We start from the raw sequence: 72,089 nt of genomic DNA, 5'->3' as shown, positions 1-72,089 counted from the left end.
CCTCGTGATTCAGTTTGACGACTTACACCATGTACGCCCTACCTTCTTCCAGAGTTTTTCCCTAATTTCCTCTTCAGATGGAAGGTGGGTTTTTTTATTCTGCAGTAGGTTGTTGCTGATGGTATCTGACCAGCAGACATTGAGTATCTTGAGTAGACAGTTGTTTATAAATACTTTTACCTTTTTTATAGTGGTTGTAGTAGTTCTCAATGTTTCAGCTCCATATAGTTGGACTGTCTGGACATTCGTATTCAAGATCGCGACTTTGATGTTGGTTGAAAGTTGTTTTGAGTTCCATATGTTCTTCAAATGTAGGAATGTTGTTCTTAATTTACCAATAATTGCTTTACGCCTGCATCGGATCCTCCTTGTTCATCGACGATGCTGCTGTTCAGGTACGTGAAAGTTTCCACCTCTTCCAGAGTGTCTCCATCAAATGTGACTTGGTTGGTGTTCTCCGTGTTGTATTTGAGGATCTTGATTTTTCCCTTTTGTATGTTGAGGCCTACGGATGCAGAGACTTCTGCTACACTGTTTGTTAAAGTGTATGGGATAGAAGGGCCAGATCATCTGCGAAGTCCAAACCGTCTATCATTCCGTGCTTCCCGTCAGATGTTGAGGTCTTCATAATCCAGTTGACCACCAGAAGAAAGAGGAAAGGAGAGAGTAGACAGCCTTGTCTGACTTCAGTCCTTACTTGGAATACGTCTGTCAGCTATTCCCCATGCACGAATTTGCAGTGTAGTCTGTCATATGAATTCCGTATGATGTTGACGATTTTCTCACGTACATCATAGTGTCGAAGATGTTTTCACGAGGTTCTCCTATCCGCACTATCAAACGCCTTTTCATAATCAAGAAATTTGGTGTACAGTGATGCGTTCCATACAGTTGATTGTTCAATGATGATGCATGATAGGTAGTTTACAATAAACTACACAATACTGTAAGAATAAATTACACAGTCATTGAGCTAATCTGTTCTATAACAAATTTCCTTAAATGTGTGATACTCTTTTAATGATCAGTGTTAGATTCACTCGATGGTTTGAAAGGCAATCGACAAGAATCACTGGAATCAGCTTTTTCTGCCGTTTGTCTTTAGTAGCCAACATCAAAACTAGTTATTTACCTTAATGGTATTCCTTTTGTTGACACACTTCATATAATCTGGTGAATTACCGTTTCTAGTTGATATTTTAAAGATGAGTGACTGTATATTGTGTAGCGTTTATACATTCCTTTCTGATAATAAAAATAATACGATGTTGTCAGTCAAGTTACTCCACAAGAACAGACGAAAACAGCTTAACAAGTAACAAAATAACCAAATCAGCTGTAGTGAAATATAATATTTGTTTAGTGAACATATTTAATGAAAACTAAAGTATCGCTTCTCATATATGTGTTAACAGAAATTTATCATCAATTTTAATTAATGAAATGTTAAATGTCGCTCAATTCATAAATATCTTTTACATATAATAGTAACTAAGTGCAATATATGACTAATCGTAATACAGAAAAATGTTCGGTGAAATGATTTTTTCATTAGCCCCCGTGGTTTATTTACTTATACTTTTCAATCATCTCTCTCAGTTTGTCTAAATTCGCACCAACAACTTCGTCCACTTTTTCGCCGCCTTTGAATGCAATAAATGTAGGCATTGCAGCTATAGCATACGTTTCGGCTGCAGACTAAAAATAAAAGTACAAGTGAGGATGATGCCTAGGAAAAACTTTAATTGTCAATAACAATAAATACTGAAAATATTATGTTTCTCAAGGATATGAATCATAGGAGTCCATCTGACCAGCCCAATAATTGATGTATCAGTCTGTTAACGGAGTAATTTTTCTGTCTTCATATACTGTTAGAAATTATTATTTTTAATCTATAGCAGAACCTACTTTGACTCGTCGTCAGTAGAGCCCGTGATTTCTATTACTTTTGTATGTGAAAATAATGTTTAAATAAATTGTGGCCCTACCTATATTTCATGTAACTTTCGGTACCAGTGGTCTGTTTTATTTCCAGTGCCTCATAGAAAGAGCACTATGGCAAATTGAGGGTTGACTCAACACAACGTGATTGACTACGTATTAAGCCTTTGTAGGTTTGCCAAAATTTGCGAAATTACCTAAATTATTAGACCGTTTAGGAAAAGAAAGTATGATAATAAAGGCGGAAATCAAAGTAATTGAACAGCCAGAAGGTCATTGAAAACTGTTTTCATAGAAAAATAGTACCGCGCACTCTTTAGCGAGACCATTCTTTGTCTGGAAATATTATTATCTGATGCACCGTTAGAGCAATGCTAAACAATCCATATTTCCGTATTGCAATAATGGACTGCAATTACCTATTTAGTGGATTAATCTGATGTCTCAATAGTTATTTCTTCTTTTTAAACTTATAAACTAACAGTAATGAGGATTAACAGGAAATACACAATACGTAATCTATCTTAGTCAACGAGGGCCCTCTTTACGACTATTTTCCTTTCTGTTTGTAAATATCTTTCCAGTTCTACTGATCTCCTGTTTCCAAAGTATTAACTTAGGTAGAAACATTCTTTTATGAGCTTTTATTGTCTTGCTAGTAACAATAATGAAAGATCAACTTTTATGAATAAAACTCAGATTCTAATAAAGGGAATCCTATTTCATTTGACTGTGCCCCACAGCTTTAGTTCACAGTATAGAATGTATCATAATCATCACTGCAGGATAAAAAAAGACATTTAGAGGAAAATGACCATACGATATGCTAGATGCATACTTTTGACAAAGAGGAATGTATTTACTAGTTAACATAATATCACAAAGCATATATACATACCATCCATCGAGATATCAAAATGTTATAAACCATGTCCGCACTAATAAGAATTACTTTCTGAAACGTCACTAAAAATTCAAACCACGTGTAACTAATCGACCAAGTTTAATAACGTTGTAAGTTGACTGTAACAAGCTTAACATGGTAATTTAACGCTTAATCTTTTGTTTGGATACTACAATGTTATTAAGCTATTGATTAGTACTAAAGTCAACTGTATGCTTTTTATCACATCTATGACTTTTTATCTGAATAAAATCCAAACATTGGTGGATGTGCTGTCGCTAAGATATAAACATTGCAACTACTTACATAAGTGTCAGAAGAACGGCACAAATGTTAACCAACTACACATATATTGAAATAGTAACTATAAATACATATTCGATTTCGTTGGAAGGATAAACAAACAAAAGTCCCTAGAACCAATTCCAAACTATAATTTGCTGGTAAAAATTAGGTGCAAAAATCAGTTGATCAGATTTGTCACTAAAATAATCTTTAACAAGACGAATTGAGACAACGGAGATTATTTGCATCAAAAAGGAAAACTATAGAGACTTTGTATCCCATATCTGGATGGTTTAGCCACTAACCTTTGATTGTCCATCTAAATATTGCTGTCGGTATTGTTTGAGAAGAATAAGTTTTAACGCCTACGCCATTTATCAGGCTAGAAGAGTCATATTTAACCATAAACGTAGACGACAGGATAAGTTTGAAGTCTAATCTGCTTAATCTGTGAATAACATAAGCGTGCTTAAATTAGTCATTTTGTATCTGGATTGATGACATTCTGTATACTCAGAAATAGGCACAATTTATAAGATAGCGACTCTCAATAGCTTAAAGCAATTTTTCTAATACTTTTATTCAGAAATTGATTATGAAAAGAATATTTAATCAAACTTCAGAACGATTCCGAAATTCACAACACCTACCTCCAACTCATCTACATTTAATTTTATGAATAAAACATCTTCCCATTCTTCACAAATTTTGTCCAGTTCTGGAGCGACTCTTTTGCAAGGCCCACACCAATCCGCAAAAAAGTCTAGTATCATCAGTCTTGTTTCACTTTCTTTGATAGCCTGTTCTAATTCTTCCTGTGGTTGCATAAAAAGTAATATGACTTTAGATTTTGTAAACGAACTAGTAGCAAGTTGGATTGAACTTTTAGACATAACAAATAAAGTTTACGCTGATCGCCTTAGTAAAGACACTCTAAGTAGAGTTCATGAAATAACACAACAATATCAATAACCCGTCCATGATAATTAAAAAACTCAAGTGACTAATAAATGATGAACACAATATATTATGAGCTCTCAATCGGATTCAGTGATATTAACATAGGTCCTCAGGCAAACGTGCACATAGCATGAGAAACACAATAAATTCGTTATGGGTGTTAAACTTAACTATATCGGATGATGTGAATTGACGTTATAAAATATATTCTGTTTAAAAGAATTTCAGTTTGTCAATTAGTTCTTTACCAAATCACGATCCTCAACAACATTAGGCACGAACTAAAATTTAAATGCTATTTATCCTTATGGTCAGCGGGCTATTTAAAACAATGCAGGTTTGATATAGTTAATCCGTAGTTTATTATTTGATGTCAGCAATCAGAATGTTCAGTATAGATGGAAAATGTATCATAAAAGAGATGAACCTTAACACTTGATATCAGTAAGCAGAAACTACATTTTTTGTATCACTGCAGTCAATACATCAAATAATCACAAAACATCAAAGAAACAAGAACACTATCAACTCTAAGGGAAAATACATGAAACAAAGTAAAAGAGTTATTTTTAAACCAAAGTAATGAAAAAGATTATAAAATTTAGCGCTTTTTGAAGGCATGGATTAACATCATACAGAAAATTTTTTTTATATTTTCACAAGTCGTATAAAAGAATTATGGAGAAGTGTTCTCAAATGCAAAACGTTAAAATTATTGAATTATGATTTGCCTATATTCCTCAGTCGTTTCGTAGTTTTATCAGATAAGGGACGTTTTTAATTTCCAAAGAAATGTCCTGCAAAACTCCGTGGTAGCACTAAATGATTTGCTGAAAGCGGATGTCGTTTTTGTTTTTATTTTTAGGGATATTACAAGACAGCACACCTTTATAAATGCCGTAAGCAGATTGACTCGAATGAATAATATGTTGGTTTGACTAGTACAACAGTGGTGATTTCTAGGCCTTGTGCTAGAAAGACCCTTGGCTTCCTTGCCTCATGAAATTTCAAAGGTCCTTACAAATTTTGCAAACGGAATGCGTAAAAACTCAAAGAATAGTTTATTCAGTAACATTCTGAGATCGCGGCTTTGTAACATATTTGGATAAATATGTTCACCATTTCATCCTTTATCTTAAACTATGAGATGGTTCATAGAGCAAACAAATTCTACGACCAGTAAACAGAAAAAAATTGTTGTTGTTTTTAAACGAAAGCTAGACACATAAGGTTTAGTAACTGATTTTAGCCGTTACCTAATATTTAGACCAACAAGTTATTACATGCTGATTGCTTTTCGATTGGCAAACTAAAGATTAAAAGATTTACAAATTATGTTCACCCCAAAGTGAACAAATAGAAACTTGTGTAGGAAGATTGATCACAAAAGAAACAATCGTATCACAACGCTAAAGCCAATAAGAGCTTTCAACCTTTGTGTTTATTGCCCAAGTATATCATGGGCTACACGTTCGCATTTGTCTAAACAGATAAAATATCACCTCGAGGGAAGATTACACACCTTATAAGTTTATTTTATGCCGCTTGAAAATCTTTTAATGTTTGACGAGCTTTGACAAAATTTCATTATCTCTTTACTTCACGGATATCTGTTTAGCAAACTATGCCACATGTAGATTGCCTCGCCAATGTCGAAAGATTTGAAGACCTTTAGATACTTCTATTCCCTAAAGAATTCTAAATAAAGTTTACAGACAGATTAACGGTAACATGATCTTAATAAACTGTAATATACCGATAACGAATGTTGTTAGTGTACACTGGTATCTATGGAGCTGTAAAATTGCACTCTCAAGAATATAACAGGATTAGAGTATGTACCTAAATGACCGACTAGGTGCTTATTCTGTTGCTGTCATCCATTTTAGTTGGTAATACTTATCTATGAATTTGTCTCCAAAATTTGAACCTCAGTGTTCAGTATTCAAGATATTTTATAACACATTACTCAAAAGCCATCGTGATATCACCTCACAGCAACCATATCGTTTGTCCCTTAAAACAAACTTTGAAAAGAAAAACAATCATCAGGAGCGGGTAACCAACTTTATCCAGCCTTTTTTCAGGATCATAATAATGACCTGTGAAGTACATAAAAACAAATAATGATCAAACAACTGTGTCATAATGTTCCAAACTTCTAGAACCCGACACACTATGGTTCACTTTATACTAGTGAAATAAACCTGAGGAGTAATACTAGGGAGTGAGGATAAATAGATGTGAGAAAAAGCTTGTGATAATCCCTTATCATCATGTATCTCACCAACTGATATTTTAAACGAAGGTTTCTAGTTGCCCTAGGTTAAGCAATGGAGGGGAATACTGTTTTATGACCCATCTCCTTAATCGCACTCGGTATTTTATTGTCATTTGCCAGATTGTTCATAGGATCAAGAAAAGACACTCAAAGTGTCTCACATTTATTAAACAATTATTTGTCTTAGATTCCAGGGAATATTCTGCCCACCATTTCTGTCTAACGAAAGTCAAGCGAAGGTCATAATTTTTCAACACAGTGAACACAGATATTCGTTTGTGAAAATTTAAATGTCGTGTGATCTACAGTCAAATAGATAAGAAGTAATGATTAAGCTACTACACTAAAAGCGGGAATACTATAGTATTCCCGCTTATCAAAGACTATGGCCCAAGAATAAAATCCGTTAGATTTAGGGGTAGAAATCAAATGTTTGTGACGCTAGTTTCATGGCTTATTGTGAGAACTTTCAATGTACATACACAAGTTAACTGCCGTTATGTGTGTAAATACGATTTCACGTGTAAAGTAACTAAGATAATCTGCAAATAACAAGATTCAGTAGATATTCATATCTAATATGGTATCCTCTATCTGATTTAAAGAACTCATTAAAACTGCTTGCATTACTTACAAGAATTAGTATTATTTCCTTGGTATTTCAACATAACCTGTGTTCTTAGCAATGACAAGTGTAATAAGGTATATATTGTACTTGGAAAAGAGGCGAAATACAAATCCGCTTTTTAAGCTGAAACGAAAATCTCATACATACCTCAGTTCGAACTTCTCTCATCTCCAAACGAAAACAGGTGTTGAAAGTTTGAAAATGTCTCGTCTTTCTATGTACCCAAATTCGTTTGTGCAGATAAATACATAATCCTCTGTTCAATCACCAATAAATGAACAACAAAATGTTTTCTTACAATATGACATTAAACTACTAGGTCATGAGAAAAATGTAACTTGACAGGATGAATAGAAGAAAAAATCCTAATAGTTGGTGTAACAGCAATCGAATATCTAGTATCTTTATGACAGTCCTGTTTAAACTAACCAATTTCTTTGAACTTACATCTTAATATAATGGAGTGATTTATAGTCCTTAATATTGTACAATATATATAGCATGACTACTTGACTTGACTTATTCTATTGAACTTGATGTTTAATTGGGGTTAATATTTCTTGAGAATAAATGGGAGCATTTGTTTAAGAGAAATGACTTGACAGAGACTAACAACTATCATATTACCGTGTGTGAGATCGAATTGTTGTGATACTAGAGACCACAGAATTAAAGTGTAGAGAAGTAAGCCTCAAAATGAGTAGATCGATCGTTTGTGTGGGAAAAACCGAACAGGTGGGGGTATCTAGTTTATTTGTTGCTGCAAAATTACAGAATGCTTTCGTAAAATATGAAAACCATACACTAAATACATTAGTTGCACATTCTCATCAGTCGTCCTTTACATTCTTCATGATTCTCCCATTTCTCTCTTTATTATATTAACTCGGTTTACATTCCTGTTCTCTTCATTTCGATCTCCTCAATCTTCTCCTGACAGGCGGTCTACTTCCGAGTGGTGTAACATACTACTTAGGTCTGCCAACATAAGTAGTACAAACGGCACAATCAAGAAGACACGGCTTCTGACATTCTCGGGTGCATAAGTGTGGTCTTTTTAAATAGCCGACGGAGTATATAAATTTCAGCCGTCTCCATGGCCTGAAGTATTGGATATTAGCTGTTTGGTAATAAGCATCGATTTATTGGTAAGTTTATTTTATGAAAAACTAAAATCACCTGAGCAATTTCGGTCAGTGCTAACTAGATGGGGGGGAGCTAGAGTAGAATTATAGTTTGATTCAGTATCAGTACATTTATGTTTGTTACCATAATAATAAACCTAAACCCAAAATGGTAGAGTTATCATGATGTGACTACCTAATCTGTAAGAATTTGCTTGAGAGACGCATCATGCTCTAAACTGACTCGTCATATCGTGACAATCAGAAGTGTAACGTCTAGCACTTCTGGTGAAAACGTTTGAGCTGGGAGGAGAGTAACATATTTGACACAAAAAGCAAGAGGTTATTCAGAATAACTGCGCCTGCACGACCGAGCCATAACATATCGACTAATTGTTCTTGCGTTCACCATTTTTTGATCTTTTACCGGTTTTACATGTTGAGTGTGAATCTCCTCAGGAATTACGCGCTCAGCTTTAAAAAACAACTTAACTAGTAACATCTTTAATCAAAACATGCGAACTTAGAAAAATCAGAAAACAGAGGCGAAGAGCTGGAAGCAATTAGACACAACTTGATTTCGTAATCCTGGAAGTCGGCTTAGCGACCAATCAGAATGAAACAGGAATTATTACATCCGCAATCCTTGTGAACAATTGCAGTCGGCTTTCCTCGTTTTTTTTACGCTATTTCTTTTGTGTTGAAATTCAGCGGTTAATGCAACGCTATAGGCGTTGTGGCAAATTTTCATTGAATCAGCTTCGTTTTCGAGGTCTTGCTGAGTCTACTCAAGTCAGTGTATTTCGTCACTTGTTTTATGTTATAAAATGTTAGTCCGTTTTCCTTTGAGTATTATATTGTAGATGTTGAAAATCAAAGATTTCTTAGCCAAAATAAGTGTTGCTGCCGCCTAGGATTCTAACTATCCGTATGCTCGTTCTTAACTGTCATTTATGATGTCAATGAAAGAAAAAGATCTCCGGGTTTTCTTTTCCTCAGTATTATGGACAACTCTATCCCAATAACGAGTCAAACTAATAGTGAGTTCGCAGCAGTAGGTATATCAGTAATGTTTTGAAAAAGACCCAAGCACCTGACAATTATAGACGAAGTCAGAGATGCTGCCAATCTATTGTAGAGGGTTCGTTATTAAAAATATATCCCATAGCAGTAACAAATGTGTTGTGTTCAGTACGTCGTGCGTGAAAGCAAGCTTAACATTGAAAAGACGGAAATCCGCTACGAGCGTGTGGTGTATGTTTGCTGTTTTGGCCATAAAAGGAAGCTGGAGGGCCATAATCATTGAGTAAAAGGGTAATTAACTGTTATTATGCTCATTTTTTTTATAAACCAAGGTTCACCTGTTGCGAATTTGTGTTTCTTTTACTGCATGATGTCAGCAGTCACCTGCTATCTTCACCCTTGCTATGAAGAGTGCCTGCAAATTTCCACCTCCAGATTCGAATTATTTTTGGACAACTGTCGTCCAGTTTGAGTGCTTCGTGCGCCCTGGGGAACTCGAGTTCTATAACGTCCATAGTACCAGTATAACTTTCTCGCGCAGTAAGTCCACATTCTCTTTCAAAACACACATTAGTCTTGCTAAATGAGCCATTTAAGCTAATAACCGTATTCGATATTTCAGGTAATCGAAGGAGACAAGTCTTGCCATGTGCATCTGCTGTATATTACCATTTTACTCCAATTTTTAACTGATATCTTACTTTTCCTATAGTTTTTTCAACATCCAATTCTTTACGAAGTTGAAAAAGCTATAAAAAATCTGAAGCATGGGAGGACATCAGGCCTTAACAGGCTGACTCCTGAGATTTTTAAGGATGGTGGTCCAGTACTAGCAGTAAGATTGGCTGAGGTCTCAGGTAGAATTTGGGAACTAGATGTAATCCCATCTGACTGGTCACAATCAGTGATTGTGCCAGTCTATAAGAAAGGACAAAAGTCCTCTTGTGACAATCACAGAGGAACCAGTTTGACTAATATAGTGTCTAAAATATTGGCACTAGTGATACTTCGACGCCTAACTAAAGCTCGCGAAGAGCTGGGTGTGGCTGTGCAGACCAGATACTCACACTACGTCAGGTCCTAGAACATAGGCACATATTCAGACGTCCCACAATCGTAGTACTTCTCGACCTTAAGGCAGCATTTGACTCTGTTGATCGTGAGGTTCTATGGCAATGTTTGTCACTGAAAGGAGTGCCAAAGAAGTACATTAACCTTATACAGGCTCTCTACTCGAACACAACTGGTCGAGTGAGAGCTTATGGCTAACTGTCATCAGAATTGATTACCTCAAGTGATGTTCGTCAGGGCTGCCCACTCTCTCCATTCTCGTTTAACTTTGTCGTTGACGTGCTTTTAGAGATGACACTTTCCTCATCTAAATTTTCAGGAGTTGAACTTCTACCGGAAGGTTCACATTTTGACCTAGAATATGCTGATGTCATAGCTCTATTTGGTGAAGACGCTGACAAAATGCAGAGTCTTCTGACCACTCTAAGCAAAAATGCAAGCATGTTCGGGATGTGATTCTCCCTCTCGAAATGCAAAATGTTGCTTCAGGATTGGGTTGCGTCGACACCTGAACTAATGATAGGGAGTGAAGTAGTTGGGCGTGTCGATCACGTCACCTATCTAGGGAGTTTCATCAGCCCTCGTGTTCTAGTGTGTGACGAAATCTCAGCACGGATACAGAAGGCTCGACTGGCTTTTTCCGAATTGCGTCATTTATGGAGTAGGTGAGATATCCGTCTACCAATCAGAGGATGGGTTTACCGTGCAGTAGTTCGTTCCGTCCTACTTTATGGCTGTGAAACATAGCCGGTAAGAGTATAAGATATTCGTAGGTCACTAGTATTTGATCATAGGTGTCTTCGAAGCATTACTCGCATATCCTGGGAACATCGAGTACGTAACGCAGTCGTTAGGAAACGGGTACTAGGTAAGGATGGCAAATCCATTGATGGAGTAGTGAAACTTCATCAGTTGAGATGGCTGGGACACGTGTTACGTATGCCCAACCACCGACTGCCCCGAAGTGCGATGTTTTATGGTGCAGGAGTAGGTTGGAAGAAAGCTAAGGGTGGCCGGACCACAATATGGCACAAATCCATGAAGTCACTGACAATTGGACTGAGCTATGTTGGTAGGTGTAGACTACCTGGTTGGACTCCGCGAGACGATAGCAACCGATGGTTAGAGACCCTGAATGACATGGATCAAATTTGTTTGCAATGATGCAGGTGCATCTACCTTTTGTGTTCTCCCAAATTCTAATCTCCTGAATTTGTCATGTCCCTTTTTTCTCTTTCCAAATTTATTTCACTGTATTATACGCCTTGAATAACATCTTCAAACTCTAATGTTTCAGACAACTGCTTATACTCTTACTACCTCTACCACTACGGGATTTGAATGGACAAACTGCATCTCTGTGCTAATGTGGTGTGGCAACTCGAACTGGTGTGCGTACGTACGAAGTTCTACGTTGTTGCTGACTGACTGATGTCTTTAATTTGAAAAATAAAACCGTTATATACATCAAATACAGGCTTATTTGCTTTGATGGGGATAAGGGGGGATCATGGAATTTTTAACAGGACTGTAGTAATACTTTCACTTAAAAGTTAGGTGAGTGCGTAGACCAATATGCGGTACCATACAGGGTACCCTTGAGTTACTAGTAGTCGATTAGTGTGGGTTGAGGCATTGCCTGTTTATCATAGGGCATTTGAGTAAGCAACTATGAGGTTAGACGCGGAGACGGTTAGGATATGTGTAACGCGTGTCAATCCATCAACTGCCATGATACGTCATCGTGGCTAGAATAGGGTGTGAGAGGGCCTGTGTCTGTAGGTTTTCCAAGAAAATAACGATATGTACTACATCACTTATAGGCAGAACGTAGTCAAATCGTCCGCTTTGGATCTTGCTACTCTAAGCCTGTGAATGTAACCAGTGAAGTTATACCACGAAGTGCCATTGGCCTATTAGTTTTTCTCCTCTTCATCAATGACGTGAGCCCACTATTTCAATACGGTAAACATTTCCTGTTGCGTCCAACTTCTCGCTCTCTTTCATTATTGAAGCACGGTATGTCGATACATTTGTAACTTGCGAATCCGAAATAACAATAGAACCAAACTCCTATTCAGATAAAAAAGCTTATTTGCAAATTAAAAATAATCGACTCGAATATCGTTCTAATGATAAGTGTAACAACTGCAAAACAGACCTTCAAAAACTCCTGAATACCAAACCAAAGACAAAGAGAAGGCAAAGATACAAACAAACAATTTCAGAAGTTCGGTGAAACAAATACATCCAAAAATACAATGAAATTATTAATGTTCAATAAAACAGTTTCTAATCGGTAAAGTTTGTTTAATTTTCCTGTAGCATTTCGTCTTTTCCGATGACCTTAAATGGTTTATCCATTCTCTTCTCTCATCAAGGAAAGCTATATTTCAGTGGTAATCCAAGAAGAAATGAACTATTGATACGAATGAACTGTGTCGTGGAATCAGCCACTGAATGTAGACAATAGTATATTTATTCACATTGGCCGCTGCCTTAACCTAAATCTGGTACTACACAAGCATATACTGAAGCCTCTCAACACTGTTCGTGACTTGGGTTTGAGAAATAGCAACAGTTTGAACTTTTCCGAGCACACTGCATCTCAAGTACCCAAAGCTAGAAAGCTCATTGTATTCATAATGATAAACATCAATAATATCGAATCGAGCTTATTTTACAGAAAATGCATCTCGCCCATTCTTGAATATGGTATTTTAGTCTACAGTAACTGTAGGTACAATGGCCTGATTGAATTTGAGAGTGTTCAAAGAATATTCACTAAAGCTGTTTTGGTGTATTCCGACGACAATGATTATCACCAGAAATGTCAATAGCTCAAGTCAGAACCTCTCTGGATCAGACGTATCAAATTAAACCTTGTCTTTATCTACCGGCTTATAAACAGCATTTCATACGCTCCGTACTTTATGATATCATCCAGCATTCCAGAGGTTCCGAGAACCTACACAAAACTACACCAGAATTTTTTCATTATTCGCTACTCAGCTATGTGAAACAGACTGCCAGTGAACCTCCGTCGCTGTGAAACTATAACCCGGTTCAGAAGCTTCCTTGATGATTTTCTTTCCGAAATTGCATTGTGTCACCTATTGAATATCAATGTGTTTAACATTGATTTATGCAAATGAGGTCGGTCATTCATCTAAATGACTGAAGAGCAAAGTAGAATCTTTGAAACCTTTGTTGTTCATTTTATTTCGTTCTCTTTCTATTAATCTTAGTATCTGAAGTCTGCTTATGATCACGTTTATGATTATTACTATTATTGTTATTATCATGATTGGTCCGTCGACACATTAGGTATTCTTTTTGTCCCTTCTGTTCCTCTAAACATATTTTATTCCTAAACAACCAAAGTCTCTAACTAAAGACAAATTATATTTTTTCGCACTTCGACAAATTAACTTCTCATGTTCATCTTATCTTAAACACGTTTAGATAATTCATACATATTGATATTTGATTATTTTTTGCAGTTAATTGTGACACTCATGGCATTATTCTAAACTTTTATTGCACACAAGTTTATACTAATATCAATTTTTACTCTGAATCCCATTACATAAATTTACATGTATTCACCCGAGTACACTAAAAGGTTTAAAAATTTATGGTTTACTTCAGAGGTCGATATTTATTACATTTTTATTATCACTGTTGTACCCTGTCACTAGTTATTCAATTCTCTTATCTCCCAATCTTTTTCTTCCAAATAAATATCATTCTTAAGTATCCAAAGTTTGTGAGACAATATTTAAATAAATTAACTTCTCAAATTCATCTTATCTTTAACATGTATATATGACTCATGCATATTGATTTCTGATTACCCTTTACAACTAATTGTGACTTTCACAGCATCACTCCTAACTATTATTCTACAAACACTTATTCTACCGTCGAATCTTACTGTAATAATAAGTTATTTTCTTGTTTATTTATTTATAATCATTTTTGTTATTCATTTGGCGATACATAAATAATCGTTTATTCTTGTTCTGTGTTGATAAAAATGCCTATTGAAGTATTTACGTATTTCATGTTTCCTTCATTTTTATTCCGTCAATTTCTCGCTTTCCATATTCACAGTCAGTTCACTATTCTTCGCAATTACACAGAACCTGTTTTTCTAATATGGCAAATGTTATGCTAACATTATTGAAACCTTTGTATTGCATTTCTGAAGAAACCATTTCAGGTTTCTTCACAAGACGTATGCACCTACAAGCTGTTTGTGAATAATAATAACAATAGAAACTTCTTCCCACACAATGTTATCAAATGTGGAATGCTAACGAATAAGACTAATAATGCTCTGATCACCCAGAGGTTTTTGAGAAATTACAGTACTAGACTATCCTCTACAGAACAGGGCATTGGCATCACCATTTTTGTTGGTGAGTATGTCTTTTCATCGATTTTCTGGAAGTGAAAAAGTATACTCTGTCTTATTATTTTTTCAGGACATTAAACATCCTGACTACAAAACTGTTTAAAATCATTTTCTGCACTGACCTATGACGTGGTTCAGAAAGAACTCCTGTATTAACCTCCTTGCCGCATGTTAGCTCACCAAATACTGGGACGGAGTGAAGCAAATGCTTACAGCATATTGTGTCAAAAAGACAACGTACAGTACAACGTGATCACTGCTCACTAGTGAGGGGAGGCAATGAATGCCAGTGACATTACCACAGCGGGGGGGAAGGGACAAGATTCTGCCTTGATGGTCCATGTCCCAAGTCACGATGTGTTGATTTTTCAATACATAGTACAAGTGCGTGTTGAATAGCAGTCGTCAGTAGGCTGCCGTCTGAATATCTACCTGAACATGTACGCTCTATCTAGTTGATATGTAGCGCGTTGAAATCTCCAACTGTGAGACAACAATCAGCCTCACACGAAGGACAGACATAAATTTAGGAAACATCGTCAGCAATACTACGTGGGCTACGGTATATTTCTCTGATAGTCACTAACTCACGTCTAGATTTAATTTTACTATGAGGTGTCTCACACGTACCACTATCGTGCGTCTTAGGCGTGCTCGATTGTACATGAAAGTGATCTCTAACATATAATACCAAGCCCCTCCCCGATCGCAATCCATAACTATCTCACTTTTAGTACAGATGTATCCTCAAATAGCTGGAGAACAGTCTACATCTACAATGAGCTACGTTCCTATGACAACAGCTATATCGGGATTTCACCCATTCATCATCAAGGTTATCTCGGACGCTACGAAAATTTGTGTAGCACACGTTTATTACGTTTTGAGAATAACTGGTTCTACGCATACAGGTCACAGAACCAATAACTTTTCTGCCTGATTACCCAAAAACCATGAGTCCGTTTTTCCTTCAAGTTTTTATCTTAGTAAGAACATTCTTACACTTGATTAAGTGGCCATTCTGGTCGGATACCGATATGTGAATCATTTGTTTTGTATGCGTTACTTTGTAAAGCGTAATTTTCCTCATAACATCAGAGTACTTACTCTAAGATTCTTTTCGGTTCACTGTTTCCTCGAACCCACTTACTGCGTCCTAATACTTTGGTAATATGCACTTCTAAAACCTCTTCACGGAGTGCATTTCTGATGGCAGATTCTACCAACTCCAGATCGTGTGAATATCTTTTAATAAGCTAATTTTCTCTTGACTCCTCTAGATTTGAAATAATTAAACCAGGGACGAATGTGACTTCTTTGCAAACCGTGTCCAAGGCTTTCTATCGTCTTATCACTTCTTTCTTGATACCAGTGGTAGCTTTTATTTGTCTTTCTGGTTTTGACTTTCGGACGAATCCGTTCATTTATAATGTCCGAATTTTATTGTCCTAGAGTTTCACCCTCTGTATATTGTACGGTTGAACTCATCTCATTGGGAGTGCCATAAATAGACGCACATTCGAAGGGTTTTAGTTTCTCTGTCCCGACGTGTGTAGGACTTATTACAATTACGAGTAACAATAGTTTGGACACGGGTTATGTGCAACGACAGTTAGGATCTCAGCCTGTTGGTCAGGAGTAAGAGCTGACCTTGTAGGGGCTGACACCATGTCAAGCCCATATAGGTTATTCTGGCATCTGGACAGATCAATCTATTCATTCTTCCCAAGCCACATTTCATCCTATCACTTATTGGTTTACCAACCTTGATCGTTTTTATATAAGTGTATGTGAGTGCATTTCTTATCTTATTCGTCACATGTTTACAACTTATTTTTGGTCTGACTATAAATATGGACTAACTCTCGATTAAGTTGAGCTTGCTCGCTCACCTACTTCATTGAGCATCATTTCGTCATTCTTCGCCTCCGGGTCAACGATTGCACGAGACATACGTATTCAAAAATCCATTGTCGAATTTCAGTTATTTAATTCCGTTATTTAACAACGCGATTTAAGTCCATGACTATATACAAGGATTGGTGACATGTATATTTCAATAACAAGCGTCAGACGATCAAATTAGTCTTCAGTCTTCAGTAATAAGGATAGCAGTTTGGTGGACCAGTGTTAATCCTTCCAGTGAAGGTCCATATAGTATTCTAATTGTCGTATGAATTAGGAATTCCAGGATTAACGCAATTGAATTAAGAAGACACAGGCACCAACGAATGTATTGTATTTAGAATTCGAAATCAAGCATTCAACCAGTACAAAGGTATCATTAGTCCATTCAAACACCACATCCGCCACAGCTTAAATAGAAGTATAAGTGTTTGTAATCGGTTGCACGTCTTCTTGTTAAGTTCATCCTGAGTCTGTCCGACATTGTGTAAGATAAAAACTTTGTAGTATCTAGAAAGTGCTCATTAGTATTGGAATTAACAAACGAAATCGGAACAGACTCACCTGGAATTGTATACAACCAGCATGTCGGTTTTGTAATGAAATCATTAATATCTAGAATCCGAACCATAGATTTTTCAACACTATCCTCCCCCACGAAATAATGTAGGATCTTTATATCCCCAAGTTATGAATAATGTGGCTTCATTTAAAACATATTTCTCACATTGTTTAGAGTAAACATTAGAACTGTTTTTGTGATAAGGGTAAACAGCAGTTGATATGAAATCATCCAAAATGTAATCAAACTCGAGAACACTTAGTACTCGTGCTTCGCATTGAGCAGGTTTTTCACAAGGATCGAATGCATTATGAGGAGAGGTAATATATGATATGACATCAGGATTTGATTCTTCTGAAATATTCTCATGAAATTCATTAGGACTGTCAGTGCAGAGCGTAGGATCGTTGGAAAAACCAGCATCTATCCAAACCACATCAGGTTTCCGATCATGATTAGGTTCATTTAACATATTTTCCTCAATATTGCAAGTAATTTCATTAGAAATATGTGAATCATTAGGGAAAGTCATACCTGGTACAATAGCATGAGAATTCTGATAAATCGGTTGATTAGGAACTGTTGTCTCACAAGAATTCTGGATTTCATCTAACTCTGAACTGTCATATGACTCTGCACTGTCTTTTGAAATCGTTGATAAAGATAAATGATCATTAGAAACATCCGAATTATTTAAATTTAAACTACAAGATTTAGTACAGCTTGAAGCAAAATGGACAATAGCTTTACATACTGACTGAATGTGTCCTACCTTACCACATTTAAAACATCCAGCATTACGAAATACACATGGATTGCGAGCATGAAACTTTCCACATGATAAACATTTACCAAACTTCATCTCACCTTTGTGATTTGCTTTGTAATTCGTCGTTGAAACACCTTTCATATTCACACGAGAGTAGGAATCACTGTTAAATGAACGCAAATTTGATTGACCCTGAGATTGTAGTTCATCATGACGACTAAGCAAAGTATCAGAAATCTTCATCGACTGGATATCAAGTTCATTCACTGCTTCGTAGTTAATACACGCAGTCCTAGCATCTTGAAAGGAACAGTTTGGCATTCTTAACAGCTCTCTTTCCAAACTCGGTATGTTAATTCCTGCAATTAATCGATCTCTCAATTGCACATGAAGTTGACCACCAAAATTACACTTGGCAGCGTGTTTCTGTAATTCAAGGATGAATTCCCGAGCCTTTTGGTCATTTTGACGAATCATCTTATGAAACTTCGCCCTTTCACGGCATTCAAAACTGGTGCATTTTACATGACTTAATAATAGCTCTTTAAGAGTTGCATAAGGGAGTGAGATAGGTTTTTCTGGATATGCTAAAGTTTTTAATAAGCTGTACGCTTCTCTCCCAATGAATGTGAGGAAGTGTGCCACAATATTAACATCCTCATCATCTTCTTTGGTCATGCTCCAGATTTCGAACCTTTCGAAATAATCCTCAAAAGCTTCAGGAGTTGAATGAATATCTAACTTTTCCATTACAGGCTCCATCGCGACGCCAATATAGTATTCTAATTGTCGTATGACTCAGGAATTCCAGGATTAACGCAATTGAATTAAGAAGACACAGGCACCAACGAATGTATTGTATTTAGAATTCGAAATCAAGCATTCAACCAGTACAAAGGTATCATTAGTCCATTCAAACACCACAGTCCATCATCTCCTTGAAAATAATCACTGATGGGGCTGATACCACTTGTTCGGACAAGGCGTTCCAGCCACTGACCACTCGATGAGAAAAGCGGAGCCCCACTTAAAGTTTGTTAACATTATTGCTACGCCCACGGGAATTATTAATGCTGAAGGGAGCGAAAAGACAAAATATACTGACACCCAAATCGTAGTTAAAGTTATGAAATGCCAGCATAAGGTCACCTCGCGTCCTACGATACGACAAGGGGAAAGGGTTTAGGCATTTTAAGCTCTCGCCGTAAAGGAGTTTAGAATGACCCCTCACTAACTTCGTTCCCACACACTGAACAGACCCAAACGCGTTAGTCTCCTTATTCTTAAATGAGCTAGTTGCTTGGATACAATACCCGAAGTGTGACCTTACATAGGTGGGGTATAAAAATCGAAGCATTTGAATGCTCTGCGAAGTGACCATAGCGCACGGTAATCTTAGGCGGCAGATGCGTTGCAAGTCGTGACTATTAGCGTATCCAATGTGCATGAGCACACTCTTCCTAGAATTAACTTGTAAGCCTCAACCTCCAGCCCGTCTAACTAATAAGTCTAAACCAGCCTGGAGGTCAAAAAGACCGGCTCACCCCTTATTGTTCTTCAGATTTTGAAATCGTCCTCTAACAATAATGTCGACGACTTAAGCAATAGTGGTAACTCATTTACGTAGAAAAGCAAAAGTAAAGGCAGATCCTTGGCCACCAAAGGCCAACGGTGCTTGTGGTTTTCTTTTCGTCTTGTGTCAGACATAAAGAGCGAGAGTCATCACTTCTTCATCGGAGTGAGAAGCTCCAATGTTTCACCTAGTACTATCGATTTAGTAAGACATCATTAACGTAGGAATAATCTAACGATACTTTTATCCACATTTTAATAGTTTATGCTCGAAAGTTTATGAAATTTCAATTTATTGTGGATGGAAAGCTAAACTCAAAGATTTGGAATGATTGTTTTATTGCTTCATTCGATTACTTCAGAACTCAGAAGCATATTCAAGTATTGTCTAAACCATGGCCGGGGAGCTGATTTTAGGTGATTTTTTCACGGACTTCAGTACAAATGAATTTGTAAGTTAACCCGTTTCTAAAGTTGATGATGTAGGACTCTGTCCAGTCCACCCAATCTTGGATGACTGACATCTTTGAAACTCTAGATGATCAGCAAGTCACTCATGATGATTTGATATTAGAAAATATTCCTGAAGAAATTAAAATTAAGTTGGATGCTCCTCTCTGTGACATTCTGAAAACGGAAAGTAAGTTTTGCAGTGTGCTTATTTCGTAGCTGTCGTAGATGATTTCTTTGTCGGCGATGAGATTGAAATAAGAGAATCTACTTCCTTGGTCTCCTCATTCTTAGATGATACAGCCAATTCTGACGAATCTAGTGGTTATGCATCTTGTGTGCAATCTTCGAACAACTGTTCTCCAAACGTGATCCACACGAATAATGAGTCTTCACGCCCTACAACTATTCGTATAGTCCCGACGTCAGATACAAAGTCCTTTACTACTAACTCACCTCATAAAATCCATGTGACGCGTATCAGTCCTTCTCAAAACAACACTACTGTCCGAGCAGTTTTACAGGAGTCCTCTTTTAAGCTGGACGATAATAAACCTAATCGTGTCCACTTCATATTGAGACCTTTACCCTCAGATTCATCGCATAAAACAGTATCTTTAAATGAAATAAACCTTGAAAACAAATCTTCAGAAAAGCTCTCTTACTTAAATGAGCACTCACACCTGACCAGTATGTTGCAGAATATCAGTTTTCATCTATTATTCTTTGCAGATTCTAAAGGTTCATATAAATTATTGCACGTCAATAAAATTGAAGAAGACCCAGTATATGATCGAAATGGTGTTGTAGGATCTTTAACGCCATGTGGATCCCAATCCAGTTCGGAGTCTGATTGTAGAGATGTTTACGACGATGACATGCCATGCCAAGAACTTTTTTTTGATCACGAAAATCTCAATCAAAGTCCACTCGATCAGACCGGTTTCAAGAAGTCGCTTCTCAGTCATCAAAACCTGAGCACTCATTCTAGAAATGCTGGCACCAGTAAAGGTCTCTCTAGACTGCCTGATATTGATACTCCATTCTACGATGATGGTTCATCCAGTGATTATTCACAGTCAACGAAGATCACACAGCAGCGGTTTTTCCATGATCAGGTTAGTTATTTGTTGTTAGGTAGGTAACAGCATTTGAACGTTGATAGACTAAGTGAATGGTCTACATTTGTCATAACTTATTTCAGTCTCTTAGTAAGTCCTTTGTTGAAATATACAGCCATTTGAAATGCGGAATTCCGAGATCATTTTTATTCTGATGTAGGCAAAGTTGTATTTTCACATTGTCTCAAAAGTCGAGTAGGATGTGAATGTCAGTTTAATTTGTTAAAGACATAAATCTTGAAACTCTTAAGTTCCCGATGTTCTTGATATTCGCGTCAATTTTTCGTTGTAATATGTCGCAATCTGGAAATTGAAGTTGACGGCGATTACTCGGTGTTAAGTCGACAAGTCGTCAGTGAGAGCACTTTCAGTCTATGCTTTTGAACCTGGTCTCTTAGTTAAGGATGCGAAAGAAATCTGCTCGACTATCAACTCCAGAAAGATTGCGGACATTCAGTAGCATCATATTAGCAGTGCTGAAGGTCGGACACTGACGACAATTCAGTTGTCACCAACTTAAAACATCGACTTTCATGACTGGAACACTTGATGTGTATTGGCTCAGAGGACCCCACATTAGATATTTGGTGATGCCGAGACTAATAGGGAAGAACGAAGACGCGGTTGGGTTATGAAAGTTGTTTAGGACTAGCACCTAAATTCCCTGCTACGGTCGAGGGTGGGGAGAGTCCGTTCTCCCTCTCGATACGCTCTCACATGGCCACGCGTATATGGCCACTGCCAATGAAGTCCTACTCACTACCTTCTCGCAGCAGGGGTGTTGTTTACGAGATTGAAAGAACGTAAAGCGAATGTCCGGCACTTTAACCGGTTTTGTGGATATGGACGGCCCACCCAGGAAAGTTGGAAAATCCTGATTCCAAACTAATGGTGCACATGGACTCCAGGATCCTGAGGGAACAACTGGCGTATGAACCTAGTGTTGGTCATTGGAAACCATGGAACTGCATCTCCTAAAGTTGCTCCACTGTTTTGTGGATTAGACCTTCAGGTCAAAGACTCGGGGTGTGGCCCCCTAAGAAGACCACCTGCTTCGGTCTTGGCACACGGGTAGTATCACAGCCCCCACACAAATCAACGATAACTGCTACTGACCTCATTGTTATTGTATGGTGCATATGTATTTAGTGCCCCCTTGTACCAATGTTTATATGTTAGAATAAATAAATATGCATCACAAACCTCTGGTTGGTGACCGAGAAATAATGGAACTCAATAACTTCAGATGTCAGATTTGACTTAGAATAGAAGCCAGTGGCAGTCCTATAGTAATTTTCTTTCACATTCGTAAATGTAAGAAACTTGTCTAGTCAGAAGGGTTTTTTCTGGTTGTATTATTCTTAACTGCTTCACTTATTTTTTTGTTTTGATTATGTTTACCATCCTCTATCTCTTCGCAATCCCATTTCCTTATTTTGTGGAGCGTATTTATTTTGGTGCCAATTTATACCAATATTTGCGTTTACATAGATGAAGATGTCACTTTCACAGTCAAAACCGAGTCCGTATTTGGGGTAGTTCAGTTTACCTACTTAGCTGTGATAACTCTGTAATTGCTTCATATATTCCTGTAAAAGCTCATAATGTTTCAAAGCTAAACACCAGTTCACGAGGTTTTTCTCGCCTTTCCTAAGTTGTCTTTCGAGAATACTATTTATTTTCCACTCAGTAGTTCATTTTTAAAATATACAAAAAAAGATTGTCAAGTGCTTTAGGTAGTGGACACAACAAAACAAACAAACATTTCTGTAATATTTTTCTCATGATACTTCACTATATTATACTGATAACAATATTTTCTCCACGAACTGAAAATTCAACTGTCAACATATCTAGTAATTTGGATTATGTATAATACACGGATACAACTGGGATTTTGATTTTTACCACAATATGCTTTGTACATGCCTAGTAATAAATTGGTGGTTGACGGTTTTATTTTTAGCTAGACTTTTGTGAGTGGTCTATATTAGCTTAAGACCAGTCCTTATCATTACTATAAATGTTATGTACTGGGCTTTTGAATATTCATATCAAGTTAAAAAGCCATTTGTGACCATTTAGCTTTCGAAAGCATTTTCTACCAACTATTTTCGTAGTTTTGACTTCAGCATCTATGTCCAATAAGAGTTGGCTTTCATTATTGTGTATCCATTATTTTCTCGTTCTAAGTCTTCATCTTTCCTATTATTTCATTACTGTAGATGTACTCTCGTATTCGTGGTACCACGCGGATTGGGCAGTCTGACGTAAGTGCAGATGTAGTTATTAAATTTAGTTCATTAATCTAATGTAGCTAAATGTTTGCTGAAGAGTCATGCTAAGACGTAACAGCTGTCCTATGCTTTCAGTCTTGCAATGATGGTCTAGCTAAGATCACTGTAATCTTAACTCATCGCATTTGAGATGGTTTAATATGATGTGATTTACTTTTATATTATTTGATTTTATGTGTCAGAAAACGTCTTATGGTTATGCTTAACCCATGATTTAAGTTGGTCAGCACAAAGTAATCTTATAAGTGTTACTGATTAATAATTAGTTATTGACTGATGCCATACTCTTACCAAGTCCGCGTTATGCGACTTTTATTCAGCGAAAAGCATTAAGACATTTAATTCATTTTGTATTGGTTGTTTGAGTCTTCCGATCGACGTTTAAGATTGCAATTAATCGGTCTCTTACTGTCATATGTGTATCCTGTGCAGAATGCTTCGATATGGCCTTAATTCACAAGCATTATGAACAAAGATGGATAGTGGCTAGCAGTGAAATCCAGGACACACGTTTCGTGTTGTTTGGGACTCGTCAGCTGGATGTACCTGAATCCTAGGACTGATGTTCACTTTGGGACGCTCATACGAGTTCCAGGCAGGTCGAAACGCACGTCCTGGATCCCATTGCTAGCTACCATCCATTTCTGCTTATAGTATCTAGGTATTTGTTATTTGATTAGGATGTTCCGTTCTGTTTAGATAGTCTACAGTAATGCTCAATGTATTCTCTGATCTAAATGTTTTTCGTCTAGGTTGCTACCTACAGTATTTAAAGGGTTAATTTCACACTAGTGGATTTTCTTCCAGGATTTAAATATATCAACGCCTAAAATTATCATGAACAGTGAATTAATTGAGTGTTGTCCATTTTTTCTTATTTTTAAAATTCCATCACCCTTAGTAGGTTCACAACTAACGAAGTCGGCAGACGGGTTCAAACAACTCAGGTGGTTTTTATCAACTTGCGTCTCCTATGGTATAGGCTTAACAGTCCGTCATATTACTCGCACTTAAAGTAGGGTATATGAGTAGGCTTTAAATATTTGATCATAGGTATCTTTAAAGGATTACTCGCGTACGGTGGGGCAACTGATGTAACATTAAAGCAACTCAACGTTGGATATCAGGTAAAGATGCGACATGTTGGTGAGGTGAATGTCAACTGAGATGCCTAGTACATGTATTACATATATCCAACCACTTATCTCAGTATGCATTTTTCGTTGACCTCAGATTAACTAAAGGAAAGCTAATAGCAAGTAAATCAAGACTTAAGTCCATGAAATAATTTACTGTCGAACTAAACCATTTTAGTGGCCACCTGATTGTAACTCCCACTGTAACGTGCTCAGTGGCTTGGAACCTCGAGTAACTTCGCCTCAAGACAAAATAGGTTTTGGCTTGTATAATGAATGACTGACAAATGAAGCCTAAATATCTGAATAGATACACAATCTAATTAAAAGAAACTAAGTAAGATTAATTGCACCGTAGCAACTGTTGATTAATAATTAAATATAAATCCAAACTACTACCTACTCTTCATCTCATGTTTTGTGGCAACAGCGTAGGTCTTTTTTTACAAGTTCTTATGTTTGGCTAAACCTTAGATAACCAATTGATTTTCATAACAAACATTTGTTTATCTGTTCTCATTCGATACATGCTCTAAAACGTTTGATTTGTGATTATCGATCAGACTGACTAACTTCGTTTCCGACCGCAACCTATACTCATATATGATCAACATGTCGGATTCACATAAACGAATGCGTTTCTTTTGCTACAATCTCAACATATGGCATATCAAATAATACATGCTCGCACTGGAAACTTCACATTGTTTATTTTAACAAATAAACATTGGTACAAGGGGGCACTAAATACATATGCACCATACAATAACAATGAGGTCAGTAGCAGTTATCGTTGATTTGTGTGGGGGCTGTGATACTACCCGTGTGCCAAGACCGAAGCAGGTGGTCTTCTTAGGGGGCCACACCCCGAGTCTTTGACCTGAAGGTCTAATCCACAAAACAGTGGAGCAACTTTAGGAGATGCAGTTCCATGGTTTCCAATGACCAACACTAGGTTCATACGCCAGTTGTTCCCTCAGGATCCTGGAGTCCATGTGCACCATTAGTTTGGAATCAGGATTTTCCAACTTTCCTGGGTGGGCCGTCCATATCCACAAAACCGGTTAAAGTGCCGGACATTCGCTTTACGTTCTTTCAATCTCGTAAACAACACCCCTGCTGCGAGAAGGTAGTGAGTAGGACTTCATTGGCAGTGGCCATATACGCGTGGCCATGTGAGAGCGTATCGAGAGGGAGAACGGACTCTCCCCACCCTCGGTCATACCAGTATCTGGGGGTGACTACACATTTTAACATCTCAATATGATTACACATTCGTTTCCTGCACGATTTTTTTGGTGAATCCTTTTTGTATTTGTTAATTTTGATTTTCTAAAAGCTCAAACCAGACTGTCTTTGGCGTCTTCCATACACTCGGAGTCTAACTGTTCTGAAACTATTTGTTTATATTTAGGCAGCTGTTCTTTTAAAAATTATCTTTTTCTATGATTTTCGACCAACATCGTAGTGACTGATAGTATTTCGCAACTGTACATTGGCGCATCAGTTTATAGCCATGTTTAGCATCTCAATCCATTGTTGTATGGCGGCTAGAATGCCACATTTCATAGACCAAAGGTCACAACTATCTACTTTCACATCACACAGTATAATGAATTTTGCACCACTAAAATAGCCCATTCTCCTATTAGCCACCCTGGATTTTATTGTACATAGGTTATTCACATACACAACTCGATTTTTATCTGCAACTCACTATGTGTAAGTGTATCCAGAAGTTCGTACTAAACTTGTATGTCCATTCTAATCAGAATGAACCCTCCAGTTCGTTCTGCTTCATGATGTTCAATATAGTACTTTAATTATCTGGTCGTGATTCTCCTAAGCCCTAAAAAACATTTTGTAAGTAAACGATATTCATGAACCTCATGTATTCAAACATAATTGTCTTCAAAGCATTAGTTGCGAATGGTGAAACATGAAATTAGTAATCATAGGGTCACGCATGGCGATCTAGGCAAAAATGAAGAGTTTGTTGATAGTATAGTGAAGCTTCATTGAGTAAGATGATTAAAACTGTGTTACATACGCCAATATACTTACTACCATGACGTGCAGCACTAGCCTCCGTAGGATTAGACTGAAATTTGTCCAAAGGCGGTTAGTCGAAAACAGCTTCCATCAATAAGCTGATTAGCCAAACTACTCCCTGACTAGGATCTACCTGATGATTACGGTTAATGGTTGAAGACCTTAGGTGGCATGGCACGCGACTCGATTTGGAAACATATATTTATTCTGTCTCCTAATTCTTAAACTGTTGTGTCACTACACTTTTTACTTCCCTGTTTCACTTCCTCTTTCCTACCCATATTTTCTTTGCCGTTTTTTATACCACTTCTGAACACCATGTTTAAATTCGCCTTAATCTTCATATTGCTATTTTTGTTTCACTATGTCAACAGAAAATGTAGTACCTTAAGCCGGTAGATATTCGTGCGTTGTTTATGATATAAAATCCCACTATTATTTAGTTTCCATAATGTCCATTTTACTAATGTCTAGGCTGTTTGCTAAATTCTTTGTAAATTTATTTATTTATTATTTGAACACATAAATATTGGTACAAGAGAGCGCCAATATATATGCGCCAAGCAATTTCTAGTATTACCCATAGTTCATTAATAAAATCCAATTTAGTTTCTTCATTAAGTTACTGGAAAGTTTTATGCATTTAAGCTTAATTTTAAGATTTTAAGCGTAATAATTCAGTCAGTCAATCATAAGCAAGGTAAAGCCTATCAGATATGTGCTCCAGTTCAAGTTGCCATGCTTGATCAGCCTAGCGAGATAAAATTATAGAAAACAAATGTCTTGATAGTGGGGATAGTAATAGCATCGATAGTAGTCGAAAAAGCTAAACACAGACAATATGATTGAAGATAGTGAATTCGTGAGATTATGTAAACAGTACAAGATAATTTAAAAACTCAAACGCATCTGATCTGTTAGGACCGATTTTGAGTCTTGTCACCCAAATTTTCTAATCATTAGCTGAAATAATCGCGCGTATCTCAACCAGATATTTCACCTACTAACACAGCTCGCTCAATCTGATGCCACGTTTTGGTTTATCTGTCTGTAACTTCTAACCTACTCCTACATAAAAAAACATCGCATGTAGTGGTAGACCACCTCAATTTACGAAGATTTACTACCTCGTCATCCGATTTTCTATCTTTACCTAGTTCTTTTACCTAACTTCAGCATTGCTCATCTGATGGTCTTTGGATGTGCAAGCAATGCTTTAAAGACATCTATGATCAGACAGTAGTAACCTGAAAGTATCCTGTGTTTTTAACTGTCATCATTCTCAGTTTGTTAAACCCATCGATGCTGATTGGACTTTCGAGATAAGTGAAGTAATCAACATACTCAACTACTTCACTACTTATCATTAATATAAGGTTTGACACTGACTAGTTTTGAAATAACAATTTGCAGTTAAAGAAAGTAAAAATACCCTAAACATACTTGGGTTGTTGATCAAGGCAACCAGAAGACTACATTTTATTCGCGTATTCACTAGACAAAACTATATTACCTGTGTACCCAAAATTAATAAGTGAATAGATGTCTATAGAAAAGCTAAAAAAATAGGGAAAATGAACAAACCTGATTAACACTACATGAGGCTGATAATTCTGAAGACAGTTCACTGTGACTCTATCGGTAGTGTTTGAGGAATTGATATCACAGTCAATCTAACTGCTAAAGTTGGACGGTCATCCTTAACAATCTCCGAGGTTAGTTCATTGATACCTACTGATCTCCCTCCTTTCAGTCTAGCTATTGTCAATGAGCTCGTGTTAATATCTCATTATGGTTGTTTGTTAACAATAAGCAACTGAAAAGTAGCTGGAGACAAGTTGAGAATTTTTCTCACCACTCCAACTGTCTAGACTAAGCGTAGATCATAATCTCTCTTCCACATATTGTCTAAATAACACTTGACTTTTTGGTGCTTATTTCTTTGCTATTTCTCAGAATGTGTTAATTATTACCTATCGCCTTTACCTTGTCTATTTATTTTGCTTTCGTTGCCCTCTACTCAATATCATTTCAGTCTAGTCTTAAGTTAGTTTAACTTCCCCCCTGGGTTGGCACTCATCACAAATTTGTGTCTTGAACCCATAAAAAACCTTTCCGTTATTCAAACTCACGTTATGTAGGTCAATTATCAAAGAATTCTTTTTATTGCTATTGAAGATACACCCTAACTTTACAAGAGCATTTTCTGTGGTATTAAGTTAACAACTCTGGGTCGGCATGTTCCAATATATTTTTGTGGAGAAATAATGCCACTTAATTCCTGTTTTGATTAGTCCTCATTATTTATAAATAATGTAATCTTGATATTTTTCTAGATCAATCATCCTCATATGTTAGTACTCACGGAGGAAGAGAAACGGACTTTAATTGCAGAGGGTTATTCCATTCCAACGCGTTTACCTTTATCTAAACAAGATGAACGAAACCTTAAGAAGGTTCGACGAAAAATTAAAAACAAAATAAGTGCACAAGAAAGTCGCCGAAAGAAAAAAGAATATCTAGAGGCACTAGAAAGGAAGTAAGTCACCAGCGTAGTATTTCATTTTTTTTCCTGTAAAACAACTATTTCTGAATCATAAATCTTTATTTACTAGAATTGGGTATAAAATTTGTGCAAATATTTACACTTTTCCATTTCATAACCACTTGTATTTCCATCATGTTTACTTTGGAACTCATGCTTTCGTGATTTTGAAAATCACATTGTATACTTTATATTCTCTGTTAAAGTGAACATATTCCTTTCATTCTTATGTAAGTTAAGAATCAAATAATTTACCATCTTTGTTTCCATGCTCTTTTTTACTGTGAGTAGTCAACGTTTCATGACAAATTTCGGCACTTTGTTGATATGAAATAATTTAACATTTGCGCTTGAATGTATTGTTTCATAATTAGCTTTAAAGAAACCAGCTTTAGGGTTGGTGTGTATAAAAATCTAGATTATGGTTAGTGTGGGAAAGTAACTAATTGATCGATTGGTTGTATGTACTAGTGTCAACAGCAAATGATTTCACGTTATAGAGAGTACATCTAAGGTTTAAAGTAAAAAACTTTTATCTGTCATATGTGTAGAGATTCTAAACAAAAAACAATAGTAAATTAACTTAGCGATTGGATCAGTAAACTCATGTTTTGTATGTTATGGACATATATCCATTCCTGTTATAGTTCAAATAAAAATATGATTATTTTTTTGATAAAGACATTTCATAAGAAGATTCTAGAGTTTTGTCCGAATATCTCCGTAAAACATGAATACACGTTTTTTCCATCCGGCTACCCTTTTTTGGCTAGAAGCGTACTCGGTCTATTTTAATTATATATATATATATATATATATATATATATATATATATATATATATATATATATATATATATATATATATATATATATATATATATATATATATATATATATATATTATTAATGATTTTATTATTTTCTTGTTCACAATAATTATGTTAAAGTATTTGTAAATAAAAACCTTTTTGTTCTAATTAATTGTAAATGAATATAATTATTTACTAGCTTGTTCATACAATAGAATATTTAAGAAAGGATGCTAATTGTATTCGTCTTACAATGAACTTTTTATTTAGTAGTATGTTGACTGAGGTCACTTAAAATGTGCTTCTCTTTTTTTATGTATGCTTTTCCTTTTAAAATACGGTGTTTTAAACAAAATGAGATATCTTATTCCTTTTTTTTGTATACATTTTACTTATTTGTTGTGCACCATATGCAAGTTGTACATATATTCAGAAAGCTGTTCTCATTAAAAAGTACTGTATCGTCTATTGTTGTACCTCTCAATAACAAAATTTAAAGAAATATTTAACAATTTTGTTTCTCAAACCTTTTTCACTAAAGTTTAGGTTCCCATTAAATGTTATTTAGCAGAATCAGTTTGTTGATTAAACTGATTATCTACCAGTTTACTACTCTTATAGTGTTACTGTTAAGTTTTTATCTCATTTGCAATTCGAATATTTTCAATAGTATTTTTAAAGCATTCTGTTACTGGTCAGAATTTCATCTTCAGTATCTTGAAATACTCAGGACTAAGAAAACAGTACTTCGCATTACTGAAATCTTCATATTCAAACTACTTTGTTTGAGTTCTGGAAAGAAATTTTTACGTACAAGTACAGCAAGGTTTCTGTTTATTAGGTAGTGCCTATTAAAATTTATTAAGTAACACCTTCCAAACTACCCACTTCATTCTTTGAACTTTTTATCAAATAAATTAGCCTAATAACACTTATTTAGCTGTATTCAAGACTGAGATGGTATGGTCACTTTAAAACAATTATTTTAAACTTCAAAAAGCATAATAAAAGTAGTTAACCGTGTTAATTATATCGTTTTAGTTGATAAATGAAAAGATCATTCGTAAATTGATAAGCAATAAATTTTCTCATATATTAAAGAAACTTTGATTTAATATTCAGTTTCTAACCTCTACTAAATCTACAGCGTCTAATTGTTATGCTTTTAAAGTTTGAAAAATTCTCATATTGTAAATTTAGAACGACATATATAAGCGAAAAATATTGTCTAATTATCTGAACACTTATTACATAATCTTATAATTTTTATAAATGTTATCTCACTGTCTATATTTTTTCTAATCATTGACCTTTTTCCGATTATGTAACATTGATTTAAACCTTTATTATTCTCATCAAAACTAGTACACCTGTCTTCACACTATCGATTTGTACTTTTCACTTATTATGTAATCTTTTCCATTGTTATCATTGACTCATAAACTACCTTGATTGGTTTAATAATTTCATCAGTCAGTTAGTAACAACGTAGAACTTCGTACGTACGTACATCATGTCGAGTTGCCACACCACATTAGCACAGAGATGCAGTTGTCGATTCAAATCCTGTAGTGGTAGAAGCGGTAGGAGTATAAGCAGTAATCGGAAAGATTGGGGTTCGAAGATGTTATTTAAAGAGTATAATCCAGTGAAATAAATTTGGAAAGAGAAAAAAAGAGACAAGGGGGATTCAGGAGCTAATATTTTAGACACTACATTATTCAGGCCGATTCGTCTGTGGTTATCACATGACGATTTTTTCCTTATAAACTGAAACTGTCAGCGTTCAAGACTAGTCAGATGGGATTACTTTCACTTCCCAGACTGGTTAGTATCTATGGGTAGAAGTAGCTTTAGTAAATGATATCATTGTACAGAGAACTTACTTTGTTCAACTGGCTCAATTTTTTTCTTAATGATAAAAATAGTATGATTCTTGTTATTCGATATTACCTAATTTTACTTGTCATTTTAGAAGATTCTAATGTTAATATTGATTTTTTTATTATCAAGTTTTCATTACTGACATTTCAATGTCATTGCAAACAAACAAGATTTTATTTATTTATTTGTGTACTAATGGTGTTTGCATTTGAAACTTGTGTTCATTTATTCTTTGATAGAATATGCATATTGTATTGGCCTATCTGAATTCATTTGTTTTCTTTGTTCAACATATAGTAGACAATCTGGTTTTATAGTACGCCCAGAATTAATAATTGTGCTTATGTATGTATAGTTATACTACGTACTTACATTAATGCATATTTATATACAGATTTCCTTATCGAAGAAAACTCCTTGTGTTACTCAACATAAATTGTCTGCTTAATAGGATACGTAAATAGTGTCACTGACGTTAGAGAAATTAAGACAAAGGTGGTTAGTTATGCAGTGAACGTGGTAAAAGAGAATTTTCTACTCATCATAACAAACACACTATGAAAACTAAATTGTATACATCTATAGAGTATTCTATTTGTTTATTTTCTTTCAACTCATAAATTCTGTCAATGTTTTTATTGTTAGAAGTAGTTAGATTATTTATATGAATCCACTGCCCACTCTGTACAAAGAGCAGAATATCTGCTTAAGTAATTTGTTCCCCATCAATCTAGAAATATTGATTTGAATGTTACACTCATAACATCTACTACGTTGTTAATGGCTTCTATAAATATATATACATACATGTATTATATTTCTCTAAGTTTTAAGTAAACAGAATATTTTTGAATCTGAACATGTTTATTGAGTAGAGAGGTACTTATTACTACCGGTATTTTTTAGTAGTGCATGAAAATGTACTCATAGTTCACTAATTTTTTTCTTCGATATAAATTTATAAATGCACTTTGCATGATCATCAGTTGTTTAAAGTTACATAAAACTAAACATTGCAGAATAAATCAATCATTGATAATAATGATATATTGATTTCTGTCACATTAGCTAAACATTAACACCTATGTAGGAGGTACATTGTTTTTATTGTACTAAGCTGTTTGTGTCATACACTAAATGAATTGCTATTTAAGCCGTCTTAGTTACCGGTGTTAACTGGATTGCTGTGTAGCTATTTTCTTAGTTAATTCCATGCGTGAAGAGATCACCTTAAATTAGCGAACGGAACGAAGGATCAACGACAAGACAAACTAAACTATCCCAATGCGTCACAGCCCCGCTAACTCAGATGAGAGAAATCATGTTCCCCAAGCAGCCAGAAGCACAAACGAACAAGCACACAACTCAAGCGTATATATACATCATAAAAACGTCCTTGAGAAACGTCATAAAATAGCGTATTAAAAAAGGGAACAAACCAGTGATATTTAGGGACTTTTGAAGTGGAAAATACAATCTGAAGGTAAAAGAGGGCACTTTTAGCGCGAAAGCAAAAGATTTAAATTTCCAAAGTAAAATTACAAAAATAAGATCTTTACCAAGTGATTTCTGTGGATCTAGCATTCTCAACAGTTAAAACCTTGCTGTTCAACATTCTTTTCTTTGATATACTTGTATTCTACGTTTTTGTTTCAGTATACAGTAATATATTATAAAAGTTTTAAAACTATTGATCGATAAGTGTTTGTCTTCTTTGTATACTTGCATTAAGTGAACCTCAAGTTTGAGAAACTTCGTACACACTTCATACTTTATACATGAGCAAACATATATTACTTTTAGAATAAGTGGTATTTATTTACGTAAACAGTAAACAAAGTGTATCTTTATTTCAGTTGTAAAATGATATCGATAGAGAGATTACTTAAAATAAGAGCTTATTGAAGGGTTCTGTATACATTCTAAAGAATATTGGATTGAATTATATGATTATGTTTCTGAACAAGAAACAGAAATTACCTATGATAATAAAATGATCAAAACAGATACGACAATACAAACGAGTCGGTATCCAAACATTTTTCAAAACATCTAAATACGTATCTTATTTTCACGTTAATAATCATTTTAATCCTTGTCACTTACAGCCACTTTATCATTTGAATAATATCTGACATTCACATTGTAAATCAGTAGTAAGTATGCATACTCAATCACCGACTACAAACTGGGGTAACTATGTCAAAGGCGTCTTTACATACTTTTAACAAATATTATGCCACTTTTCCATCAGATAGTTACTTCAGCTCGTATATATGGGTTTTGATTATGTGATCACCAAACTTTCTCTTTGTCAGTGAATTTCTAAATAAATTTTGCTTGTTTCTGCTCTAGTTATTTATGTTTCACATTCCATAATAATGTCAACATATTGAATGAAGTTTTATCGTTAAAAAAATCCAAGAACAGTGTTTAATTAATTTATGCCTTTTAGCTGCATGTCATTCATAAAAGGTTGTTATGTTTACTGATCATTACTTTATTGATTGAATTTTCTGCACGCTGAATAACATCATAAACTATGGTTTCTATCAATGATATCTTATACATTCCTTAAAAACTGACCTTTCATCTTCACAAGGTTTTTTTAATCATTTTCTCTCCAATAAACATGTTTACTTTTTGTAAATGATAGGTAAGCTTTGTACATTATTTTTGGAGGAGTAGAAACGCCATTTTGCATACATTACTGTTAGGTTAGATGACTGAAATGCCCTTAAGTAAGGATGCATTATACACAGTTTTAAAGTAGTAGTTGTTTACGCAAATTGTAAACTAGGAAAATTAGTTGTCAGTATAACTGGATTTCTTAAATAAACATATTTCATAATTGTGAATAGTTGAGTTTTCCGAATTTGTACATCGTCATCATAGTTTCATAAATATCATAAAACTCCTGACTGTGGCTTGCTACTTCAACGTGATGATTGAGTTCACCTATATTAGTGACCCAGTCAAGACAGATTGGCTAAGAAAACTATTTCTAGGTCCTACCATGCTGAGGTCGGCTGGTGATTAGTAAGACTGAAAGCACCTAAAATTAGTCTGAGGACTGAACGCGACCCTATCTGACTAGTTGCCGTTGCTGATCGTTCGAGTTAATAAGAAAGGAAAGAAGTGCTTTCATGAAAACCACAGAGGTATCAGTTTGACTAATATGGTTTCTATGTTATTAACCTCTATAATGACTCAATGCATAACTAAAGCTCGTGATTGGCTTTTGCCAACTTTCATCTATCGTGGCTTAATAAATATGTCCGTATGTCAACCAAAGGACTAATATACTGCACAACTATTCGCTCTGTTTTAGTTTGTGTCCTTTAAAAATAAAGAATACTCGTATTTTATTACCATTCTATACCAAATGCCTTCATCTCATTGCTGTGGTAAAACACAAGTTACTAGGCAAGTATGTCAAGTTGATTGGTGGTTACTAAACTTCGTCAATCAATGTGGTTGGGATATTCATTACTCATCTTCAAGAAAGCGCTAGATGAAAGCCACAGATGCTCAAATAAATTTACGACAACCCATGAAGTCATAGATAATTGGACTGATCCGTGTATGTTGGCTCAGACTACGTGGCTAGGATCTCCGCGATCACCGTAAACAATGCTTGGAGACCTTGAGTGACATAGCTTAGAATTACTCGCAATGACACAAGCGCATTCATACTTTGTCTTTCCTAGTATTTTAAGCTTCTGAATCGTTTTTGTAAAGCTTTCGATTCGACGAATCTTTCTCCTCGAATCATATCTTTTGTGTCTAATTTTTTCTACTATTTCTAATATCACTCCTACTTGTGCTACTTTAGTATCTCACTGTGATGATTGGGTATGGGAATTTTAATTGATGCATATATGTGCCAAGTTTTACGTTGTGAAGGGCAACAACTGACTGCGTCATCACAATCATGTATGTTCATGAACTCAGAATAATTTAAAATGATAGGATAATATTTGTCCATCGCACGGTTAGTTTTGCAATTTTTCAATAAAAATTTTTCATCTTATTTTGTCCAATGAAGTGATTAGTTTCTAAACGGTAATTATTGGTTACTGATATCTAAAAAGTGATATAGGACGTAAGTATTCTTCGACTGATTACCTTTTCTCCAAACGATGAGCATAAATAACTTACAAAGTACTAACTGTATTGTTTCGAACGTTGTCACGGGCACCGATAACGTGTTCTTAACCACGCTGTATCTGGTAGCGTTCCATTCGCAACAATGTTCCTCAACACATGAGCACAAATTTTCAAAGGCAAGTTAACCAATCATCTATTTCTAAATTTATTTAATCACACAGAACAATTTCAGCACCAGGGTTCAGGAATCACAATGACCGTGCAATAAATGTCAGCCATATTATTTCCTAGTGTACCATTTGTGTTTAAAAATCATTAAACAACAAACAAAATTGTTTGACAAAAAGTAAACCCGTTTATTTTGTTGTCAGTCCGCTTATGCTCCATCAATATCTGATAATTGTGATTATTAACGTAATAACTAACATAATATAGTTAAATTCTATAAAAATGTACCTTCTCAACATCAAAGTGCAAACATTAAGAAACACAGCTGTATAATACGGTTTTCAGGATACTGTTTCACAAACTCAGTGTGCAATCTTCTCAAAACATCAGGGCCCCGTTTTATCATGTAACTCATCTGTCAGGTATGATTTTGTACCATTGGCTTTGAACTACCAATTGTTCAAAACTAAATAAATCAAAGTTCCAACCCGAAAGTGCATAAATGAATATTAAGTTTTCAGTTTGCACAACCACCACGCCACTCCCACTAAGTAGGAGAAAATGTCCCAACCGTAGAAGTAGTTGAGCGTGTCGACCGCTTCACTGAGAAGAAAATGTAAATTTATTTTCCTACTAGTCTGTACTATGAACCTAATGTTTAACCTTTCATTCGAAAGCAGATGATAATGACATGATAATTATTTCCAGTTTTCATCTATCAATATACATGAATTGTGTCATTATACATAATATTGTTTTTCTTAGAAATCCCCTTTATTGGAAATAAATGGGATTATAAATTATATATTTCTGTCTGGTATTGAGAAGTTTAGCTGACTGAACATTTGTACGCCTGTGTTGATGTTCATTTATTTATGTCTACGTGATATCGTATCCTGAGATCGTCCTTGACATTTTTAAGTGGTCTTTTGCATGCTCTCTTGTATCGATCTGACCTTTTATTTCAGCAACATACATAACACCCTAATTATTAGGATATATATATGCATACGGAAAGGTAAAGGTGTATTTGTACCTTCAAATAATTTAGATTCAACTCTCAATTCCTGTGTGTTAGTTGTTTATGTCTTATTGTTCTTTTTATTTTTATTCCTTTTGTGTTTAATCAATATACATTGTCCAACTAGAAGTAATTTTTGGACAATAGATATGTGTAGTCTTATTTTCTGATTATTAGTATTGGTTTAATTGGAAATAAAATAAGGTCTAAGATTATTACTATGGATAGTCGATTCATTCTATATACCAATATATTATTGTACATTCTTAGGTTAAGTGATTATTATTATTCTTTACACACTCGTTTATATGCTTCTAAAAATCACGTTTAGTTTAGCAAGTGCATTTTATCTTAGCATTTTGTTAATTAACTTTTACTGGAACTCTTTGCTTTGTAGCCAAGAACATAATTAATTCATCGTCTATTTTATTCATCATTTGTCACATTTTTTCTTTTTATTATCGTTATTACTCTACATATTAATCGACTATTAACCATATTCTTTGGCCTAATTAAGTTAACTTTTTAATTTACACTAATCAATAATTGAGTTTTTGTAACTCGAGTACTGTTCTTTCTTTTTTTTTTACATTTGTTACTATCCATAGCAATCAATAATGTATTAATCAGACTGGATATTTTAATTAAAAGTTGAATTTAATCTGGAGTTCTCTCTCTATCTTTTTACGGCTTCTTGTTTGAGATACAAAGACTTATTAATTTTCTGACTCAGTAGCAGTTCGGTTCTTTCAGTGACAGTATGGCTTTTTAATTGATTATTGTATCCTAAAACCAACTTTAATTCATTCTTTAATTATTAGTCACTTTCTGTTCTTTCAATCGTTTTTTTTCGGGAAAAGTTTAATATATGGGTATTGTAAGAAAATGAATTATCGTCCGTTCATTCACTGAATAAAGCGCTTATCTCCCAGTGATTTCTCTAAGTTTTATAAACCTACTGTCCGTTCATCGACTCATGCAATCTAATGGCTTATATGATCCCTTCGAAAATTAGTATAATTTCAAGCTTTTATTCAAAGTACATGGTTGAAATAGCAAGCAGTCAAAACAATAGTTTATAAAGTTCTTTAGTGAGTACCCTGATCATTTTACCTAATGTTTATTAGCTTGTACTCATTTTAAAAATTCACTAATTACTATTTCATCATCGTATCGAATATCTTTTGTTCTCGTAATTGTGGTTATGTATATTTTTATTATTTAGAGTCAGTATTTATTCACAAGAGAATATTGATTTGAAACGTCGTGTGGATGGCTTAGAAAGTACAAATCGTTCTTTGCTAGGTCAATTGCGTCTATTACAGCAACTTGTCAGTAAATCTAAATCCAGTAACACCCCAACTTCGACATGCTCCACTGATTCAATCAAAACTGGAAATCAAACAAATCATTTGACTATGAATGGCAATGGTTCTGTTGATTCTGTAACTCGAATTACTCATAGTAATGGTTCACCTTCCACTTGTTTAATGGTCTTTGCTTTATGTTTTGCTGCCTTATGGATTGGGCAACCTTCAGGAAATGGCAATCAAAACGCACTGAACACTGGCCTAAGCTTTACTTTGAGTCCTCAAAATTCCTTCAATTTCTGGGTATCACAAGTTCCACAGCGTCTAGTATCTGGTTCATTATCCCAGGTAATACATCAACTTCGGATGATTTAGTGTTCTTTTTTATAAAGACTTTGTGTAACCATATTTATATAAATGCATTTCATTTATTAAATCTTGAAAGTTTTGTATCAGCGATAGATGATAAAGGAAATCATTTTCATTCATATTGATGATTGTAAGTATTACTTACATGAATTAGATATTCTTTGGATGTTATTTTCAAACTAGTACATAGTATAAGATGAATTTAAGTAAATTGGTAAATATACTTTGGACATTTTCTGTATATTTGATTGATCTTATAATACTCTTCAATCCATTATGCATTCTTAATGATTGTTAATGTTTTTTGTGCACGGTCAGCACATATATTCATCAAAACAACATGAACTTGATGGTAAGTTATAATTAGTATAATAACTGTATGCTTATATATGTAAGTAGCCTGTTGGTCTTTTCATAATTTTCTAATTCTAGATTGGTTACTCGTTCTCAAAACAACCTCAGTTTAGTGAGTATAAACATAGTTCTTTCAATAATTTTGGTGTAAAAAAGTCATATGACACCCAGTTTGTGGCGCATGATTCACCACAAGAACAAACATCAAAACTAGTCAGTCAGTTCCCTCTACATTCTTCAGCTACTCAGAAATTTCATGGTTAGTTCCCATTCACTTTTATTCTAGTTAAGATTTATTCATTTGAAGTCAGCTTCTTGTAGATGTCTTTTATAACTACTCTTGTGTAATTTTGTACTTTTAAACCCTGTCTAATTCCAATGATTATAAATCCTGATGCCTATTAATTTCGCATATTATTTAGATTGGTTTCATCATATAACTAGATTCATTTGACAATTCGATATGAGAAGCGATATGTTTCATAAAATATATTCAGAAACTCAAACGTACACTGTTTGTAGGAAGTGAGAATTGTATATGTTGTGTATTTTGAATGAGTTAATATAATGATCTGATCAGTTGCTGTATTACGCGGATTGACTTGTCAAGTGAATTTGTTGACTTTTACCCATATCCATGTATTGAATATGATAAATAGGTATATATATATATGCATGTGTGAAAGGGATGTAAACCCCAAGCTGAAGTTTTATTTTGTGGAAGAAATGTTGAGAAGACCCGAATAATTCCCTGAAATGTTCATAGAGGCCCTGAAAACTGAGAAACATTTTATCTAATCAGCGTTGAGTGGACGTTTCTCAGGAACATTTGGAAAGTGGAGAGTCAAATGTCAAACTTCTGATCGTAGGATTACTATGATTCTAGAATCCCAAGGTCATCCGAAATGCCATAAATACTCTCGATTTTCTGTACATAAGTTAACCTTTTTCCACGTTTCGCCCTTTCTCTCTGTTTTAATTTTTCGTTTAGATTTAACCTGGGGTTATAGAAGAGCTTAGGTAACTGATTCAAGCGTTTAGACAGAAGATTTATCGAAGAGTTAATAATTAGTGGGATTAAAAACGACACATTTGCTTACTAGGTTTTTTACCTGGTTAGATAAAAGTAGACTTGCATAAAAGTGTGCTTATAGTTTGTAACTGTTGCACGCATCACAATCTTTTAAGAAATCAAATCATTTTACTTTTAGTTGTTCCGGTTGATAAGGTTAAAGGGGATTCGAACTACTGTGATACCATATTTAGTTACTGAGTGGGTCACCTATATCTATGTGCCAATACTATCCAATTTCTAATTTCACTTCAAGAATTCATTGAATGAATATTCTTAGTTTGTTCACTTAACTACTGACAAGATTATTTAAGTGAACATTAATTAAGTGAAAAATACCTAGATTTAGAAATGCTTTGTATATAACAAAGGTGATGAAAATAAACTAGTGATAACCTGTTCGGGAATCCTACGCATATAATTTTTGCTGCTGTTTTGTAACGTAGTTGGGGATTTTTAACTCGTCAACTGAATACAGTCTTTCAAAGCTCCTAGATTGTTCCTTAATTTTTAAGCTAACTGAATCCTAACTCGAAATATCAAAGATAAGTTGTCAGCGGTTGGATTATCTACTAGTGTTTATCGTCTTAACTGGTTTTATAGAGGGACTTACATAGGTCATACTTCTATTTATACTTCGTTATTTGCGAGAATGTAACTGAGTGCTTAAAAAAGTAGAGATCACTTCTAAACCAAAATAAAAACATCTGTATTCCATGTATTTTTAATTCAAAAACGCATAGTGTAGTCATACTTTCAGTGCTTGTTTTCGTAAACTAGTAACAATAACGCTAGCCTTAAAAATTTATGACTTGTAGTGTATTTTCTGTCCACTATGGTGTATTATAAAATGATATCATTACTTGTTTTACATTGATCATATCACTACCTTTTCTATCATTAATGCTCTATCAAAAGAGTTTGTTAAAGTCATATCTTTTCAAAGGTTCCCTCATTTTATATCGGCCAGATTCTACCTATTAATTGCTGTGCATTCCGTTACGTTCATTACTTGATTAGCGCAGAATATAATATACCACTAACGGTACTCAAACATAAAATCCCCACAATCACAAATCAGAAGGCATGATAAGTGTTTGTTGCGTAAAAACCAAAAATGTACAGAAAAAATGCGTGTATTTGTAATTATTAGTGTTGGCTGTAACAAACGCCCTGGTATGGCCGAGAGCGGGGTTGGTTCGCCCTTCCTCTCGAAATACTCTCACACGGCCGCGCGTATACAACCTCTGCCAGGGAAGTCCTACTCACTGCTTTCTCGTGGCGGGGGTGTTGTTTACGAAAATGAGAGGACGAAAAGCGAATGTCCGGCGCTTTAACCGGATTCCAAACCAATGGTGCACATGGGCACCAGTATCCTGCGGGAACAAATGGCGTACGAACCAATTTTCGGTCACCGGCTACCATAGGACTGCATCTCCTTACGATGCTCCACTGCCTTGTGGGTTAGACCTTTAGGTCAAAGGCTCGGGGTGTGGCCCCCTAAGCGAACCACCTGCTTCGGTCTGGGCACCCGGGCAGTAACGCAGCCCACATGCAATTAATGAACTGAAATTGTATGGCGCATATATGTTTGGCGCACTCCTGTACCAATATATATGTGTTCAAATAAAATAAATAAAAATAAAATTCAGCCAATCCCCAAGGAGACAAGTTGCACTACTGTCCAATCGTAGCATGCCACGTTAATATTCTAGAAAGTCCCATCAGGTTCTGATTGGGTGGAAACTCTTAGGCTCCTTTAGGGACTCTAGAGGCTCCATCAGTCTTCTCGAGAGCCGTCCTAACTTATTCTGTGATATATAGTTTTATTAAAAACTGCCTTCTTCAAACATCATTGATTGTAGTCTTGCCTCATTACCATATTCGTTTCATTTTCTTTGTTTTGCATGTACTTTACCAATTCGTGGCAAAATCCTTTTCATCCCGTATGCATGTTTTTTTCTTTAAATACTAAAATTTATTTAACCATCACTTGACATTTTGGCTGCTGTTTGTTGATGTCTGTTGAGTTAAACACTAAATTTCATTGATTTTTTAGCTGATAATACATACTGTTCCCATATGATCTGACCTTTTTTATGTTCAATATTCACGTCATAATTCAAGTAAGCTACGAGACACTTGTTGTGTCGGTTACTATTTTAAGGTCACAGCTTGCTCTAGCTTCTGGACTAGCCAATTTATTCATTCATCTTGAGTCACCTTTTGACCTTGTTAATTATTCGCCTATCAACCTTGACTTTTTATATGAGCGTATTTGTGCATTTCTTATCTTACTCATCACATGTCTTATTTTTATCTGACTATAAATATCTATTAATGCTTGATTAAATTGAGTTGGCTCACACGCATTCTCCAGTGCACATCATTTCACTTCGTGCTTCGGATTATCTCTCCAGATCAACGAGTGTACAAAATGTATGTCTTCAAAAATCCATTCTCGTATTTGACTTATTTAATCCCGTTATTTACTAACTCGGATTAAGTCGATAATTATGTACGAGGATTGGCGACATGTATATCTCAATGGCAATCAGAAACAATCCAACTGGAGTCAAATATAGAGCATTCAAACACTTTAGATTATAACATTTGTTACATAGATTACGAATTGGTATATACTGAAATCGTTTTTTACTTTAATGCCATACGTTTTATGAAATTTAGGAGATTAAACAACTCATTAGTAAGTAAATTTGTCATTCTGCCATACAAATCGAATTATTTTGATCTTCTGCGTGGAAGTTACGTACTTTATTTTTGTTTCCCGATTATCACAAAGTTCATATTTGATGTTGTACAATTTTTTTATTATTTTATTCTTACCGTCTGTCTATCATATTCAAATAGTTGAACATAATATGTCATATCCAAAAGTTTTTTCTTTTGTGTAACAAATGTTAGTATTCGAGTTTATTATATGATATTAGTTATTTTGTGTTGCTTTTCATTAACTTTCAGTTCAGCGTTCGAGACTTCTTGGGGAAGCAAGTGAGTTGGAAGACTGTGGTCCTGGACATTCATTTTGGTCTTATTTATTCGGAAATCCAACATCATCCAAACATCAAATTTGTGGTCGAAACGATGATCTACTCATAACAGAACTTCAGCTTTTTGATGACATCGAAAGAGATTTAATGCTCACTCTGTCACCTAACTCAACAGATTCTAAATACTATTCGAAATTCAATGAATCCAAAAGCTCGTTTCATGTAACTTGGCCACCTGTGATAGAATTATCTTAAAGTATCATCTAATGAGGTTTACTACTACAATTTTTCATCTTTCATGAGATGGTTCATGTCACCGTGTGTTGAAGGTGATACTTCGTTATGAACCATTTCACTGTGTATGTGATACTCTTATTTCCCATTAGGAATTACTATTATCCAGTTTTAACCCAAGTGCTAATACATTCATTTATCTATGTTCTAATAGTATTTTCTTATGTGACATTCAATGATAATATTACACTTGTGATCCGTTTTATTCGTGATTTAATTTTTTGGGTGGATGGTTAATTGTAATATGTGTAATTTATGTTTTCATTTATCTTCTGTTTATATATAAACAACTGTGTATATGTGACCTTTTTGGATATGCTCCTGACTTTCTATATTCTTTATTCCTTATTTTTGTGGTTTACTTCTATGGAAGACATGAATCGTACTTGTAAACTTATTTAATAGCATGACTTTCATCCACTTAAATTTTTAACTCCATAATATGATTGTACTTTTTCATCAATCTACTGTGTGGATTTGGGTTTTTGAAACAAATCGGTCATGTCCATTCTCCGAAAAATAAATAGTATTCAACTTAATAATATTTTCACTGTCAGATTTTGTATATGTTTATTTTTGCATTTACCTTATGGAGTAATAAGTCTTTTGTATTATTATTTACTAACATATATTGTTCTCTTTTCTGTGTGTAAGAAAACAAATGAAACTGTTGTGCTACGCTTTTCGCACATATACATCAAGCTCTGTTAGTCTTTTACTCACTTCCTTGTAATTGCTTTAATTTCTGGTTGGTTGATTTAAAATATATTTTGTCAGGACACTAAGATTTTTAGCTTATAAAAATGGTTAAGTTCCTATTTTTACGAAATTAAATTTTAAGGTTAATGACCAAGTCGGTGTTGGAATTCCCCATTTTTGTGTGCAAAATTTAAAAACTCAAAAACCAACTGTTTTGTTGTTTTCGAATGAGTAACTTTATGTTAACTGTCAGTTCACACTCGTGATGAGTTTCTATACGAACACTCTGAAAACCGAGTTTTGTTATACAATCTCTTTCATCATTAGTACATTCCAATACTCAAGTAAACATAAGAGGACGTCACTTAGTTGTAGGACATGAGTGGAAACTTTCTTTGTTAGACTCTGTTTACTTTGGTTTTAGTGATACTGAAGGCAACCTATCTCAGATCTTTTTCTTACCATTCAGGTTCTTAACACAATACAGCCTGACCTATTATCAGTGTTGGTCTTGCACAACCACTCAGATTCTGAGGGTTTGGTATTTATTTTCTGGTGTTTTTGGTAGGTTGTTTGCTCTTTTATATTCTTTAACTAGAAGTTGTTTTTGAGGCCTAAACGAATCTGTCATGGCTTTTACCATTTACGAAGTCGAACGGACTATTAAGTCATCAAACTATTCAAACTTTGTATAATTGAACAACCGGGTTCATATATGAAAAAACACTATAATTAATACTCACTTTCTGTCATGCCAACTGGTTAGACAGGGATTGTTGAAATTTTGTTTAATATAAGTTAAGTGAACGTGCAGACTCACAATTATGGAGAGATTAGATGAATTATCAAATATTGCGCGCAATATTTAAATATAGGCGATAACGAGTAAATGTTGGAGGTTTTCAATATAAATGAATGAACATGTTGAGTTTGTTCGAAACATGTGGCAGCTAGGACACTCAGAGTACTATTTGCGATACAAAGAAACATCTGTTTATTTCTTCGCCTTTTCATCTTTAATATGTTCATCCTGCAAACGTTTCGTCGTTATAAAAGGAACACAGAATCATGTTCCAAATTTCTGAAGTAAACTCCTAACCAAATTTTACAGTTGAGTTGATGTTTTGTTATTTCTTTCAATATCATTTTTTAGAACCATAATATGTGCGACTCAACTACTTCGTATCATACACTGATTAAAATGGCAAGAACAGTAATTTAGTAAGATTGTGTGGTAATAGTCTTATAAACAATATGTATCAAATAATATGCCTTGAGAAATAAATCGTATGATCAATTTGCATCCCCGAAACCCGTTACAGTCAGGCTATGAAAAAAATAATTACAGAATATATTAAAACTACAAACGAGTTGCTTGTTTAAAGGAGTACACTTTTGTCCTTATGAACAGTTCGACTTAGCTCACTCTAAGGTAAATTATTAAAATCATAAGATAATAACTTAACAACGTTGGGGATCTTAAATGTTAATCACTTGTCAAAATTAATAAACTTTTATAGAAACTAAAATCAACAAATATCAGAGTGGTGAATCAGTTTGGCAGTCACAAGGATCAAAATTCAACGGAGACAAAATTTAAAACGAATCAGGAAGTAACAAGAAATAAAAGGGATGAAACTGCAAGTACATATGAGGAAAAATCTTCCTATGGCAAATAGCAAACATAATATTCAAAAACAAATTAATTTTTCTTTTTTGCAAGGGTAAGTTAAAAGTCACTCCCTGTTCAAAACCATCGCACTTTATCACACGCGATCTCTAAGGGCTGGAGTGGTGGCGGGCATTCTATTTGTGAATAGTGCTAAGTAGTTTGCCCGACTGTGTGCTGCCTTGATTTTATAGTGTACGTGGATTTGGAAAAGCTGAATAACTTTTAAAACATTCTTGTTCACGGATCACATCAACTACTGATTATCTCTTTGTACTCTGCATTGTTTTGGAGTTTCCTACATAAGGCTAATGGTAGAACCATTGCATCAACTAGACCTAACACGCCTTCAGTGGGCCTGTACGTTACTTTTAGCAGCGATTGCTTTATCGAATTCTTTCAGTTGGGTTAAATTGAAACGTGGCTTTAAATTTTCAACCAGTGGTTGAAACAGGAACCTTACAAATGCAGATGACAAATATTCATTAAATTAACCAACAAAGTGAGGGAAATCGTAGCGACTGTTGAAACCAATTTTATGTTGTTACTAAATGTACGTTTGATGTTCTTCCATGTTGGCGATGTAATTATCGAAAAGTTTTAACTCCATGGTATTGTGAATCGCGAGTTGGCTACTCTAAATTCTACCAGTTGACAAGCTTCAGATATCCCAGTTCGACCCCAATACTGTTCCCAATCTCCAATATATCAGAACACGAACCGTAGTTGAGAAATCGTTTATGGGGTCAGGAGCAGCAGAATAATGATTTACAAACAAAAGCATATTTATACAGTTAGGATTACTATAAATATTGACCAACAGAAAGATGACACGTTAAATAATATTGACCAATAGGAAAATGACACGCGAAATAAATATTGATCAGTAGGGAAACGACCAATAGGGAAATGACACCATTTAACGTTCAAGGGTAGCGTTAGACTTAACCGGATAATTGTTTCTGGGATATTTTTCTGAGTATCCCAGCACATGGATACTCACTTACGTGGTTGCTTTGTATGAAAGTATGCAGATGTGAGTAAAACTTTATTCGTGCATACCTCAAACTTGGAGGGAGGCCATGAGACTCATCGCTCGTAGCAACAGAGGAACAAATTAACGTACATAAGAATATGAAAAAAGTTAGTGAAGCTCGGACGTCATGTGCAAAAGTGGGCGCTCTTCATTTAGTTGCGTTGCACAAGCAACCAGTGATCGAGAATCATATTAGGCGAAGCCTAGTGCTATTTGCATCAAGAAGTAACGCGGTAAGTGTAAAACCGATCAGTTAAAGACTACAACGTTAACACATTACTATATGCCTATCGATAGTGTTCGCCAGGTGACAAATGTAACTGACTTTTAGTAAACACAATTATAAACCTTTCTGAAATATCAAAGGCAGTAATTTAGGCTTACTGTCAGATATAAATCGGCTACAGTGAAAACCCAGGGGAATTATCTTCTAAACCGTAAACTTAGTGTCAACATTTTCAGCCTAAACGTAGCGAGTTCAGTTTTCTTGGCAGCTTGAAGTGTAACTGGAGAAGTTTTTCGACCTAGTACAGTTATGTTCCGAGGAATGATACTAAGTGCCGCACCGGTATTCATCAAGAAATACAGGCCTGAACTTCTGTCTTCAACATAAAACAAGTGAAAGTTTAGGTACTTTTCCTCGGTCACCGTGACTTGTGAATGGGTTGTTCGTTTCCTATATTCTTCGGAATCTGTCTACGTCAGGTGCATCTTCGTTTGTATCTTGTTGATTTGACACCAGACGTCCAGTGATGCCAACAAAACTATCCACACTGTCCGAACGTTTTTGACCTGCTCTGTGACTTGTATCGTGATCGTTGTGGTGATCTGCTCTTTTTTCTATGATCTATTCAAATGTATGGATCTTATCTTATCCATGACCCGATCTACAAGCTGAGAAACAACTCATGTACACTGCTAATAGTAAAACACCGAAAACCAATGAGTTGTAAGTTTTTTACAGTGCGCCATAGTTTATTATGGAGTAGGTTGACAATACCGATCCGTAACTGTGACGCTATCACCAGGTTCAAAAGACTGATTGCACTATAAATTGGCACTAAAGAGCTTCATCAACTATGCGCTGAAATTCCGCCCAACAATGAGGCACTTTTTTATGGACTGCCTAGTATCTAGACCGATCATGAATATAACGGACCCTAATCGTCATTAAATGAATATAACTAAATGATAGAACACATGGTTTACCTTCTCCCATTATTCATTGTTTATTGGTTATGCCCTTATGCTCCTACTTTCCAAATTAAGATACTGCATCTCTCTAATGGTTAAACTTGCATTATTCTCCCTGAATATCCTGTCCTTTTTTTCTATTACAAGCAGACAGATAACTCATTAATCTTATCGATGTTGATCAACTATGGTCGATCATAAGAAGCTCATAATATCCTAGGTTCTCATGAGCCGCTAAATGTTTTGTTTTCTTACTCCGAAAATTATACAATTCTAAACTCTTGCGAATTCTTTGATTTGCTATTTATCTTTACGGTCTCTAAACTACATAATCTGGCCTGTTTTATTACTTATACCATTATTTATCTTCAAAGCAGTGTGATATACTAAATAGATATCTAACCCACAATACAGAGGCTTCGACCATCTGATTTACTTGTAACGTGGGACTAGTAGAAACAGTTTATTGCAAAAAGGAGCTTAGATAAAATTAATATTCATACACACCATAAACGTAAGAAAGCCTAACATCACAAAAGGAGGTAGGGTGGCGCTACCGAAAAGCAAACATGATGGTAGGGGGTAACTTCGATCCACCTATGTCTGTAGAACAGAACATTTTGTTTAATTGCGGCTCATTATTCAAGTCGGATGTCACAAACCAGTCGTTTTGATAATAATGCAACGGTAAATAAATCCCCAAAATAAGTAGCTCTGTAAGTTTTCGACATTGGATGCTGACCACATTAGTTTTAATGGACTCACCTAGCTAAAGGCGCTCGGTCATACATCCACACCATATCACGAGTGGGAACGCCGTGCTCAACATCACCTTCAATCGCTAGCCAGATTAGACCAGACGATCCTCGATATATTAATAGCTTATCAAATATATCTTTGAACCTCCTCGCTTCTGTCTTTTGATTGCACTTAGTGGGTGCGATTCATAGTAGAAATTGTTACTTGTTAAAGCGTTGTCAAACGCCAAATACCCATGGCATCTTCAATAATTTATTATGCAAGGTACATATTTAAGTCGTGTTTGTGACGTTAAATTGGTCTCATTTGCTATAGAGTAATCCTATTTACAAGCGAAAATATACAAATTGCCAAAAACGAAGCCTGTTCATGACCCTATAAAATCAATAAAAATAAAATAAACTGAAATGGCTTCGACAAAAAAGGGAGATAGTCATTTGTGTGTCAGAATACTGTTTTCGGTACTATATTTTAATGCTTCACATAATCCTATACTTTTAACTTCTTTTTGAGCCACCTCCATTTATTCCCTTCTTTGTCCATTTGTACCATATTCACTCTTGATTTCTTTAACCTGTAAGAATGCTCTTGCTTATGAGTACCTTCATAATAGAATATTAGACTTGGTGGCGAGACTCTAATTTATGGACGACCTCTGAAGGAATTTTAAGTGACCTTGAGAATATTAGTCAATCAGCGAACAGTCAGTGTAAAATAAAAATATATGAAACCAAGGAAATAAAGTGGATACATTTCTTATACGTGGTTCAAAAACTTGTCAAGGTTATAAAGAGGTTCTGAGGTTGTAAAATCGTAAAGCATGCAGTGGAGGAAACCATCCATATGGCTACAGAATAGTCGGCCTCTGGAGCCATGAAAAAGTCTCAAAATCTCTTTCACACTCGACCACATAGTTTCAATATTGTTTATGTGTACTTCGGCTGTTGAGTGCACAAAATGCTACTAGTAAATAACGACACGATGCACATAACCAAGCCTATGTAGGAGTCTGTACGCTCTCCAAACATTCGTATATATTGTAGTACCTGGCTGCAACCAGTGTTACTGGTGCTTTTGTTATCCGATTCGCGATAGTTATCATAATTTGCATTAGTTAGGAATTATATATGCGGTTTTCATCACGAACTGACATAAGCTTTAATGCCAGCCGCTCAATTACCACGTTTTATATAAAATTTGTTGTGAACCCATCGTACGTTAGCGTTAAGCACTGAAGTTGGCGCTGTGACCTTGAAATCTCTGAAACACTTCTGACTGGCTCGTCCATAAATTAGAGTCTCGCCAACTAAGTAGTCATACCTTTACTATTTAGCCACAAATGACTCAGCTTCAACAAGCATGAACACTGTCTGCTTTGCCCCTCATCCTTTCTTTTTCTTACTCTCTTGTTCGGTCCTCTCTAGATATGCCACTGATAACGCATATGTGACGAGTGACTTCGTCCTGCGCCATCACTAATGCCTTTGATGTTTCAGAGGGATATAAGGTCACGGTTTAAATAAGCTCTCAAAATTACGTTTATTTGCTGCCGGATAAGAGTTGCACGTCTTAAAGTAAACTGAGTAGAGCGCTCCAATTGTCATATTGACAACGAAGATATTACTAATAGTATTTGCATTCAAATGTGAGAAGGGTCATCCTCCATAATTTTATGACCAGTGTACCTCATAAAATAGTTTTTCGTGGTTGGAGGTTTTTAGCGAGTTAGTTTTCTACGAGATGAGGTCAATAACCTCATGCCCAAACCTCCTCATTTATCCGGGCTTGGGACCGGCAGAACGTAGATTATCTGTGTCGAACGATCGGAAACTTACTCCAGAATGACATGACGACACCAGCTAACGTCGAAGTCACACCTCGTGGTCAGCACCTTGCATGGACTACCCCATTGATGTATAAATGTATCATAGATGCTTTGAAAAGTACCACAACACAGAGAACGTTATTACAGAAATATATTAGTCAATGTAGATAGAAGTGAAAGTAAGACCACCGCCACACGGGCCAGTCCATGGCGTACGATTAACTGATGGGCGTCGGTCGTCCTTGATCTTGACGAGGATCGATGAGTTGTTCGACAATCAATGACCCAACTTCCGGATGATTTGGCCAGTGCTTAGTGGAATTTCACTAGCCCTACAGCCCTATAGGGGCTCCAGGCGGAGGAAGAAATCAGGATGGAGCGCTGGAAATGGATAAGACACACATTGAGGAAAGCACTCAACTGCGTCACAAAGCAAGGAGGAGAGGAAGACCAAAGAAATGGAGACAGACATGAGAAGAATGAACTAAAATTGTATAGAACTAGAAAGGATGGCCCAGGCCAGTGTGAGTCGGAGGACGCTAGTCGGCGGCTCACTCTCCATAACAGGCATAAGTACGTACCTTTTAAGACATCAAACTCACTGAATTACCCACCACAGTAATGACTGTATCTTCCGTAATAATTCGGTCTTGCCCGTCAACTGGTATGCCTAATGTGACACACTGTAATTTCAGAACAAATAATCTATGTTTTTGTCATAACTTGTGTAGACCGAAGAAGTGCTCACCAAGGACATTACTGCTGAAGCAGTGGCCCACACATTCGTCGAACGATGGGTGGCAGACTTCGGCTATCCTTAAACAATCATTACTGACCGTGGACACCAGTTCGGATGTGAACTTTTCCGTTGTTTGATTTCACTACTAGGAATCACACGACTTCGAACGACTACACACCACACACAGGCAAATGGGATGATAGTGCGATTTCAGTGACCGCCGAAAGCTTCACTCTCAGCTGCAAGCGTTTCATAGTGCGCTGACTCTCTTCCACTCGCGTTACTCGGCACTCGCAATGCAACGAAAGCTGACATTCGAATTTAGAATCCCAGACCTTGGGGAATACGGTGAATAGATGCATCGCTGAATTTCCGCGGCATCTTTAGATGAAAGCATGCAGATACTAGATGAATGATATAGTAAACTGGCCTGTAAATACACCCTTCACTCCTTATGTGTTGTAGTGCCGGTTACTACGTTAAGCCCACATACCTGATTCCAGCTTCTGGACACGCCATCTTATCTATTCCTTTTGAGTCACGTTTCTACCTTTTTATTATGCACATATCAATCCTGACTTTGTATATAAGCACATCTACATACACTTATCGTACTCATCACACGTCTGTATCTTATTTTGGTGGGACTATGAGTATTGATTTACGCTCGATTAAATCGAGCTGACTCACATGCTCTCTCCACTGCACGTCGTTTTGCTCTCTCTCTGCTTCTTTCACTACGTCTCTCTGATTACGTGTTCCAATCAACGATTGTACAAAATACATGTATCGGAAAATCCATTCTCGTATTTGGGTTATTTGATTCCGTTATTCACTGACGCGATCTAAGTCGGTATTTATATACAAGGAATGACGATGTATATATATAAATATATCAGTCAGAAACGGTCACAACGGAGTCAGATCCCGGGTTGCGAAAGTGTAATCAATTTTTGCAATTTACCACTTACTGTGGTATATCTAGCATTTTCCAACCAGCCTGTCATTCGGAAACGTGATGTATTTTCGAAAACTCAAAACAGTACTTCATAACTATTTGCTAATATTTGATCTTTTTTCTTTTGATAAACGTCATTTCCCACACAGTGGCTTGTTAAGTGAAAGTTTTTCTATTCCGTTCACATTTGTGGAGGCCCACAACTTGTTAGACAGCGAACAATATGATTTCAGAAAAGGTGTATCTTATACAACAAACCTCCTTATAACAACGTAACAATAGATGAAAGCTCTAGGCAATGGGAAATTATTGAAAGTTGACTATATATACTTTGGCAAAGCATTTGACAAGGTGCCAACAAATAGATTGCTATTATAGCTGAAAAAATCCTGAAGTTGCCGGATCTCCCCTGAAATGGCGTGAGGATTTCCTAGTAGGCCGTAGACAGAAAGTATGAAAGAGTAGAAGAACCAAGAACGAACAAAATACCAGTGGCATACAGGTTTTCACATCGAGTCATCAATTCTTTGAACCTGTCTGCAATTTCAATTGACTCATTCAGGAGAAGACTGGACACTCACAGAAGCATACTATAAAGTGAATAACATAGGTCGTAGGCCTTTTGTCTTGAATACACAAATCTTATTCTGAATAAAGCATTCGAATCATCTATAGGCGGAGGGATATTTGAGAATTGCGTTGCTCAAATATGAGTGAGGATAAGTCGGACGATGTTTTGCGACATTTTATCAAGCATACTGAGAAATCAAATGTAAGAAGGTCGATCATTGTTAAAGCAACAAAGAGAAAAGCGTCCATGATTGCACTAGCCGCATTCGGTTTTGCTTGTGCAAGTTGTATCCTTTAATTTTGATAAGATATACGCAAAAGTTAGTTGTAATTGTCTGTCTTTATTACTAATAAAGAAACCAGTTGCGTATTTTTTGTAAAGGTCAAATAATTTGGTGCTTAAGAGCTAGGCTTCTTTCACAGAACTCATCGGGACGTAAAACCCAGACAACCCAAAAAGGGGAAATAAAGGGGTAAATGCTTTGGTAACGAAAGGGGAAATAAAGGGGAAAACGCGCCAGAATGTCGCCTTTTTCGCCTGTCCGGGGGAAATAATGCGGATTTTCCCCTTTATCGCCTTTTTGTCGACAAATTACGGACTTATCGCTTAAATATCCGCCGAATTGTCGCATTTTCGCCTAAATATCCGCTGAATTGTCTACTTTTCGCCTAAATACACACATTACGATTAATCGTCCCAGTCATTTACTAAAACAACAGTTACAGTCATTTAATGTTAAATATACGTACAGTGGAAAGTTGACAAAATAAATACAAGGAATATTAAAAACTTCACAAAATAAGCTTGTCAGTCATATCTCCACAAACTCCACAGCACTAAGCATCCCAAAAACGTGCACCTATTCATGGGTTATCCGTGATTTCGTAAAATTTTATGCTACGGTATTACTTAAATGGAGATAAAGTGTCTGCATTAGTGACGTTACTCCTTATAGGAAGTAATACTTCAGGCGATGGTGTCTAATAAACTATTTCAATTTTTGCAGACATTGTCGACAATGTCTGCAAAAATTGATTCATTAGTAAACACGATCGTGTTTACTAATATATATATATATACTAATATATATATATATATATATATATATATATATATATATATATATAATATATATATATATACTAATATATATATATATATATATATATATATCACGGTTAGTAATGGAGCTGGTGAACATCAATGTTTATGCTTTTAGCACCATTTCAAGTATATAGATTATTGTCAACCCTAGCCATTGGTTGTATTTCAGGCTTTTCACAGTCAGATAATCCCTGTAACGTTTTCGAGCTCCTGTCGCTAAGAGGATACGTTTTGGACAATAGTTGAGCACTTCAGCCAGGCTTAAGATATTCACCAACCTAAAATGGAACCTACGTCGGGCTTCCCAGTTTCCTTTTGGAGGAAATAAAGTGCTGGTAAGACCATCTCAGGCGATGGGTTTTTCTCAGTACAACCCTTCTTGGAATTGGTCTACAGGAGCTGAAACCATTTGTTGATGGTTCGATAGTAATGTCCTTAGTCATATAATACGCACGTCATTCTGGCCTTATAAGCTTGCTTGGAGCGCCATCGTGAATATTGTGTTCCAAAAGGCAAGAGGAAACGAGATTATGTCAAATACGAATTTATTAAGTATTTTATTAACTGATTATTTCACCTCTAGTCCTTCTGTGATAGGCTGAACAGGTTTAGTATAGCTAGTCTCCCGTAATGCAGTAAACACAATATTCTGACAATCAGTTTGGTTGTGGTTTCCTTAACGTTTTGAACAGCTTGCTATCTTTTTTAAAAAGGACGAGATGATTCGTACGGAATACTCGCGTTCTCGGTGAATAAATCCTGCATACAATGGAGTGAGATATATAGTATTCATTAGTTCATTTATTATTAGCACATATGTAGGTTTGCAACTAGATCGCTAGTAGTGGGTATTTGTATAATCAATCTTTCGCTTAACTCCTTAAAGAGCATTTAGATGTCTACTCTTTGTATGCTATAAACCGGAACCGAGAGCTTGGTGCTTCATTCGATCAACAGCCTTCATATACCTCTTCAGAGTGATTTAGCGAGCTTTAATATCATTTGATGCTAATGTGTACTCGGGAAGTTATCTATATTTGTACCTCATCCTTAGTAATCGGTTAAATATACATATATTCATAAATATTCGATCGTTATTCTCCCTGTGTTTACTGTCTCCGTTGCTTCATATCAAACATTTATGGTCATTTAAGAGTGGGCCTAGAATAATTCTAAGACGGAGAAAACGTGTGGGATCCTCAAATAGTTTTCTAGTCGTAATGATGATGCGAGGGCTTTGTATTCATTAATGAGTGTAAGAGAACCTTGAATTGTGAAGTTATCTAGGCTATATTTATATCAACCGTTTTAACGCTAATAGATCTGACTAGAACGTACATGTTTATAAAGTTGGTGACGCAGACGATTTGTCTTAAGGGCTGATAACCCGAAAAATTCCAGGCTGGTATACAAGTTACATGTAGTGACTCATAAACCAACTTGTGTTCATTTTCATCCATTTTCAGTACATTCTAATTATATTTAGCTGCATATATATAAGGCATTTGTGTGAAGAGTATCTGTTTTCTGACGGAATTTATAAAACATTTATTGGAGAAACATTTCACTGTAATTTTTCGGGATATCATGAAGCAATTCTATTACTCAACTAGTGCATGTCGACGCAAGAAAAGAGCCTTTGGCTGTCATATTTGTTGACGCTCCTGAAGTATGCCACAATGAAAGATCATTCGTATCAATTGAGAACGCATTGATTAATGGCCAAGTATGTTCAATTTGTTTAGTGATTTGTTGTGTAGGATTAAAATGAATTAAAACACCAGTTTAATATGGTCGCTAGGACTTATTCTGTACAAAAGAAATAAAAAACTTCTTTGTTATTTTTAGTCGTTAGGTAAGTTCTCAACACAGTATTTTGTGTGTTACTCGTGTTAAGTAAGGAGTATAATATTCTATGTCGTTAACTTCCTATCTGGTTTGTACTGATCGACAGATTCACCACGTTGTTAGGTGTATGATGATGTATTAAGTTGAGATCCAGTAACTTTAAAATTGTAAGTTCCGTGACCAGTCGTAACGGAGAGGCGGTCGAGTGTTAGTGGAAATTTGAAATATTTAGTGTGGTATGTTTTAATTGTATTTTTATACCTTTATGCCTTTAGTGGTTTTTATTTCTCTTCTTTTTTATCGGTTTAACTCACTACCAACTTAGATTATTCATGGGAATCCTCCTCTGAATAATGATTCTGTAGTAAGTATAGAACATTTGATTAATTTAAACTTTTAACGCTTTAGGCACGAAACTCAGTGTTCACTTATAATTTAAAGCAATTAATCAGGAAGACGAAAATGTTATGCATTTTCATACGTTTCTAACAGTCTGATCACATACTTTTCAAAACTCTTATATACGAAAACTGATGAAGTTTGAAGGGGATAATTGGGAATAAAAGAGAAAAGAAAATAATACAATATAGAAAGCATTGACAGTTAACATACTACCCTAGACCATAAAATGCTTTGAAAATTACCAGAGGAAATTTAAGGTTACAACCACTTGTTTTTTTGTATATAGAGATTTTTGTTAGCGATAAAGACTTCTAGAAACCTAAGGATCCACTCTTCACGTTTCAGAAGCTATGTTAAGGTCAGTCCTATGACCCATTCCAATTGCTTGTTCTGATGGCGATGAACCTGGTTCCCTACCGCTGATGTTCATCGGAGCGTTTGACACACATAACAATAAAAATAAGTTCAAACTTGTTTTGATTACTTTCATTTTACGTAGATTATGTGGACAAATTTCGTGTTTATAGTATGATAATCTTGCAAACAGATTAACCGTGCGATCCCAGTAGAACAGAAGGTGTAAACAAGCCATAAAATCGGATATAACAAAAGCCTATCGACACCTTGACTTTTTTGGTCTGCTTTGTTCAGTTTTATTTTGTATTGTGGCTATAAATTGACTGATCTCCATTTTTGTTTAAAACATTCAGTGTAAACGTGCCAGATTCATATGATTAAATTCTAACGGTTTTTAAGCCTTATCAGTCAATTAGCAAAACTGAATATCATAACTTTCAGTTTGGGCTATAGAGATCGTTGAATTTCATTGAAATCATGAACCGATCATTGTTAGACCACCATTGAGAACCTGGAAGTACTGGACGGTCATTTCATCCTAATGTGGGACTCTTCGGAAATGCGCCCCCATGATCCTGCACGCGGAATTTAAGCCCAGGAACTCCGCTCTCGCTCTGGAAGCCTTGGTTATACGGAAGTTGAAACCCCCTTTATGTGTTCAAAAACAATTTGTCCTTACACTTAACCTACCATGGTAATACTGATTTATTATGCAGAGTGGTAATCACATTTGTTTTTGTGTACTTTAATATTTTTCCTTTGTTATGACTTACCCTTAACCTGTCTGGTTGACCTTTTAATTTTCATATGTAAATGTTCTTAACAAGTATATATGTGATCAGATTGTTCGGAATGTATTGCGCAAATATATCACATAATTCTGATAAATTTCGTCTTATCATTGCATTATCAAAATACTGTTTATGTTGATCAAAGGTAAAAGTTGAATCTTTCAATATTGAAATTTATATTTGTGATAAGATGCTAGGAACACTGTTGATAAACTTTTATTACATTAAACAACTTATTGTTTCCAAAAGTTTAATTGTTGGTGGACTATATCGGTTTGTTTAAAGACCAGTATTAATATAAAGTTTGAAAATATTAGCGAGCTTTTTTGTAGTTGGCGATGAAATCATTCGACTAAGCCATTTTCTGCTGGGTGGTTGGTTGTTTTAATCTGATTCGCTCCTAAACGTCTGGTGAACGGAAGTAGAACAGATTAAAACTGTGGTTCGTGGTAATGGTTAGAAGCACTCCGTAGTTTGATAACCGATGGTCAAGGAACATTGATGCTATTGACTCCATTGATGTATCTTCGGTAAGGCATGTTATTGTCCATCTGGTAAGCCTATCCACAGCAGTAAGGATATGTGTGAAAGAATTCGGTGGTGGAAGAGGAACAACGATATTCACATGTACGTGTTGGAAGCCTCTATCAGGTTATGGAAACGCTCCAAAAGGGCTGACTGTATGTCGTTGACATTGCACGCAGTTTCGTGTCCACCTTATAACACCCGAGTAAGTTTTTGGCCAGACAAAACGTTCTGTGATGAGTTTTGCTGTAGCTCAGATCCCAGGATGTGGAAGTTAGTGTAGTTGTTGAAATACACATCACCAAAAAGCTCTAAGGACAAAAGGGCAGTTGAAACATCGCAGATAGTATTTAAATCGGAGAAAATAATGGGTATAGATTTGAGAACCAAGTCAGACTTCTCTTTGCAGGTTTTTAAACCTGCATTGTCTTATTCATTATTTATTTATTTGAGCACATGAATGTTGGTACAAGAGAGCGCCAATATATATGCGCCACACAAAACAATGAGAATTCGAAGAGAAATAGAAAGAAAAAAAGCTAAGGGGCGCAAAAAAGAAAAAAAAGAGAACAATAACGAAGAGATTGGTGTAAGGTTGTGTGGTAGTAATGAGGGAACGGAAAGGTACAATCAGAAGAAATCTTTCAGTTAAGGGAGACACAACCACTTTTTATGAAGAAAGTAAAAGAAGGTTACAGCAGGATTGCCACTGGCTTATATTCTGAGCCATATCTGATAACGTCTCTAGCCACTGTGTAGCACCATCTCTCAGACCCCAACCAGGGAGTCGTGAAGGACCGACAGAAGCCAGTCCTTTGCAGCTTTCTTTCATGCCACGACACCATGTCATATACTGACCACTTATTCCAACCAGTCCGAGTCGGCAAATAATGCACGACGTGGAATTCTCTGGGACGACATTCGTAGAACATGTCCAAGCCACCGAAGTCGGTGTTTCAAGATAGTGACACCAACTGAATTATCATCTCTGTGCCCGGACACACGATGCCGAACCTCTGCATTACTGACATGGTGTTGCCACTGAATGTCAGCAATCCTTCGGAGACAGCGATGATCGAACACAGAGAGTCGTCTAACGTCCTCAACTCGGAGAGGCCAGGTTTCACAAACGTAGAGCAAAACTGCTCTCACCGACGCGTTGTAGATCCGACCTTTTACAGCCAGACTAACATCACGAAAGCGCCAAAGGTGGCCCAGATTGGCATAAGCCGCTCTAACTTTCACTATACGTGTATTGATCTCATCACTCACACCCCCACCAGCACTTATGCAGCTACCCAGATACACGAACTTCTCGACTACGTCTATCTGCTCACCATCCAGGGTGAGTACAGGATTGGAATCCTGCCAGTCTTGTAGAAGTACTTTGCACTTCGAAGGTGCAAAGCATTGTCTAGTTGTAATTTAGTTATAGTTTCTAAATTGATATCTTGTTTCTGTGCCAGCTTATGGATGTCCTTTCGAGATGAAGCATCAGCTACGATATTGGAGTGCCCTTTGATGAACTGGATGTCGGCTATAAATTGTGAGATGTAATCCAATTGTCTCATTTCATGTGGTGAATGACGATCATATGACCTGTTCAAGGAATAACATATTAGTTCACGATTGGTCATTATCGTAAATTTGCGACCCTGTAATGGGAAGCTGGAATGTTTTACTGTCAAATAGATCTCTAATAATTCTCGCTCAAAAGTGCTATAGCGTGCACGTGCTGGTGACAGACAATTAGAAGAATGCTACGGGTGTAATGATGTCACTGACTCGTTGAAATACTGCTCCTACTGTTTTTTTGGGATGTTATTGGTGCACATAATTTGGTGTGTTGTAAGGCCAGGGTTTCAACACTGTAACAGCAGCATTTACCACCATAGACTTTACATTATCAAAAGCAGCTTTTCCGTCGAAAGATAAGATGAGGACTTCGTATTCGTTTCTTCTTGATCTGGTTTCAAAAGATCAGTTAGATTTTGTAATGTTGCTGCACAATTAGGTAAGAAATGACGAGAAAAATTACATATACCGAGATGTAGAAATTTTATTGAATCGAGATCTGAATAATTAATAATTTCTTCAGTCTTCTGAAGTGGCTTGATACTATGTGAGTCGATATAGTGTCACAGAAATTCCAAAGCTGGAACCCCAAGTATACAATTTAAAGGAATATCCACAAACATAAAACTTCTAAAGCGGTCGAAAACTACGTAAATGATGTACACGTTCTTCTCTTGGGCAGCTGACGACTAAAACACCGTCGATATAGATAACCACAAAGTTCAGACCCTTTATGACCTCATTTGTGAATCTTTGAAACGTTCGAGCATCATTTTATAATCCAAATGGTCTCAAGATTTCAAACAAACCAGAGGATGTAATTATAGCTGTTTCTCAGCATCCTCTGATGCCATCGGAACTAGATTATATGCTCTTATGAAGTCCAACTTGGGAAAAACATTTTTTAAAGTGTCAACAGTTGGCGCTTCAATTACGTGCTAAGGTATTGAATTCCATTCGTCGATGATTCATTAGGAAAGCCAATAGTCAGATGACAGGTAATTTGTTCTGAGGTTGTGAATTATTACGGTGTATCCTCGTAAATTTTCTGCTTTGGAGGACAAGAAAAATTAGGGCAAATCAGATACAAATTTATCACTAAGTAATTTGGAAAATTTAATCAAGTCGCCTCTGGTCCATCGATATGACAATAGAAATAGCTGTAGTTTGGTCAGTCGAGCACCATGCGGAAGCTTTGCTATTCTGGTACTCAGCCTGGTTGCGGTTTTTTAGACCTTTAACAGCTCATTGTCTCTTGTTAGACAGGGGCTAACAGCTTGTATGTAGTACTCCAGTTTAGGACGCACGAACACTGTGTACAGAGTCGAAACGTTTTCAGTACTGACATCTCTTGAGGGCCTACATATTGGCCATAGGGTTCCAAAACTTTTGACGGCTGTCACACGGCAGTGCACAGTCGTTTTTAAGTCTTGCTTAATGATGACTCCTAAGTCATTGTATCTGGACAACAGGTAGTTCAATGCCATTCGCCTTATATATATATATATATATATATATATATATATATATATATATATATTGGCAACATGGTGACCAACATGCATCATGGTTAACTTGGAAGCATTCATTGGCAAATGCCAAGTTCGAGACCATTCAGATTTCTCCAGTTCATTTTGAAGCTCTAAACAATCACCTTTACATTTTATTGCTCCCCATATCTTGACATCGTCAGCATATAACATAATCAATGGTGATAGGATACTAGAAAGTCCATTTGCATATAAGAAGAACAACACTGGTACTTTAACTGTACTCTGAGGGACACCGTTAAGCACAGTTCACCAGCTAGACAACTTCGAGTTCACCCGCAATCCACGTTGACGCCCAACTAGGAAGTCCTTTATTCGCACATGCATGTCACATCCAATGTTGATATTGCTTAAATGACATAACCGCTGGATATGAGGAACTCTGTCAAAACCTCTACTGAAATCAATGTAGGCTACATCTATATGTTACTCTTGACCTTTAAGAGCGCTCCAATTTTGGCGAGCTACTAATAGGATTGTGAGACATGAATAGCCTGTTCTAAAGCCATGCTGCTTTACAGAAAGAATCCAGTTTTCTTATATATGCTCAAACCACTCCTTCCGAATAATTTTTCCTAAATTTTTAACAAGCACGTTGCTTAGGCTTGTAGGTTGATAGTTCTCTTTTTTTGTTTCGTACCTATTTTGGAGATAGTACTAACTATAGCATACTTCCAGTCCTTTGGTGATCGATGTTGGGCTACAGATAGATTAAAACAGATGCTTTAGAGATCCGTAGAAAATATTGCTAATTCCTTTACCAACCTAGGGTGCAGTTCATCGGGTCTCATGTATTTGCTTACATCAAGTTTGTGGCGGTAAATAAATCTCCACTGTAAACAGTTCTGTAAGCTGGCAGCGAATTCCAACTTCTGGGCGTTACCCCTAAGGTTTGTGTTGGGCCTAAGCTTAAGCAGATAGTGAAGAGGATATCCGGTTGTAATTGGGTTGCTTCTAAAATGTCTATACGTCTATTTATTTGAGCATATTGACAAGATATCTAATAATAACCCTGACAAAAGATTTTGAGAAGTCAAGGTATATGACGTTAACCTTCCCTTTGAGATCAGGGGTGGTTTTCGTTTTGCCAACCGTGGTCAGCAGGTTGGTTATGCAAAAGTGACCCTACCTGTTGTGAAGAGGGAGACAAAAAGCCGTGACAAACTACGAAAGCAATTTTTCGAGACGTTATTTCATTTTATTCAAAGCTTGTAAAATACTACCATTTATTTTTGTCCCTATTTTATTCTACAGAACATGAGCTTTCGTTCGATGTATCATTCATTACCATATCCCTTTTTGTTCCGAAACTATTGTAATTTAAACATAATTTTTTGCATCTTATTTTCTACCCTAAATCCCAGTTTTGGACATAATTGTATTTTCACAAATTATCGTACGTTGTGGTCAGGATTTTCACTTATTTATTCATGTACCTTTTTGCACTAATCTGAATTCAGAGATTTTACAGGATATCGCAATACAGCCAATAGTGTTCCAACTGTCTTGTCTTCTCTCACTTGCGTGCCTGCCAGCCAATCAGGTGCTAGAATAGTCTTCTTCTCTCTACCCCAGCTCGAATTTACGCATGCTAGCCTCAAGGTTAAACGGATCGGCCTATTGCGTCAAGGTCTTAATCTAGAGTAGACAGATCAAGGTCATAACAAAGTGGCGACAGAGTCATAACACTACCTTAAATCGTGCTGTTTGGTGAAAAGAAGTTTATGAATAGTACTTAGCCACGTAGACCGTCGCATATCAAATACTGTATAATCTTTAGGATATTGAGACAAGTCAGTCAGTCAGCTACAACGTAGGACCAGGCACATATATGCATCGGTTCAAGTTGCCATACCTCATTAACACAACAAGATGGACACCGGATTCATAAAAGTAGTTAATTCAGAGGTGGTAATATATAAAAGAAAGACTGCAATAAGGATATAGTACAGAAAGAAAGAATTATTTCATAAAGAAAAAGATATGAAGCGATTTTAATCTCTCAGTTTAAGGGAAGACAGAGTGTATACACTCACACCATTGTGATCGATTCTGAGCCATGTCACCAAGAGTCTCCAACCATTGGTTACGATAGTCACGCGGACCCCAACCAAGTAGTCTGCACCTACCAACATGGCTAAGAATAGAAGTTAGTGACTTCAAGCGCTGATGCCACGTTTTGGTTTGAGACAAGTGCTACTGGCTGGCAGCTTGAAGGTTTGCAACGTCTACCTTCCAATTCCCTTGCACCGTCTCTACTTCACAAATGTGAGTACATCATACTGAGCAGTTTTGTCAAGATTGAAGCCGCTTTCCTCAGTATAGTAGAATAAAATATATTTGGGCCAGGGGAAGTGTTCATATTTAGATGCTGCAGTTTCTGATACACCGAGTCAGTGCTCAGGTTTATTTCCATGAGTTCTGTTGAGTTGTAGGTGAAGCACTCGCAGATGTAGTTTGTCTGGGACTGTTGAGGTGTCTGAAAGTACTTTTCTGCCAGGAGGCCGGCAGTATCATCTTCATTGTTGGTTAGACCATTAGGACCAAGCGTACCGATCAGTCGTTCCTGTGTTCCTCGTTGTTGACCTTCTCTTAGTGTTACACATGAATATAAATATTTTCAGTAATTTTATTTTCAGCCTCGAGGATCGTGTGGTTAGAACCAATATCACTACACCACTCTCCTACTAGAATCAACGTGATATTGGTTCGATACCGAATTGAGTGGGATTGTTGCTCTCCGGAAGTAACTGAAAAAATAATAAAAATCATCCAGGTATTGATGGACTGAAAGAGAAGGCGGCGGCAAACGATCAGGAAAAACATATAATAATTCCAAGATTTTTGGTTTAATTCTTAACACGCGCGAAACAGAAATTTACGTGGAGCTTATTTATGAGAATAACAAAGTGTGATCATAATAATGTGGAATGATTTAGTATAGAGATATTTCATCAATGTACATTAAAATGCACAGTAAAAACCGTTTGTTAATAGCCTAACTTGTAGGCGGTATAAGTATTTTGTGTTTAGAGATAATAAAACTCCGCCTGGAGTCCCTCCGGGGGCTACTGCCGGTCCCAAACCCGGATAAAGCAGCAGGGTTGGGCATGGGGTTAGCGCCCTCATCCCGTAGAAAACTAACTCGTTGAAAAAACGCTAACCAGAAAAAATTATTCAAACCTTTTAAACTCTACCCCGGGAGTCAGAAGGTCTTCATTTAGAAGAACTATGACGCCTCATGATGAAAGCCGAATTCCTTCGGAAGTTACGAGGCCGATGCCCCTTCTGACAACTAGAGCGACCATTTATTTAGGTACATGGAATGTTCGTACAATGTGGGACACCGGGAGAGCCTTCCAAATTGCTGCAGAAATGAGAAGATACAACCTAGAGGTACTTGGGATCAGTGAAACACATTGGACGCAAGTTGGACAACAACGACTAACTTCAGGAGAGCTCCTGTTATACTGCGGCCATGAAGAAGAAAATGCCCCACATACACAAGGAGTTGCATTGATGGTGTCCAAACAAGCACAAAATGCACTTACAGGATGGGAATCTCATGGACGAAGGATCATCAAAGCCTCGTTCAAAACAAAGAAAGAGGGTATTTCAATGAACATCATCCAATGCTATGTGCCTACCAACGACCACAATGAAGACGCTAAAGATCGATCCAACAATAGGCTGCAGTCAGTCATCGATAAGTGCCCAACAAAGGACCTGACCATTCTGATGGGAGATTTCAACGCCAAGGTTGGAACGGACAACACTGGATATGAAGACATAATGGGACGACACGGACTGGGAGAAAGAAACGAAAATGGTGAGAGATTTGCAAACCTATGTGCCTTCAATAAACTGGTCGTGGGCGGCACCATATTCCCACATAAGCGCATTCGTAAAAGCCCTGGACTTCACTGGATCACACTACACAAAACCAAATCAACCATATCTGCATCAACAAAAAGTTCAGGAGGACGATGAAAGACGTGAGAACCAAGAGAGAAGCTGATATAGCCACAGACCGTCACTTGCTGGTCGCCAAGATGAAATTGAAACTTAAGAAGCACTGCAGAACGGGGCGGACAACATCACATGAGTTTAAAACGGCTTTTCTCGGGATACTGACAAACTCAACAAATTCAAGGTAGTCCTCAGCAATAAGTTCCAAGTCTTTCATGATCTACTCAATGGAGTAGGAACTACTATAAAGAGAAACTAAAACGGGATCAAAGAAGCAATCACTTCAACATGCCATGAGGTCCTAGGTCACAAGAAGCACCATCACAAGGAATGGATCACTGTTGATACACTGGATAAGATTCAAAAAAGGAGGAACAAGAAGGCAGCAATCAATACCAGCCGAATAAGAGCAGAAAAAGCCAAGGCACAAGCTGAATACACAGAAGTAAACAAACAAGTGAAGCGGAGCATCAGAACCGACAAGGTAATCACCAACATTGAAGGACAAAGAAACAGGTATGTGGAACACTTCAAAGAACTCTTGAATCGACCAACCCCACTGAAACCACCCATCATCGAAGCAGCACCCACGGACATCCCAATCAATGTTGGCTTACCATCAATTGAAGAAATCAACATGGCCATCAGACAAATCAAGAGTGGCAAAGCAGCGGGACCAGACAACATTCCAGCAGAGGCACTGAAAGCAGACGTAGAGGCAAGTGCAAGGATACTCCACATTCTCTTCAATAAGATTTGGGATGAGGAAGAAGTACCAACAGACTGGAAAGAAGGACTTCTGGTCAAAATACCGAAGAAAGGCAATCTCATTAACTGTGAGAACTACAAGGGCATCACTCTTCTCTCAATACCGGGAAAAGTCTTCAACATAGTATTGTTAAACAGGATGAAGGACTCCGTAGATGCCCAACTTCAAGACCAACAGTCAGGATTCCGTGAGGATAGATCATGTACAGACCAAATCGCAACTCTACAGATCATTGTGGAACAATCAATGGAATGGAATTCATCACTCTACATCAACTTCATTGACTACGAAAAAGCATTTGATAGCGTGGACAGAACAACACTATGGAAGCTTCTTCGACACTATGGCGTGCCTCAGAAGATAGTCAATATCGTACGGAATTCCTATGATGGAATACACTGCAAAATTGTGCATGGAGGACATTTGACAGACTCGTTCGAAGTGAAGACCGGTGTCAGGCAAGGTTGCTTTCTCTCACCCTTTCTCTTTCTCCTGGTGATCGACTGGATCATGAAGACGTCAATATCTGAAGGGAAGCACGGGATACAGTGGACATCTAGGATGCAGCTGGAGGATCTGAACTTCGCAGACGATCTGGCCCTTCTATCCCAAACGCAACAACAAATGCAGGAGAAGACGACCAGTGTAGCAGCAACCTCAGCAGCAGTAGGCCTCAATATACACAAAGGGAAAAGCAAGATTCTTCGATACAATACAGCATGCACCAATCCAATCACAATTGACGGAGAAGATTTGGAAGATGTATAAACCTTTACATATTTGAGCAGCATCATTGATGAACACGGTGGATCTGATGCATATGTGAAAGCGCGGATCGGCAAAGCAAGAGCAGCATATTTACAACTGAAGAACATCTGGAACTAAAAGCAACTGTCAACCAACACCAAGGTCAGGATTTTCAATACAAATGTCAAGACAGTTCGACTGTATGGGGCAGAAAACTGGAGAACTACGAAAGCTATCATCCAGAAGATACAAGTGTTTATAAATAGTTGTCTACGCAAAATACTTCAGATCCGTTGGCCGGACACTATTAGCAACAACCTACTGTAGGAGAGAACAAACCAGATCCCAGCGGAGGAGGAAATCAGGAAGAAGCGCTGTAAGTGGATAGGACACACACTGAGGAAAGCACCGAACTGTGTCACAAGACAAGCCCTCACATGGAATCCTCAAGGCCAAAGGAGGAGTGGAAGACCAAAGAACACATTACGCCGGGAAATGGAAATAGACATGAGAAAAATGAACAAGAATTGGATGGAGTTAGAAAAGAAGGCCCAGGACAGGGTGGGTTAGGGAATGCTGGTCTGCGGCCTATGCTCTATTGGGAGTAACAGGCGTAAGTAAGTAAGTAAGTAAGAGATAATAAAGAAACGACTAATATTCCATAAATGTTGATATTGGTATTATCTTTGGTTTAACTTATAAATTCACTTAACGTTTATGTCGGTATGCTGTCGGGATGAATTGATTTTCAATTGCATTTGCATTAGTAGGTTTACTGAAGGAACAGACGTATAACCATGGAGAGGAATTCCAGCTAGTGTTCCAGTCTGATTATTAAGTTTAATACGGATTCTTTAATTGTGAGGAGATTTTCTCGACCTAATTTTTGCTTAAACGAGGTAGGATTTAATAAAACCACTATTACATATGAATTGTTATCAAAAATTCATATTATACTGATAACAACGTGAATCTCGTACAAATAGCTGGCAATAGTTGAAAGGGACTGCATCTACGCAACGCTTTGATGTGCAACAAACTGGTTATTTATATTCATACATACTGGTTGGTGGTGCAATGAGCCATTCGGGAGTATCAAGTATGGGACAACATACCGTATGAATTTGAGAGACGAGGTGTTGAAACAGATGTAATTTATATGCCACTCTAGTGGTAAACATATCCTCAAAATAAGTAGTTCTGTAAGCCATCGAAATTTGACGCTAACCGCATTAGTTACGAATCCGCACTAGTTCACTAGTGAGTACGTCTTGTTACGCAACTCTTTCAACTACTAGCCAGCTTAGACCAAATGTTCCTCAATATACCGTTAGCCTTCCAAGTACAACTTCGAACCCCTTCATTTCTGACCTTTGACTTGACTGGATTGGCATACTTTGATTGCATATGTGTTACATGTAAATGCGTTGTTAATCTCTGGATACCTTTGACATATTTACCACAAACATATTTGTCATGGTGTTGTTCAAGATGACAAACAGTGAGCGCTACCCATAAGATGATCAGGAGAAGGATAGGTTGTAACTGAAGGGTGTATAACTCCCAACTCATGTCTACGATCATTGACATGAACCTTTATCAGTGTTGAGGCAAATTTGACAGTGATGTTTTCAGTCTGCAAGACAGACTGTTTATACTGATGATTTGCATGCATGATTGTGTCACTAAATCATTAACTGGATTGACCACGTTCTAAGATCTTCCCTAAGTCGTCGGGTGGTGGAAAAACATACTGAAACCATCAGTAATAAGCGAAGATAATCACGATTAAACAATGCTATTTAATGATAATTATATGTTAATTTATATACTGACATTGTGCTTATGGTTTCATTAGTTTTGCCAATCATATTAAGTGATTTTTAAGTTATGACAGTGGCTTACAACGACATTCATAAGCCATTAGGAATATTTATTTGCAGTGTTTCTTTGTCACTAGATAGCAAAAAAGGGTATTTCTGTTTTAAATCATTAGAAAATACCAGAAGCTTGTCGCATTAACTGCCTGACCATATCAAAAATTGGGGTCCAAAAATATTCATTCAATAAGTGATAATTTTATTGGCAGGCTCCGGAGTTTTTATTTTGAACTCTCGCTTGACTAACGACTACGTAAAAGTCTAGTTATCATATCAGCACAGCACCATAATATCTTAATGAGGTGACTTTATTATCTTAACTATGTTAAATGTCCTTTTTGGAAACTAATACGATGGCCAACTTTATGAACACAAATACGCCAAACAATGTCGATCATGATGGGTTTAGTGAAAATTTTCGAAGACGGTTCAGATAAGTGTCGAATTCAAGCGACATAGAGATGATATAATTCACCTCATGAACAGTGTGTAACTCGACGAGAATAACAGAAATCAAGAAAGAAACTTGGCAGACAAAATTTTAAAAGTCCACACATGACGGGTATGAAAGAATGTTTGAAAGTTGTTGTTGTAGTTAGCCTAGTAACACTCATAAATATATAGTAAAGACAATCGGAACTAAGAAGTATTCCATTGATGTTAAATCTAACATGGTTCTTCTGAAAACAACACACTTTTTCATAGAAGTATGTCGTCATTTAAATATACTAAATATACTTTCTGCCGAAAACGACTTTTGAGGTCGTTCATATGACGTATGCACGGCTAGTCTAAGTGGAAATATATACATGTTAAAAAGTACTAAAAACATGGTGCGCCATCTAGAAAGATAGTAAAACTCGCTTGGAGTATTCTTGGAATTCAGATGATCCAATATATCTGACGTACAGAAATCCGATTGTGATGTAGTTTACATAGAAAAAGAATCAGCTTGCACACAATGTATTGCAAGTAATTCTAAAGCGCGTGATGATGCTGATTATGCCACTCGAACGATATAGTTATAGTCCAAGAGTCCAGAAGAATTCGTGGCTATCACCGGATGAACGAATTGTCTGAGCGTAAGATTGCAGAAACTTCACAGCGTATATATGTGCCTTTTATAAGTTCACTAAATACCTCAGGCCCGTACTGAACACTAATAGCAAGATAGAATAGTAACCCAGATCATCATTATTGTCCGAATCAATCAAAATGATACAGTAAGAAGAGCTTGATCTATATAAACGGATTTTTATTCGGATCATAAACGTATTGTTTTGATCAGTTGCTATTTTTTCAGCCACATTTCTAGTTCTAGACTGATTTACATACAAAAAAATCGAATTGCAATGAATTGTAGGATTTCTCATTTTTACCGTACTACGATGTCCGATAACAGTGAAATTTCGGCAGCCGGAAGGTTGCATATTGCTGAGGTCCAAATAGCTACTGAGTGCTTAAATACAAGGCGATATCCTGGTTTGACCTCATCACTAATTTTACAGCGTTGTTATGGTATCTGTCTTCATTGAGAACCCATATACACAGTTGCATCAGCCATACTCAACGCAAACACGACTCAATAGACAGCATCTACTTTTATTAAACATTCATATTCAGATGACAGAGGTGACGGAAATGAAGGAAAGAGAGCGAAGTGAAATGACGTGCAGTGGAGAAGGCGTGTGAGCCAATTTAGTTTAACCAAGTATTTGCCGACAGTTACATTCAGATAAAAATAAGTAACAGACATGTGATGGGTGAGATAACGAATGCACATGCATACATTTAAGCATAAAACAGTCAAGGTTGACAGGCAAATTATTAAAAAAGGTCAAAATGTAGCTTGAGAAGAATAAATAGATTGGTTTGTCTAGAAGCTAGAATCAGTTATGGGAGCTCGACACAGTTCCAGCCATTTCAACCTTCCTAGAAAACGTCTAAAATATTGTTCCTTACTTCTCCTGAGTAAGTTAATATCTAACCCAGATTCTAAATTCCTTACAATCGGAAAGACTGAATAAATAAATAGATAAATACAACTTTGTTGAGGCGTCCAGAAGAATGTGGCAAGAGCATATCACATTTTATGGGACATCGAATTACAATGTACTGCTAGCCTCACCACTCGATAATTTTCTCTGTCCAGTATCCTAAAACCGTGAAATTTTAGCAGACTACTAGCTGAATGTTGTTTTTAGCGATGCTGTCATTCTCAGCTCAACTGAAGTCTAAGAGGCTTCTAGATGTCCAGGCATGAGTAATTGTGCAGTTTTCACGTCATCAAGAGTATGTTTCCTCTTGGTTTGTACCGGTTGAACACGGGCGCTAAAATAAACTTTATCCCTTCAAAGAACTCAAGAGATTTCTGTCCGCTGCGACAACTGATATCCTGTCAAAAATTTTGGTGAACAGCCATCTTCGTTCGATATCCGCTATCAATGCTTCAAGAACAAAAACTGGCAAGGCTAACTGAGTGAACCTTGCAGATCTAGTTAGCCACAAAAGTGAGCTTTTCAACCAATTAGCAACGACAGAAAATTAGTTCAGTCTTAATCTCACAATATCAGAACCAGAATTCTAAGTAAAATCAAACAATGTTTGGTATTTCAAATTATTTGAATTGTAGTATGAACTAAGAGTCCCAGAAATAACGCAATTGAATCAAGAAGTACGATACAAGCACGAACGAATGTATTGTATTTAGAATTCGAAATCAAGCATTCAACAACTACAATGGAATCATTAGTTCATTCAAATACCACACAATGCCAAAACATTACTCTGCAAGAACTAACCAGTGAGTGCCAGAGATTGGCGAACTTGTAGCGGTAAATAATTCCTCAAAATAAATAGCTCTGTAAGTTTTCGACATTGGATGCTGACCATATGTTTTAATGGACTCGCCTAGCTGAAGGCGCTCGATCATGTATCCGGACCAGATCACGAGTGGGAACGCCGTGCTCAACGTCTTCTGCAATCGCTAGTCAGATTAGATCAGACGATTCTCGATATATTGATAGCATATCAAATAAACCTTCGAACTCCCTCGCTTTTGTCTTTTGATTTCACTTGGTGGGTACGCTTCATATTAGGTGTTACTGGTTAAAGCGTTGTCAAACTCTGAATACCCGTGGCATCCTCAAACTCAAAGCATGATACTCCTATGGTTGAAGACGATAGCCCGCCTTCACACATCAATCCAATAAGTAAACAGGAAGACTCGTGACGTCGAAGGCTGTATAGTAGAGATAAATAGCCTTTATCTCCATGCTAGTTATGCGAAGGATCGCGTTAGAAGTTCTGTCTGTATAAAGACCGATGTCACACCGAATACCATCGTAAAGAACATAAAGAAACTCGATGCAGAGGATGAATGCATCGATGTCATCTATCAAAATCCTTTCAGAAAAAGCACAAACACGAGGCTTTAACCAACTCAATATTGACAGCTTTTGGTGCCTGAGGTACCCGTCGTTCTATTGATAGTAGAAATCAGACGGGTGTTTGATTAGGTGTTTATTTTACCCGAGGAACAAAGCCGTTGGAGAACGAGGCTATCTTTCACAAACACAGTTTTTCAATACTCAATATAAAATAGTAGGAAATGTAATATCAATACAAGACAATGAAGTGAATGATTAACTGAGTCATAATATTTTGACA

The 72,089-nt window shown here is 36.3% G+C and overlaps 2 protein-coding genes across 5 annotated transcripts; one reads left to right on the top strand and one right to left on the bottom strand.

Annotated features, from left to right (window-relative positions):
- Positions 1-1,332: 1,332 nt before the first annotated feature.
- On the bottom strand, positions 1,333-7,205 carry TRX-2_1 (Thioredoxin-2). 2 transcript variants are annotated; one of them, XM_051218806.1, is made up of 3 exons: positions 7,009-7,205; positions 3,784-3,948; positions 1,333-1,698 (listed from the first exon to the last, which is right to left on the bottom strand). In XM_051218806.1, exons 2-3 carry the CDS (start codon positions 3,904-3,906, stop codon positions 1,570-1,572), a joined length of 252 nt encoding a protein of 83 aa, XP_051072085.1. In that variant the 5' UTR covers positions 3,907-3,948; positions 7,009-7,205; the 3' UTR covers positions 1,333-1,569. The 2 variants fall into 2 exon arrangements, with proteins under 2 accessions (XP_051072085.1, XP_012794021.2); XM_012938567.2 differs by having other exon boundaries at positions 7,150-7,205.
- A 12,604-nt stretch (positions 7,206-19,809) lies between these two features.
- CREB3L2_1 (cAMP responsive element binding protein 3-like) lies at positions 19,810-46,561 on the top strand. 3 transcript variants are annotated; one of them, XM_051211958.1, is made up of 9 exons: positions 19,810-19,900; positions 19,935-20,088; positions 20,118-20,588; positions 20,631-21,016; positions 23,245-23,289; positions 28,841-29,043; positions 38,269-38,701; positions 39,155-39,335; positions 43,131-46,561. In XM_051211958.1, the coding sequence occupies exons 1-9, from the start codon at positions 19,844-19,846 to the stop codon at positions 43,412-43,414; spliced, it is 2,214 nt and encodes a 737-aa protein (XP_051072083.1). In that variant the 5' UTR covers positions 19,810-19,843; the 3' UTR covers positions 43,415-46,561. The 3 variants fall into 3 exon arrangements, with proteins under 3 accessions (XP_051072083.1, XP_051072084.1, XP_051072082.1); XM_051211960.1 differs by having other exon boundaries at positions 19,935-20,588; positions 43,131-44,231; XM_051211959.1 differs by lacking the exons at positions 19,810-19,900; positions 19,935-20,088; positions 20,118-20,588; ... (1 more) ...; positions 23,245-23,289; positions 28,841-29,043 and having other exon boundaries at positions 37,233-42,587.
- The last annotated feature ends 25,528 nt before the right edge of the window (positions 46,562-72,089 follow it).

Source organism: Schistosoma haematobium, chromosome ZW, assembly GCF_000699445.3.
Source record: "Schistosoma haematobium chromosome ZW, whole genome shotgun sequence".
NCBI lineage: Eukaryota > Metazoa > Platyhelminthes > Trematoda > Strigeidida > Schistosomatidae > Schistosoma > Schistosoma haematobium.
Note: the sequence above shows the minus strand (reverse complement) of the source record. Positions and strands in the feature narration are given on the sequence as shown.

Coding starts and splice junctions, on each gene's coding strand:
- TRX-2_1 (XM_012938567.2), bottom strand. CDS start 7,170: ATGAGAGAAGTTCGAACTGAG. Junction 3,949..7,149: donor TGAGAGAAGTTCGAACTGAG/GTATGTATGAGA, acceptor ATGCAACCACAG/GAAGAATTAGAACAGGCTAT. Junction 1,699..3,783: donor TAAATGTAGATGAGTTGGAG/GTAGGTGTTGTG, acceptor TTTTATTTTTAG/TCTGCAGCCGAAACGTATGC.
- CREB3L2_1 (XM_051211958.1), top strand. CDS start 19,844: ATGGCCGGGGAGCTGATTTTAGGTGATTTTTTCACGGACTTCAGTACA. Junction 29,044..38,268: donor CTAGAGGCACTAGAAAGGAA/GTAAGTCACCAG, acceptor TTTATTATTTAG/AGTCAGTATTTATTCACAAG. Junction 39,336..43,130: donor AGCTACTCAGAAATTTCATG/GTTAGTTCCCAT, acceptor ATTAACTTTCAG/TTCAGCGTTCGAGACTTCTT.